At 46.8% G+C, this 72,089-nt stretch overlaps 2 protein-coding genes across 2 annotated transcripts; one reads left to right on the forward strand and one right to left on the reverse strand.

Moving 5' to 3' along the window:
- Nucleotides 1–32,624: 32,624 nt before the first annotated feature.
- LOC149347312 (uncharacterized) lies at nt 32,625–37,233 on the reverse strand. Its single transcript, XM_089585554.1, has 2 exons — nt 36,763–37,233; nt 32,625–32,850 (listed from the first exon to the last, which is right to left on the reverse strand). The coding sequence occupies exons 1-2, from the start codon at nt 37,068–37,070 to the stop codon at nt 32,649–32,651; spliced, it is 510 nt and encodes a 169-aa protein (XP_089441680.1). The 5' UTR covers nt 37,071–37,233; the 3' UTR covers nt 32,625–32,648.
- Nucleotides 37,234–41,606: 4,373 nt separating this feature from the next.
- Nucleotides 41,607–57,809, forward strand: LOC149347313 (uncharacterized). The gene is made up of 10 exons (XM_089541542.1): nt 41,607–41,670; nt 43,208–43,257; nt 45,275–45,313; nt 45,832–45,867; nt 49,246–49,339; nt 51,199–51,338; nt 54,525–54,572; nt 55,295–55,330; nt 56,202–56,361; nt 57,802–57,809. Exons 1-10 carry the CDS (start codon nt 41,607–41,609, stop codon nt 57,807–57,809), a joined length of 675 nt encoding a protein of 224 aa, XP_089397668.1.
- The last annotated feature ends 14,280 nt before the right edge of the window (nt 57,810–72,089 follow it).

Here is a 72,089-nt window from a genome sequence, read left to right on the forward strand (position 1 = left end):
CAGACGCGCTCAAACTCCGCCAGATACTTCGCCATATCTTCGGCGATCAAGAAGGGCCGTGGCCTGTCTCTCGGCTGCCGGCCGTTGGACTCATGCAGAACGGACAATGCTTCAATTCTCTCGCAACTTATCCGATGCGCTTCAAGCTCTAGGTCCATAAGTTTCCTAACGCGAGCACGCCGTTTTATCTCAAGCTGCTTCCGTTTTTCTGCCTCTTCGCGCCAACAGCTTTCTTTGCCCTCGCGATCAAAGCTTCCCTTGGCCTCGCGTTCCACGCGTCCTTTGGCCTCGCGCTCACGGCGTTCTTTCGCCTCCTCGCGCTCACGGCGTTCCTTGATCTCATCCCAGGCCTCGTTGGCTTCCTCAGCCGTTACCTCCTGTGCCCGCATGATCTCAAGGATCGCATGTTTTCGTTTCGTGGGGCCGAAATCAATGCCCAACTCTACGCAAATTTCGACGAGTTCCTTCACTTTAAGGTTCTCCATCGCACACAATGTTCGCCCTTTGCTTACAATTCCCTTGCCGTTCACTCCTAGAGCACTACTAGTATGAAACGCGCAAGCAATTCTTTACACCAAAGCCTTGTTAATACAATCAGCACCCGCTTTCCTTTCAAAGCGCTCCGACTTGGCTCGAAACAGCAACGCTCTCTCCAGTGCAACACCCAGCCCTACTCTAGACTACAATCACGTGTGCTAGAGCAGTCTGGCGAATTGAGGGGAAAACATCAGGCAGTCACCGCGCCGAGGTAGCTGACGCCGGTCGATCCCGCAGCTGCCACCACTGTTACGGGATTGGTGCGTCCCGCCTTGTCACCACTGTTGTGAAATGGAGCGTCTCAGTCTGCTGCCTCTGTTGAGCAGACCTGAGCGAAGAACGGTCGATGCGACGGTAAGTGAACTGACGTTTATATGCAATATTAAGGCGGAAGCCTTTAATGTCTCATCGTTGTAAGCAGCAGTTGTCGACAGAAAATGTCAGCTTTTCAATTGGTGAAAACGGTCGTGACGTCACAGTGCGCGAATTTCAAACGGGGCCAATTGTACTTTGGCTAGTAACCATGCCCTCGCCCTAGCGCATACCCAAGGGAGCATCATCTTCAGCGATTCCAAAATGGGTATCAATAATTTCGCTAAAGGGCGAATTACAAACATCTCCCTTAGAATCCTTAACGTAACCAAATTCTCACCAAATTATTCCCAATTGATATGGGTCCCAGCCCATTCGGGGAATCCGGGGAACGAGGCAGCCCACAATAAAGCCCGAGGTTTCGTCGACCGGGCAGTGGATGAGTCTGGCTCCCTGAATTTCACGAAGGACTCCATGATCACATATCATGATCTCACCAATCATTTTAAACTAGAGAGGAGAATTTTCCCCCCTCCAGACAAAAGACTTACTAAAGAACAAGAGGTTACGTGGCGTCGTCTACAGACGAAATCGATACGCACCCCATCACTCCTCGCGCACATTTATCCAGATCTTTACAACCCAAACTGCAAACACTGTGGCCAACGTGCTACCTACGATCACATCCTGTGGGACTGCAAAATAGAGCCACCTCCGGGTGATCTAGTTACAGCTCCTTCTCTCGAGCGGTGGGAGACCGTGCTGGCTAGCTCTGACCCCAGAACGCAAGTTTTGGCGGTGGAGTGGGCTGACAAAGTCGTCGAGGGCTATGTACTCTCGACCACTTAACGCGACCTCTTGCCAAGCTCTTCCCGGCGAATAAAATGTTTTACAATCAATCAACAATCAATAGTAACCATGCAACCAATTGAAGGGATCGTATAGTGATGCTTCAAGTGGGACTGAGCTTAGTTAATTGCTTAATTACCCAATTAGCCTAATTAGCTTTACTGGTCAGGCCATATAAATAAATAAAACCGATTAAGAAATTGGTCGAGCTCAGGAATCGAACCCCGGTCTTCGGCGTGAGAGACGAGCATGCTATCCACTCCGCCATGCCAGCTCGATGGTTTGGAATGAACAAAGGCGCGTCTAGTGAATACGGTGTCTTCACTCACTCTCATCCTCCTCCATTCCCTTCCGGCGAGGTTTAGGTGTCCACCGACAAATGAGAGACAGATACATTTCCTTTCCTCAAAAACCAATTTACCGATGAGCGAGGCGTAGAACCGAATGGGCGATGGCGTTCTATGGACTCCTTGGCAGCGTTGCGAGACGCTGTCGCGTTCCACTGTTATCTTAACCACACATCAGTGACCACACTTTAGGTCAAAAAAGTGCCCCCCCCCCCTCCCTGAATCTTGTGAGACAGTTACCGCGTAATTTCCTTTCCTCAAATACAATTTTCATTTTCTTCATTACGGCTCCTCTTTATCTATCTTCTTTCACTCCCACTTCCTCCTTTCCTCTACGGTGCGGTTCAGGTGTCCACCGAGATGACAGAGAATTACTGCGCCATTTCCTTTCCTCAAAAAGCGTTGCGTTCCAAGGGGAAGGCATCGCCCCGAACGGGTGGTGGCGTACCGTGGACTCCCTGGCAGCGCTACAACGCGCTGTCGCGTTCCACTCCTAAAGGCGAGGCTTAAGCGCAATTAATTAGCAGTTAATTAGTATTCGGGCATTAATGACTAATTAACCATTAATTAGTGATTTGTCATCACTTAGTAATTAGTACTCAATTACGTGGGACGCCACCAGTGCCACAGAAACAGCGAAGGTGGTGCGGAAAACGCTTCCGCCTCTACCCACTTTAGACAGTCAAAGTGCCCCCTGAATTTTTTTACAACGCTTTTTACAAGGTATGTACAAGGGCCATGAGCACAACGGGCTTGGGCGAGGCCCTGCGGAGAGCGTATCTCTGGCACGATGGCGTGTCTGCTCCCCGTCTGCTACTGCGTCTGTTGTTGTTGTTGTTGTTGTGACTGAGAGAAGGATGAAGAGGAAATTGCACGGGCCTGCTACTGGCTCTAGCCAAGCCACCACCGCTGCCACGTGCAGATAGAGGAGAGTTAAAAGATCAGAGGAAAGAGAAAAAGGAAAGAAAAGACGCGCGTCGCAGCAACAACTGCGTCCGCCGGAGCGGACGCTGCTAAAAAAAAAAAAGCGGCCGAAGCCGCGCTCGCCGAAGCGAGAACAGAAGAACCGCACTGTCCCCGAGGAAGAAAACCTGAGGCTAAACGTCCGACTCGAGGGACAACTAATCCCGGAAAAAACACTAATCAGGATATTAGGAATGTGGATACAATCGAGCCAAAGGTGCACCCCCACCCTAACAATGCTTAACAATGCTTATTTGTCCAGTGGGATTTTGCTTCATTACACAGACAACAAGCATATATTTAACATACATCGATACTTAAAATGCTGCAGTAGCCACGGAGCGGAATCTCTTTTGTTAGCTTGAGCTTATCCCACTAGACACGAACGGAGGCAACACCAACCGAGATGGTTCAGCTCGGAGGGCGAACGGAGCGGATCCTGGAACCACTCACGGAACGGGTCATGGAGCCAGTCACGGAGCCAGTCACGGAGCCAGTCACGGAGCCAGTCACGGAACAGTTCACGGAGCCGGTCCGGGTCCTTTCCGCCCCTGCCGCCCCCGGCCATCAAGGGGCAGCAACAGCAGTAGCAGAAAAAGAAGAAGAAACCCAACAGCGGCACGAAGGTGAGCTGGGAAGCAGGCCCTCCCAAAACTCTGTCTCTGCACTCGGGAAACAATCAAAACAACTGAGACAAACAGCAAGAGGAAGAAAACAGGGCACTAAGGCGAGAGCTAGAATTTATCCGCACAGCACGCGAAGAGCAGGACACAAAAATCAACAGGCTACAGCAGTAGATACAGGACCTCAGGTCAGGCAGCCCTCCCATGCCGCCACCACCACCCCCGGAAAGTCAACCCACCGAAATGACACAGACCAATTTCGCCAACTTTATGGCAGAAGTGCAACAAGTAATACAAAGAATAGAACAGCAGGTAGCCATGCAAGGAACAGAAATCCGCACCCTGCGAAAACAGAAAATCACCGAAGGCGTTAAAGATAAGTTCAATCAGAGACGCCCGGCGTTAGAAAACTACAGTACGAGAAACGAATCCGAAAACTAAACATGGACAGTACAACCAAAGGTACGAAGAAGGAAGAAAAATTAGAAATATGGCAGTGGAACTGCAGAGGATACAGAAAAAAACAAGGATTATTACAACAATACATCACCACGCAACTAACTCCACCTGATGTAATTGCCCTACAAGAAACTGGGATCACCCCAACACTCCAGGGCTACACGTGCTACGAAACCTCGGAAGAAGGCAGAAGAACGGCAATCCTAGTCAACAAAGCCCTCATCGCCATAGCCCTTGATAGGATAGCCGACACAGGCGTGGAGCACGTAATAATAGAAATCACACCGAAGAAAAGAAAGGGAGGAAGTATTGTTGGGAATTTAGGCACCCCACCGCTGCCACCACTGTTGGGACGCGACATCCCACCGCTGCCACTACTGTTGGGACTTCGGCATCTCAGTCTGCTGCCTCTGTTGAGCAGACCTGAGCGAAGAACGGTCGATGCGACGGTAATTGAACTAACGTTTATATGCAATATTTGCAACGCTTTTTACAAGGTATGTACAAGGGCTATGAGCACAACGGGCTTGGACGAGGCCCTGCGGAGAGCGTATCTCTGGCACGATGGCGTGTCTGCTGCCCGTCTGCTACTGCGTCTCAGTGCGGCTCTGTTCTTATAGCCGCTAGTGACCGTTGCGTTCCTCTGCACCAGGCGTTCCTCTGCTCCAATAAGGTCACGCCACAGGCCACGTTCGGACTGTCTCGAGCCGACGCTAATGAGGAGGAGGAGGAAGGGTCTGCGCCGGTGAGCAAGGATGACTCGCTGCAAGCCGTGCCATGGCGGCGAGTCCGAGCTTGCTTTGCGCGACGGCGGGCCCTTGGCTCTGGTTCCCAGACAGGCCAGCGGAATGAGGGCTCAGGCACAACAGTATATTCGTCGCAAATATATACAGCCCCCCAAGACAAAGTAGGGCGAAATTCGACGCGCTGTTTAAGGGAGCAAACAAACTAGCCAAAGGAAACGCACTTGTCATATTAGGAGACTTTAACGCCAGAGAAGAGAGCTGGGGCTACACAAGTACAGATATGAAGGGAAGAGCGGTAACCCAGGCAGCCGACAGTATCGACTGTGAGCCTATCACGGACGCCGACACCCCTACGAGAATCGGAAACAGCGTGACCAAGCACACCTGCCCCGATCTCACGTTCGTCAAAAGAACAAGGCAAGCGGAGTGGGACAACCCAATGGGAAACCTAGGAAGCGACCACTATATCCTAAAGACACAAATTGCAATAGCGGATAAAATCAGACGACAGATAGGGAAGGCAAACATAACGGACTGGAATGCCTTCAGAGCAGCAGGTGACGACGTGGTAGGAAGTATCGAGTCCATCACGAAGTGGGGGAACTTGCTCAAAGAAAAACAACGCAATTTAACCAAAGAAATCGAGCGTACGCCGCAAACACCGGACGTAGACTCCAGACTTCTCAGGCTATGGGAAGCTAGGAGGGGACTCACAAAAAGGTGGAAACGACAGAAATACAATAGGAAACTCAAGCCGAAAATCGCGGAAATCACAAAAAAGGCAGAGGAGTACGCGACGAAGCTAGCAAGACAGAACTGGCAACAATTTAGCGACTCCCTAAACGGAACCTTAAGCACCGCAAAAACATGGCTTATACTCAAGGCACTTTTAGATCCAGCAAAAACTAAGACAGAAAACAACTAAGCGATATACTGACTGGTACACCAATACGAAGGAACAGACTCGGAATTATTGGACAAAGTACGCAAAAAGTGCTACGGAGAAGGCTACCCAGCAGCCTACGCAGAGCGCTACAAAGGAGAAGAAAACGAAAAGCTAAACAGACTCATTACCCGGGAAGAGGTGTACGCAGCAATAAGAAACGCAACAAAGAACACAGCCGCGGGCGCGGACAAGATCAACAACGCGCTCATTCGCAACCTCAGCGACGAACAAATCGAAAAGCTAACCGAATACCTCAATAGGCACTGGCAAGCGGGAACCGTACGAGAAGAATGGAAACACGCGGAAGTCATCATGATCCCAAAACCAGAAAGAAACTTCAAGTAGAAAACCTCAGACCAATCTCCCTTACATCGTGCCTTGGCAAAATATACGAGAACGTGGTCACGAGAAGGCTACAAAACTATATGGAAGAGAACGAACTTTACCCCCACGGTATGTTCGGCTTCAGAACCAGGCTTTCAACCCAAGACGTGCTCCTACAAATCAGAGAAGAAGTACTGAGCAACACCCCGCTCAATGGAGAACACATTATCATGGCACTGGACATCAAAGGCGCCTTTGATAACGTAAGCCACGAAGCCATCATGACAGGACTATACAACTTGAACTGTGGAACGAAAATGCATAGCTACGTCAAGGCATTTTTGTCCAACAGAACAGCAACAATCGGCCTGGGAGAGCTAAGATCAGAAAAATTCAACACCCCGAACAAAGGCACGCCGCAAGGATCGGTTATTTCACCCATCCTTTTCAACGTTGCCATGATCGGGCTAGCCCAACAACTACAGCAAATCAAAAACATACGACACGCAATGTACGCCGACGACATCACCGTCGGCGTACCAAAGGCTCACTCGGGGAAAAGGAAGAAATACTACAAGAGGCCGCGACATGCGTAGAAGACTATGTCAAGGCAAGAGGACTAGCCTGTTCGACAGAGAAATCCGAGCTCTTAAGAGTATGGCGAGGCAAGAAGAACCGCACTGTCCCCGAGGAAGAAAACCTGAGGCTAAACGTCCGACTCGAGGGACAACTAATCCCGGAAAAAACACTAATCAGGATATTAGGAATGTGGATACAATCGAGCCAAAGGTGCACCCCCACCCTAACAATGCTTAAAACAGCAACCAACCCAGTAGCTCGCATGATAACAAGGATCTCGAGGAAAAGACACGGCATGAAAGAAGCAGACATGCTACAGCTGGTCAGAAGCCTGGTGGTAAGCAGAGTAACATATAGCCTCCCATACTACCACTACACAAAATACGAAATCCAACAAGCGGACGCAATCCTGAGGAAAGCCCTCAAGACGGCGCTTCATTTACCACAATCAACATCAACCGACAAACTACTGGCTCTGCGGCTACACAACAGTGTCGAAGAACTCCAAGAAGCTCAAATAATAGCACAAATCGAAAGACTAAAACTATCGGTGACGGGCATAAGACTCCTGAGCAGATACGGCGGTGACGCTACAATACAGAAGACACAAAGCACGGAGACGATACCAGACGAATACAGAAACACCATCAAAGTAGCATCGATACCAAGGAATATGGACCCGAACCTACACTCTTAGAAAAAAGGGTGTGAGAAAGGGGTAAAAAGGGCATAGCATGGACTTTTACACCCTTTAGAGGACCCTAGGAATAACTTTACACCCGTTAAAAACACGCTTCCATCACTTACCCCCTTTAAGAAAACTTGCACCCTACTTACACTCTCTACCAGTGTTGATAACTGCGCGTCCGTTCCTGCCCCTAAAACAGCGGGAAGACTATAGTTTGTTCGTGTGCCACGACGGGGCGCTCGTGCAGCATTTTGTGAGGAGTGCCTTGATGCGCGCCGTCTTCATAGAGGGACGGTGAAGAACGTATATAATGGTCGATTTCTATTGTGTGGCAAATACATCAAGTAATTACGCTGAGCAGTCTGTGCTGAAAACGGAATGCAAATCCTTAGAACTTTTTTTCTTATAGACTATTTCTAGTACGACAAAAAATATTCGATGCTTTAATTTGACATGATGCGACGATAAGCTCCTACGCTCACGTTCTATGCGCATTTTAATCTGTGTCCATTTTCAAGGAAATGTAATATTTCCTCCTCGCGCTCAGCTGCATGTTACAGCAAGATCGGCGGGCCTCGATTTAATGTGATAATTGCACTTACACCATAAGCTCACGTTGTTCTATAGGACATTCGGGGTTTACGTATTGCGTCAGTCGATGTTACGAGTGCTTAAATAACCTAAACGCAGTTTGCACTTGACAACCTTGCCGTTAGCAGGACGAGGGCGGGGATGAGCCTAGGGTAATCTTTTACAAAGGAAGAGAAGAGAAACTACTGATTTTTGGGAAGCAAGTTGGGTCCTCGGCCACTTTACCGTCCTCCCTGGCACTGCAATTTCTTGTTTATTTCTCCACTAAATTTGAAAAATACTTTTGAATACTATGCGCCAAGAGAAAAACAGAGAGCAGAATACTGCTTGTCGTAAATAATTGTGTGATCAATAAATGAATGCTCAAACATTGCCACATCTCATATTTCTCATGGCACACTCGCAAAACAATTTCTGTAGAAAGGGCTGTGCAGAGAAGAGGGAAAGGAAGGCGCCTTCGGCCACGGTGACTGCAGCAATTAGTCCAAGTAGTTTTTTTTTTGTTTTTTTTTTTGTCGCGAGTCCACTACTCCGCATTTATAAACGACCAAAGGGGACAAGAGTGCTTCGCTTGGAAACCGTTGAAGCTCGCAGAAGGGCGCGCATTCGTCACAAACCTGGTTTCTGCGTCTGCTGAATATGTCATGATAAGAGCCTTCTGCCTGGGCGCGGCTCGCTGTCCAGTGCAATAGTTTCCTCGAAGTCTGTCTTGTGGTCACAAGCCTCCCTGTGTCCACCACCGCACTTCATTCCCTGTTCATTTGTTTGACATCCATTTTGTTCAGCGAAGTTTTTGGTCTCGCCATGACTGCGATATCGCCGATGTACGATGCCGACCGCGTCCAAGGCTCTTACTTAGTCAGACGCGGCGCAATGTAAACCGCTCCCTAGAAACTCTTCCCCCCTCTTACGTCCATGGTTTACGTTCAGTGACCCGGCGGTTGACTAGCAGAAGGCTTAAAAATGCAAGCTGTAACTCGCCCGTAGTCGCACGTGATGAAAGAACCAGTAGGTTCCAAAACGTGTTTTTTTAGTAATTTTTTGGTTGGCGTTCTCTCCAACTTAAATACGAACCAAGAGTCTCAACCACAAGCTCTTTTAAGATCACTTCGTCCATCTCCCATTGCCTAAACCACTATCGAAGAGGCTGCTTGCTTCTTTGGTCTCGTTTTTTTTTTTTTACTCATGGAGTGTCCTGGAGGTTTGAAATACTGCATCCTGTCCACCCCCGCCCCCTACTCTTCCTCCCCTCTCCAAGCCCCCTGGATATTCCCGTGAGGGTTCTCTTGCGTTCCCGGACGCGGAAGCACTTGCACAAAAGATCATTCAGGCGCGGCCAGGTGTCGACCAGCGCTGCCGGCACCATGGCGTCCGCCACGCTTCCAAAGAAATGTGTCGGGAATAGAAAAAAAAAGCATGAAATGAAGCGGGAAGCGAAAAGAAAAAAGAGACCCCAGCAACGAAGAATATCTGCCCTGAGCCGACGGCGTAGCTTTCTGCTGCCCCGGCCGAAAACTGCGACATCTTAATGACCTCAACTATCAAACATAGGATGAGCTCTTCCCAAAAACATGGAAACGAAGGCTTAGCGGCGTCACTCCATAGGCCAATGCCTTGCCGAGCACCCAAACTGAAGACCGACCTTCAAATTCTCTGTGTGCAGTTTTATTGGAATTTTTCTGTGACCCCAATGAGGAACGAACGAATATTGCAAAGCACGCTGTCGCTAGAGAATAATACAGGAGCGAAAGAGACGCGGACGCGCAGCTTACCAGAGCCTTTTAGATTCGCAGCCCTGATAACCGCTTGAAAGATAATAACCCCGTGCTCTCCAGTCTTTGCGCGATTACCTTGCTGTCTGTGCAAAATGCTGACTCCCTGTTCGCACGAGTACAGTCAGTGGTTTGAAGTTATCCCGCATTACGAGCTTTCCGACTGACTTGGTACTGCAAGCGCAAGTGAGTGTGAATGCTAGATACATGTGTAAATGCTGCAATAAATAAATGTTGTAAAACTTACTTTTTATTAAGTGTGTTCTTAAAAAAAATCAATACGTTCAGATAAGCGCACATATCCATGTTTGTCCCACATCCTGTGGACCATCCTGTGTACCATCTCTTCATGCACCTTTTTTTCGATTATGTATGTATGTTTACCTAAGGCTTCATAAACTAGTACCTACATGTTTAAAACACATTGGCTTCATCTGCTCTCTTGCTATAATTACAAGCTGACATTTGCATTGTTTTGATACCTGAGACATCCTCTTGAAAGAAGTACACCAATGAACATTTGAAATTCATGAAATTTGAATTTCAGATGTTGCATGAAATTTTATACCATTAAATTTCCCCAGGAGTGCGCCGATGAGGACAACTGCACTGATACTGTTGTTTACATCGCTGCGTACGAACATCTAGTGCTCGTTTTGATGAAATAAAACGCAATCTGCGCTTTAATTATATTAAACAATCTCTCCTCTTTTGTACCGGTTGTACCCGTGCTTGTTTAGGCAGTGCGACAATCTGTGGGAAGCGCCGATGTGATCGCTCACCTGAGAAACACATGACAGCCGGGTTGTTGCCATCGCGTAGGAACGGCACTTTTCACTAATTGTCCCTGCTTCTTCCGACGTGAGCAGTACTCTATTTTAAACTACTTTATCCAGAAGTTTGTTTGATGGCCGTTCGCGTTAACTGAAATGGCCTAACTTGTTATCCACAAACTAGCGTCGGCGACGACTGCTCCTGGCCGTAAAGCACTGCTCGGCGGTCTGGGTCACACCGGCGCTTCCCGTTCATCATATGTGCGCCCTGCGATGTAAGCAATAGTTGACTTCAGCTCACAGTTGTCGTAACTACACTCGCTGACGATTGGCATTTGGTTGTGAATTTATTGCTATTCACAACCGCCGCAATCACAGACCTCGCCCTGTGGACTCGCTAGGCCTAGTCGTCGCGAAAGGGAAGGGAGTCGTCGACTAAAATTGATTTCGCAAGCGCTTGTCGTTGGTGAGTGTTCACCTGTGCACATTTGAAATAAAGCCGTTCATTTCGCTTATTTCTAACACGGATAATGTAGAAGCACGAATATATTCACGCTCAGCCGCCGACCTGCCGAGGACACGAAGGCTGACTGTCCGCCGATCGAATTCGTCGGTGTCGTTGACCTAAAAAACTTTTCTCACTACAGTCACATTATAGTGCATTAGATAGTTCACTATAATCACATGCTGCTGTTGACCGTGACAGTGTTATTGTCGGACTAGTGTGACCGTAATGACTGCCGCCGTCGTCTTCATTGTACTCTTAAAACAAGCTGAGGCTTATTCGAATGCGTTTGGAAACGTGTCCTGCAGCACCGTGGGGGTCCGTCGAGTCCGAATGCCATTCCAAGTCTCGAATGGCATTCGACTCAGATCCCATTCTAACGTATCCGTGTAGCACAGGTATAATTCTCCACGGTAATCAATTACATTTCAGATGGAGCCATTTTAATTGTAATCGGTTTGCTATTTTCTGTAAGGTGTATAAGACTGATGTCAAACCGAGCTGTACCAGCTGCGTCCTCATTTTCTATCTGAGCAAGGAATGCGGTTTGTACCACTGCTCATTGTAAAGAGGTGGGGGGAAAAAGGGAAAAAAAATATTTTTTTTGTATTCACCTCTCCTTCCTCGGCTGTTCTGGGGGAAGCGGAGACGGTAGAGGCGAAATACCAAGAATGCAGACACGAGGGACACGCGGAAACAGGTTCGGAGAAGGAAAAGAAGAGAAGAAGCAAGAATCTGCCTGCAGAAGGAGAAAAGGGTGAAAGGCATGAAGAAAGGCTGCAAAGGACACGTGGGTTCGCTCATTCGTCCTTCCGCGAATAGAGCGCGACCCGTCATTGCGCTGGCAGCTGCTGCCGGATGTAGTTTGCACTTCGCGCCTCTGGACGGTGCTTCTCATGCTGTCTGCTATGCGACTCTGTGGTGTGCAGTCGCCGAGGGAATAACGCGTTTCGATAGCCTGCCAACAGGCTTACTTTGCGACGACGTCATCAATCCTGGTAAGTACTGTCGAACGTTTATCTGCTTGTATTTTGTAGAAGGAAGAGGAATTACTTATGCTCATGTACACTTTCACTAAAATAATTTAATTTTGTCGTTGTCTTTCCGTGCATCTTAGAATAAATATATGCAGACTAATTGTCATGGTGCAAATTGCGTAGCACCCTTATATCTCCAGCAATAAGTTTTGGGCGCGAAGCTTTTACATGTTTTCGACGCAGTCGCCTTTCATCAGCTCTTGACGGCGGGTGTACCATCATTGCGACCAAGCCGGTAACAAACCCGTGCAAAGGGGCACATGACACGAAGCACCACTTCGAGGTCCCTCTTCTCGTGCGCCACTCTGCATAGATTCAAGAACGGGTTAGATGCAATGGCACTCCGCAGGCACGCGGCCACGCGGAGCCGTGTTCTCTCTAAGTGTGACTGACCCTGTACGTTGCAAATTGCATGCAACCTCCATCATTACTGCAGCTAATAGGGCATTTAAGCTTCAGAGGTTGAGTCCTACTTTCATTTATGAACCTTGATGATTGTTCTGAATGGTTGAAATCTAAAAAATAATTGAACTGGAGACCAAAACTTTCTATGATGCGGCCCAATGCCATTTGGCAATCTTCCAGACGCACGTGGTTCGGGTGTGCAACGAGATATGTGTGACAGTTACTGCATCATTTCCGTTCCTCAAAACCAATTTTCAGTTCTTTCTCCAAGCCGCTATAGCCTTTCTCAAGCTTCACCCGCAAACATTTTTCTATCGCTATTTCACGTCAGTAAACCCTCAAAACAGTTAACAACTTGCAAAATTGCCACCGACTTAGAAGATATTTAAAAAAAAAAAGATTTTTTCCTCAGTTTGCGTTATGAATTCCTGCTTGGCCCACAAAAGGGGAGATGCGTAAGTCGATGCCGAAATAGATTAGGGGCTTCTCCCACCTTCCTTTTCTAGAAAGAATGCGAGACTGTGACTGTAAATCAGAAACCATCCTTCTTGAGAATCTGACGTATATAATTTTGCAAGTTGTTGCAGAAAGAAACGCATGATCTCAGTGCGCATGCGCCTTTGTTGCACGCAGGCGCTGCGATAAGGAGCTAAACTTTCTAAATTCAGCCGGAATTTTTCTAGCGCCAAAAGCATAACTGGACAACAAATTTCTCTTCAGTTTATTTTTGCTTGAGAAAAGTGTTCTAGGCTCATAATATTAGTGAATAATTGGGAGCACCACTGCATGCATGATAGGTGAATAAAGATACCCTGCCTCTTCTTTTAGAACCGTCAATTATACTGCGTTTCGGTTTCGTATGGCTTACTGATTTCAGCAGCATCATCGTGCCCCTTTGAATCAACGCCGGAAGAACGCTGCAAATAAAAAAGAATAAAAAAACTAGGCCCTTTTCGAAGTTGGAGCTGCGCGCTACTTCTACTGCATGTTTGATATGTGCATCAAATGAGGAGCCTACAGTTTGGTCTACTTGTAGGGCCATGCATGTTCTTCTGTCAAGTAGCATGGACGATTCTACAATGATTTAGTGTCCATAGCTTGTGTTGTTTATTCTTCTATTTATTTTCTTGGCCTGTAATCTGTAAATCAGCTGCTCCGCACGGTTTCTTTTCCAACCAAAAGGTCTCGTTCCCAGACGACACTCTCGTATACATTGTGGAAACGAAGAGTCAAGTTCCCCCTTCTGAGGAAACTGGCTTGTAGAAATGGCCCCGAGAGGGCAGTCAAAAGAGTAGAGAGAGTAGTGAGCTAACTCATATATAGCATTCTAAAAATTTTTCTGCTGAACAACACCGTGCCTTCAACTTCCTCCCTTGCGAAACTCTCCTTCCCCCCACACTCTTAGCCAGAACACGGAACCCACTCACCATAGCACTGTGACAAAGGACGATCTCCCTTCTTCTCCTGGCTAGGATGCTGCAGGCAGAGTGCGATCATCCGCAGTTTTCATACGCTCGAAGACTGAGTGTACCCAACGCGTTCGAGACCTTTTTTTTTTGGAAAACAAATTTGCGGAGAAGACGACTTACGGGTTTCCGCAAATGTTCAATTAAAATTTATGCATTAAATGTGTGTACCTCCCCGCATGTTTCAACGATCTTTCTTTTTTTCTCACACAGGTTCACTTGGACAATGGATGCCATCACGACGTTGACAGAAGACTACTGAGAATTATGCTGCCATTTTAAACTCAATACGAAATAAACCCTGTCGTGCGTACTGGTGTACTGTCACTGGAGTGCAAAACTGCCTTCTGATGTGCGGCACGGCACGCCACAAACTTATCGCACTAACACAAACATAACCAGGATTGTGGAAGAAAAAAATGTCTGTGAACTGCACGTAAATGAGGTAGTTATCATGCCTTTTCAGCGAGTAGCTTTGTTCTGTAGGTGTATGGTAATGCTGCGTTTAATTGCAATGTGAGTTATAGATTACAGCTGATGCACCGTTACCACACACTTACATAGGGAATTAGTTTCCAGGCCCAAAAAGTATCACAGCGAACGCGCCTGTGCCTTACTTTCGAGAAGGTGTATCAATACACTGCAATACGGGATAGCCTGCAGTCCTCTGGACGGTAACGTTACCCTACCAAAAGAGGCGTAAGGATGCACCTCAACGAGCAGAACATACACACTTGCAGAGCAATGTTACGCCGACTGATACGGTGCAAAGTTGCACTTCGGGAGCGCTGTTATAAACTGATTAGGTAGGTTTACCTATAGCCCTTGCGAGGGTAAGTTTACGCTTAACATTACCCTTTCTAACACGGTGTAATGGTGCACCTGAAAAGATCAAAACCATAACCTCTTGCAGAACAACGTTACGCCCATTGATAAGGTGTAAAGTTGCACTTCGGGAGCGTTGTAGTAAGCTCATTTGAAAGGCTTAATTGTAGTCCTTGTGAGGATAAGTTTACGCTTTGAGATCGAGCATAAGCTTATTCCGAGTGGGTGCAAACATGCACCAGAAAGTAAAGCATATGTTTGCACTTTCACGGCCTAAGCGTCAGTCTTTCTGAGGAAGGGTAACGTTAGTCATAAAGGGCTTATACTTACACCTGATCAAACGGAATAACATTAGTCCTATTGCAGCCTAAACTTTACACCACACAGACTTAGTCCCCCGACGAGGGTGCAAATTTGCACCAAAAGGGGCTCGCCACAGCGTCAGTGGATTTACCCCCTTAAAGGACTAAAATCACACCTTTTTTTCTTAGAGTGTACACATGGTGCGAAGAGAAGCAAGAGCAGAGTACGTACAAAGAACACTGGCAACTAGAAACCACTGTGTACGTAGACGCCGCTACATACACTGGTAACGGAAACCACAAGAAAAGCAAAGTGCCAAATGTGACCAATTCGGACCTAAAAGAAATCACCAGCGTGTCAATCCGGAACTGTACGGTAGTCGAGGCCGAAGAGGCAGCCGTGGCCCTAGCGGCAGCGGAGGGCTACCGGTCCAACAGGTGTTTAACAATACTCACCGACTCACAAGCTGCATGCCGCAACTACCTAAACGGCCGAATCAGCCACAGCACGCTCCCCATTCTCCGCTCAAGTGGCAATACCGAAAACTATCAGGCCAAACACACGATAGTTTGGGTGCCGGGACGTACCGACATTACGGGGAATCAAGAGGCGGATAGGATAGCTCGAGGGTACGCAACAAACCGAGCATCCAACATTCCCGACACCTCTGAGGAACCCGAGCCGGTAGCCCAAAGCTATACAGACATTCTTAACTACTACAGAGGGATCAGACGAAAATACCCGCCCCCACACAAACAACTCAATAGAGAAGACGCCGTAGCATGGCGACAGTTAAAAACGGGAACATTGCCGTGCCCATCATCAGTAAAATCTACCCCGCACAGTACAAGAGCGAGTGTCCATGGTGTGGAGACAAACCAACATTATACCATACCACATGGGCATGCCAGAAAATAGACAAGCTACCCATAATTGAAAACCAGAGTGCGGAACAGTGGGAGAGGATGCTATCCAGCGACATCCTGAAAGTCCAACAAGGACCAGTAACGCGTGCACGCAGGGCAGCTACCTCAGCGGAGCCCTGGACTAGGGGAACCGACACTGATGATACGATGGAAGACTCCATCTGAAGCCGCAAAAAAAATCTTGTAAAATAGAGCAAATAAACGTTTTCCACCACCACCTGGCGCAGTGTATTTATTTTCTTTTTTAATTTTTCTTTCTTATTAAATTTTTGTTTCTGTTCTTATTTTCTTTGTTTCTTTTATTTAATTTATGAAACCCATGCATTCACTAGATGCGCCTTTATTGACGCTGAAACTTTAAGCCATCGTGGAAGAGTGGTAGCGTCTCCTCTTTAAATGCCAAATGCCCCAGTTCGATTCCAATCCTCGACACAGGTTTTTTTTTCTCAAGTAGTGACGCCGAAACGCGGACACATTTGCTAACAACTTGTTCACGACTGTATGAGGCATTAAAATCTTTCGCCTTAATATTCAGAGAGCGCTTAGGATTACTAACGTGCTGTGAAGGCGAAAGCATGTGTGTCATCGTGTGCTTTCAACCTCGACGCAGGCGGCGCACGGAGAAACAAAACACACAAAATAAAAAAATGTGGGCCGGTCCCTCCAACCCTGCTATCCCCCTTCACCCCAACCCAACCCGGGAGGACTGGAAGGCGACCCTGCTCGGCTGCTCTGACCTGCAGGCCCAATGGTCCTTGGTCACGCGAGCCCGGGCGGCGGCCAACGCCACTGAGGTACCTGACTAGGGATCTCTACCTAGTACTTTTAAGGGCTGGCCTCCTCTGGCCGAGCTCGTACATAACCTCTTGAAGTGTATCTGTATATTAATGTTTTCCACCACCGCCACCGAACGCCCATTTTACAAGTGCAGAATCCACAAAGGTCCGAGAAAAACATTTGGACAGGCGGTTCGTATATCTGTCACCAGCTAGCGTCCGACCTTATTATTAAACGTATGCGATATACCACTAGAAGTCGAACTACACCACTTAGAACAGTGTGCAACGTGCAGTGTGCGCCACAATTTTTGTAAAAAAAAATTCTTTTTTTTAGGAAAGGACAAGAGCAGTAATAGTCTCACATCTCGGTAGTCCCCTCAAATGCGCCTTCAGGGAAGAAGTTAAGAGTCCGGGAAGGCATGCAATTGAAGGTGCGTATACCGTCTGTTCGAATACTATGTACAAGAGAGGTATTGCTTGGACCGTGCTTGAAGGGCCCGGCCCTCACAATAACTAGGAGGGATCCCTAATCCGGGACCCCTGTGGCCTCCGCGGCGGCCCGGGCTCTTGTCACCAGGGCTCGTTGGTCCTGGCGAGTTGAGCAGCCGAACAGGGCAGCCTCCCAGTCATCTCGGGTGGGGTGGTGTGGGGTGGGGTGGGAAAGCAGGATTGGCAGGGCATGCCCACACCATGTGATACGTGTCCGCAAACACTTCCCCGCAGTGTGGACACTAGCTCGAAAAGACCGAATTGAAATGTTTGAGCACTGCCGGGCACAGTACCGTTTTGGTGTAGAGGCCAAGAAGCCAACACTCCTCTGCCTTCTTGAGGCCTTTACAGGGGGGTGGGTATCGGCCGTGAGCGTTTTGATACAGGAGAGAGATCTCCCGAAAAGTAATAGCCGGATTGCGATCAGTAGCCGGATCAGGCGGCGAGAGAGGCGATGCCCGGTGGTTAAGCGTGCGGGCGGTAGCGTCCGCTGCCTTATTTCCCTCTATCCCCGCGTGTGCTGCGGCCCAGATGATGGTGCGCCGGGTTGGGAAATCCTGGTACTCACATCTGTGAAAAATTTGGAAAGCACGATCTGGAACTTCTCCCTGTTCAAAATTGCGGCAAGCTCCCCTTAAGTCGGTGATAATGACTCGGGACGCTGGATCCGCGGCTGCAAGTGCGATAGCAACTTCCTCCGCGAATGTAATGTTGGGGGCACGGAAGGTGAGGCCCTGAACTGGGTTGTTTTGGTGGACAACGGCAGCCGTGTACCAACCCCCATGGTGCGGACCGGCCGCGTCCGTGTAAAATACCCCTGGTCGAGCACCATACTAAGTGTAGCAACAAGGCCTGAAGAACAACTGAAAGAACAAAATACGTGTACTGTAGAGTGACATACGCTGTATTTAACACAGGCCAAAGAAAACTAGCAAATTCTGCCATTAAATTTAGCTCTTTGGTGAAAACATACGCGTATACTAAGCGGACTCGATATTACTCGGACGGCTTCTTCACTGAAGAGAGTAAGCTTTCTGCTTTAACGCTGCTCACACTATGCAACCAACTTGCAAAAAGCGTGTTCTTTTGATTTACATCTGATTGCATATATTTATAGCATAGCTGTATCCGCTGTCCTTTGTCATCAGAGCTCCTACCATGTTTTGACGTTGCACCTCATATTGAACATGACAGTCCATCCAACGCAAATATAAAGCTTTCTGAGAAAATGATAAGCAAACTGGAGGTCGGGTAATTTAATTCATTACCAGGCCACTGATTCTAATACTTTATAGCATGCAGAAAAAAATTTACAACATGGAAATACTGCTGCAACACATAAAAATTTGGAGCAATTTTGGAATTGATTGTTAGATGCTCGTAGCGATGCGCGCCCAACAAGATATGCTGCAGGTGCAGTAAACACAATATATTTAATATGAGTACACTTCAGGGTGAGAAAATGCTCATATTGACACTTTTTATGTAGACAAGGTGCAGAAAAGTAAAGCACTGTCTGGCTATATCTATTAGAAGGTCATACCTTTTCATTTCATCGCCATCTCAGCGGCGAAGCATAAGAAGTTGACTAGAGGGATCTGCAGGTAAAAAAGTGCAAATTTATTTTAAGCATACTGCCACACACAAAACGGCAAAGCCGCAATGTTAAATAGTCGAAAGAAAACCTTGCTCCCACCCAATTTCGGTACTAATAAACAAGCTGCTTTCAACCGTAGAAATAGTAAAACAACGGCAGTCATGCAAACAAAACAGCCAGATTATTTTAATGCTGAGCACCTGGAAACCACGACAGGTTGAGGACATCAGTTTTGTTTGATATAGCCTGCTTTATGCATCATGAGCATCTGGGGCAGTTCATTGCAATGTATCTGCACACATTTGCACAGATACAAAACTCAAAACAAATGACACTTACTGGGCTCTGTCCACTGTGGTATCGAGCAATGCTTAACTTGCGGCGAGATGCACTCTTTTTGGTCCACCCATGTGTTAGGACTCGAGTTACAAACACTTTCTAAGTAGATTAAAGAGTATAAGCTTAACAAGGTGAGTGGTTCTTAGCAGGCAGATCACCTGAAGAAGACGCTCCTGAGGGCAAGGCTGATAGTAAAACTGAAAATTTTGTCGCTTCAGGACGCAGTAGTCGAGTGCCCCGAACAAATGTAGACAACTTTGGGATCTTTAAAGGAGCCTTCGATGACACTGTACAGCAGGCAGGCGGTCTTTACAAGGCAACAGTGTCTCTTGCCACACTTAGTACATGACGCACAATTGGCATGTTCACTACCACCGTGTAGCCAAAAGGCTTTGCACGTGCTTCCAACCGGGTCTCTACACGTTCACACTGGGACGACGCTCATTTGAGTGAAAAAAGTAGCCAAGACCTGCTATGTCATATTTAACGTCGTAAGCTCTTCTACAAAGCATGTACCTTTCAAGAAACAGCTCGAGCACACCTATGCTTCAGTAGAGAGTAGCCGCAAACTTTTTTACATACAAGCTGAAGTAGGCCAAAATTTGCTACGACATGATTTGCAACACAACACGCATAAAAGCAAGACAATAGATTAGCCAGCATTCATTTCTAGCTTATTTTCGTGCAGAATGCTTTCTGTCACTGCCACAATTTGCAGAGTCTACTATTTTTTGTTATTGGTTTGGTAGAGACAACAGGAGCATTCATAGATGATGGAAAATGTGACAACACCCACGAATGCCTACACTGTATCTAAATCTCTGACTAAACACTTTTAAAATCCAAGCTTCAGAGCATGTTACTGTCAAGTGCCGCCAGCCATCTCTTGGTATAGCATGATAGCTAAGTATTCATTAAAAGATGTTAATTATGGCTAATTACATGATTATGCCCTGCCACACTGGTCTCAGTGCTTCATCTTTAAGGTGATTTTGTTACCTTGCACACGAGCCAGTATTGTGCGCATAAGTTAACGTTCTCTGAAAAGACGTTCTGTTCAGGTCCAATCACATATATTTGTTATCTTTCCTTGTTAAACCTGAGTTTCAATTCTCGCATACATTGACGGAGTGAGTACATGCTACTGCGCTAAATACAACTCAAACTGGCAATTACCTCTCAGTGCATCAAGTTTCAATTCTGTCAGTGCCGTGTGGAAAGCATTTTCCTTGCCTTCCACTGCCATTCTCCTGAGAACTTGGTAATGAAGCTGCGTTTTGCAACTACCTCCCTTGACCGGATGGTAGCGGCAGCTTTGTTGAGATTTACTGCATCCTTTAGAATTCCATCCAGGGCGCCGTACATGGCCTTCGCCATCTCGAAACCAGGAACACATTCAGGAAAAAGAACACATGCATCAAAATTCATCGCCACATTCACAGCCAGGAATATGACGTTCACCGTATTTTTCATTTCACAGTAATATGGCAGTATGATTTAACGCATGTTGAAGAACGCAGGTTGGAATATATTTAGTAGTTTATTATCAACACTGTACTTACACTGGCATTCTAAGAGCTATCGATATGGACTAAGGCAAACAACTTAGCGCCTCCTTGAGCAAAAGCACAAAGACGTGTTAACTTTCAAGCCAATTTATAAATAATTCCACTTACGCAAGGATAGCGTGGGTTCGCTTCCAATTTGCGCGTCCTGTTACTCGCGCTCGGCACACATCCTTCTGCGTTGACAAGTTTTTAGGCAAGACAGTTTATCTCTCATATCATAACAGCAGTGTACGGGATATTTCTTAACGAAGAGCCCACACGCAGACGCGCGGTACTCTCCACTGTTTTCTTGTATGGACCAAAATAAAAAAATGCAGCCTAGAAACAATTGAAGTGCAAAGAATAAAGACAAATGGTACCATTACACCTTATCTCGCACTAGAGGGCAATTGTTTTTAATGATGTAGTTAAATTGGTCATCTTGGTCACCAGCGTAGTGAGCGCGCCTTTTGTTTGCATAAAATTCAAATTTTCAAATTCAAATTTAAATTCCTTATTTCTGGCTTGTAAAGATACAGACAGCGGAGGCGCAGAAAAAGCTGTGAGAGACAACTTGACTAAGCCCCAGCCCTCCTTCGCTTGGCAGCAGCTTGACAGCAAGGCGTTTAAGACAAAATACTGTTGCAAAGCGTGATAACAAGTATACAATAATGAGCAGGTACAAGAGAAAGCGAAACGACATTACACAATATTAACACAATGTTCACATTGGGTAAAGAAGGGTAATATCAGCAAAGAAAAAAAAAAGGCGCAAAACAAAAATCCTACATACTAGCATACAAAACACGCAAAGACCAGTTTGGCGAACTGAAAAGGTCATAATTATTATATACATATGCGTTTAGCAGGGAAGGAAGAGTGAACTGCAGGTTTCCAGAATCTCATCTTTATCCTTCATCTCATGCCATCTCAGAAAGCAAGCATTTATCTGATCAAGAAAACATTTTTTAGACAACGGCTCCACATGCTACGAACAATAAATTTATCAGAAACTCCACTGGAATGGAATGTAAGTACGTGGTGCAGCGTTTTGTGCTGTGTGCTGTGCGCGTGTGTGTGTTCCGGCATTTTGTGATATTTCCAAAGTACGGCCATTGGACTGTGATTCATCGCGCGGTAAGCGCATATGTGCCTTCTTTGTAAAGCTATTTTTAAGGCGGGGGGGGGGGGGGGAGCTGAACTCGGGTGCACAATAGCAGCCTTTTTACAACCCCTATAAATACTCGTCTGGAAAAATCATCTAGTACTCAGTACAGTGGTCACCGTCATAAATAACAAGGGGTTACTGACATTTTGTCTGGGGACCACTGTACTGTGTACTAGATGACTTTTCCAGACGAGTATTTATAGGGGTAGTAAAAAGGCTGCTATAGTGCACCGGAGTTAAACTCCCCTCCCCCCCCCCTTAAAAATAGCTTTACAAAAATGGCAAGTATGCGATCTCAAACAAAAAATACAGAGAATGTTTACTACATTCGAATCGGAGCGAAATCACGGATTTGTGCTACGCAGAAGGCGACGGTGGGCTGAGTAAGACGGAGGAGCGAACTTTAAGGCGCCTGCAGACAGGTACTCTACTCTGTCCTGCAATCTTAAAGCATTACGATCCAAACACGGATGGGCGATGCCCGCACTGTGGGGAGACCTGTGATATCTTTCACATGATGTGGGCATGTACTCAAAATCCCCACCTCCCCCCTTCCAGAGAGGCATGGGAGACTGCCCTCCTCAACTGCACCTCGCTTGAGTCCCAAAGGGCTCTGGTGAAACGGGCGAGAGACGGGGCTTTGTCACGCGGTGTCCCGGACTAGGGACGCCGACCATGTAGCGGGGCCACTCTGCGGCTCCCAAACTCTATCTCATCAATTAAAAGTTTTCACCACCACCACCAGGCAGTGCCGCGGGACGGAGGAGATGACAGTTGATGCAGACGACACTCTCCATATATATATATATATATATATATATATATATATATATATATATATATATATATATATATATATATATATATATATATATATATATACTCTCCATATATATATATATATATATATATTGTAACGGGGGGTTTATTACGAGGTGCTGGGGCGACGGGAACGGCAACGGCAGCAGTCCGGGATCAGGTCGGCGAAAGACACACAAGAGTAGCGCTGGCCAAAGACTCTCGAGAGCACTGACACCTCGTCTTCGTCTTTGCAAACCATCAGAGGCATCTTCTTTAGCCTTACAATCGCCCCGGGGACAAGAGGAGCCATCCTGGCGACTTAGAATGATGGCAAGACGGCGGGGTCGTAGTAGGGCTTGAGGCGCTGGACATGAACGGTCTCCCGTCCTCGGCGGCGGAGATCAGGAGACGGCGTGAGGGGTTCCACGACATAATTAACCGGAGAGGTGCGCTCCAGTACACGGTAGGGACCATGGTATTTTGCCAGAAATTTTGAGGAGAGACCGGGAGTGCCTGAAGGGATCCAGAGCCACACAAGTGCTCCAGAAGAATAGTTCGGTGAGGTTTGGTCTTGGTCGATGCGGGAGCGCTGGCGATACTGGGTGTCAGTCGTGTGTGAGCGGGCGATTTGGCGGCAGGCTTCGGCGTGTTGCGCGGCTTCGGAAACAGGCCGATATTCAGATTCATCAGGGTGGTAAGGGAAAATTGTGTCGATAGTAGCAGAGGGTTGGCGGCCGTAAAGTAGGAAGAAAGCAGAGAAGCCGGTGGTGGCCTGCGTAGCGGTATTGTACGCATAAGTAACGTACGGAAGGACTAGATCCCAATTCGTGTGATCAGAAGCGACGTACTTGGAGAGCATGTCTCCGAGGGTTCGGTTAAATCGTTCAGTGAGGCCATTGGTCTGCGGATGATAGGCGGTGGTAGTTCGGTGAATCGTGTTGCACTCTTTGAGAAGCGCCTTCACCACTTCAGATAAGAACACGCGGCCTCGGTCACTGAGCAGTTCACGAGGTGCACCGTGACGAAGGATGAATCGGTGCAAAATGAAGGAGGCGACGTCCGTCGCTGTGGCAGCCGGAAGGGCAGCAGTTTCGGCATATCGTGTAAGGTGATCCACCGCTACAATAGCCCAACGGTTTCCGGCTGCAGTGTAGAGAAGCGGACCGTATAAATCAATGCCAACGCGGTCGAATGGGCGTGGTGGGCATAGTAACGGCTGCAGCTCAGCAGCAAAACGATGGGGAGGTGTTTTGCGACGTTGGCAGGGAATGCATGAGCGTACGTACTTCATGATGAAGGTGTACATTCCGCGCCAGTAGTAGCGCAGCCGTATGCGGGTATAGGTCTTGAAAACGCCCGCGTGACCACTGTGGGGGGCAGCATGGAAATATGCGCATATCTCCGAGCGTAAGTGACGTGGAATAACGAGCAGCCACTTGCGACTTTCGCAGCTGTAGTTACGGCGATAAAGTAGGTTGTCACGAATCGCAAAATGGGCAGCTTGGCGGCGGAGCGCACGTGACGGGGAAGCAGCCGTCGGGTTGACGAGAAAGTCAAGTAGGGATGCGATCCACGGATCCATGCGTTGCGCTGAAGGCATGTCGCTGAGACGAAGCAAGGGGAGAGAAGCGCCGGAGATGGAAAAGGTGGAAAGGCTGGCGATCTCGGCTGGAAGGGGGCAGCGTGACAGTGCATCGGCGTCTTGATACTTGCCGCCGGTGCGATACACGACGCGGATATCATATTCTTGCAAGCGAAGGGCCCATCTAGCGAGGCGGCCGGAGGGGTCTTTCAGGTTGCAAAGCCAACAGAGCGCATGGTGGTCGGTCACAACGTCAAAAGGGCGCCCATAGATGTACGGTCGAAACTTCGCGAGGGCCCATACAATCGCCAAACACTCCTTTTCAGTTACGGAGTAATTGCGTTCTGTTGGTGTGAGTGTGCGGCTAGCATAAGCAACGACGTATTCGTCAAAGCCAGGTTTTCGTTAGGCGAAGACAGCGCCGAGGCCAACACCGCGGGCGTCCGTGTGCACTTCGGTAGGAGCGGCCGAGTCGAAATGGCGCAGAATGGGCGGCGCCGTGAGGAGACGGCGCAAGGTGTCGTATGCGTCGTCGCGCGCTGGAGACCACATTGATAAATCCGCACTTCCAGACAGCAGTTGAGTCAAAGGCGCAGCAATGGACGCAAAGTTGCGGATAAACCGGCGGAAATACGAGCACAAACCCAGGAAGCTGCGCAGGTCTTTGATGGAGGTAGGTTTGGGAAAGTCAACCACAGCACGAAGTTTCGTTGGGTCGGGACTGACACCCTGCTTAGAGACAACATGACCTAAGATGGTTAATTGACGGGCGGCAAAACGGCATTTTTTTAAGTTCAGCTGCAGGCCGGCGTCAGAGAGGCAGGTCAAGACGTGCTTCAAACGGGAGAGGTGGGTGTCAAAGTCCGGGGAAAAGACCACAATGTCGTCTAGGTAGCAAAGGCATGTCTTCCACTTAAGTCCGCGCAAAATGGTGTCCATCATCCTCTCAAAAGTCGCGGGGGCGTTACAAAGCCCGAAGGGCATCACCGTAAATTCATACAAGCCATCCGGTGTCACAAAGGCGGTTTTGGGGCGATCGGCTTCTTTCATAGGAACTTGCCAGTACCCGGAACGCAAATCGAGGAAAGAAAAGAGTTCGGCCGCTTGCAAACAGTCCAGAGCGTCGTCTATGCGTGGGAGGGGATAGACATCTTTGCGCGTAATCTTATTAAGGCGGCGGTAATCTACACAGACGCGTATGGAGCCATCCTTCTTTTTGACGAGCACCACAGGCGACGCCCATGGGCTGCTTGAGAGCTGAATGACGCCGCTCTGGAGCATCTTGTCGACTTGGTCTTCAATAACTTGGCGCTCGGCGACAGACACACGATAGGGACATTGTCGCAGCGGTGCGTGGTCACCTGTGTCGATGGCATGGGTGACAGTGGAAGTTTGGCCCAAGGAACTTCGATGTGAGTCAAATGAGGAGCGAAACTGATTAAGTAAAGTGAGAAGCTGTGCCCTTTGCGGCGCTGGAAGGTTGTCGTCGATGGAGCGAAGGAATGCTTCGGTTGAGGAGGGATCGGGCGCAGCAGTAGGTGGGCTGAGTGCGGCTATGGAGGGGTGCGGCGCGTCGTCCGCCTCTTCGCGGATGAGCAGAGACGCGAATGGCTGTACAGTGCCGAGACATTCACCTAGGCGCAAGGCGTTGGGGAACGAGAATGGGTTAGACACGAACAGTACGGAGAGGCCAGCGGATATAGTCAGTACGGCGTATGGCAGAGGCAGGCACTTGCGGTGCAGAAAGATAGAGGACGGAGTGAAGAGGACAGTGTCGTCGCGAAGAGGGCCGCAAAAAAGGGGTACGAGGACTGAAGAGCAGGGAGGCAGGTCAATGTCTTCGGCAACGAGGGCCTTAACACAATCACCAGAAGGGGGGGGGGGGGGGGGGGGGGCAGTGTCCAAGACAGCTTCGGGCAGGTGAGAGAACTCGATTTCAGCTCGAGCACAATCGATGATAGCAGCATGGCGCGATAGGAAATCCCAGCCCAGGATAACAGCATGAGAACAGCAGGGCAATACGACGAATTCGACGGCATATATGGTCCCCTGGATGACAACGCGAGCGGTACACGCTGCTGACGGCTGGATGTTCTGAGCGCTGGCAATGCGCAGTGAGAGTCCAGCAATTGGCGTCCTTACTTTTCTTTAAGAACTACACAGCTTTGCGTCCATGACGGAAACCGCAGCACCAGTGTCGACAAGCGCCATGACAGAAACGCCGTCGACGGAAATTTCAACGAGGTTAGCGGCTGACGGATGAGGCCTTTCGAAGTTCGTTGTGGACTCAGTTCTCGCCTCAGGAACTGCGGCGCCTAGTTTTCCTCCTGGTTAGCGGTGGGGCGACATCGCATAGGCGAGATAGACCGGCGTCGTGGAGAAGAGGGCCGGCGGCTGGAGAGGGTAGAACGGTCCGGCGAGAAAGTACGACTTTGCGGCGGCGCAGCTGGCACAGAGTACTGACTCGGTGGAGGCCAGTACCCAGGAGCTTGGGGAGGAATTTCCGCGTCCGGGAGACGACGGCGGCAATGCCGAGATACATGACCTGGGAGACCACAAAAGAAGCAAATCGGCCGATTGTCCGTTGTGCGCCAGTAATCGCTGACCCTTGGAGTAGGTCGACGGTAAGCCACTGGCCCTCGCAAATGCGCTGGAGGCGCATTATAGATTTGCGGCTGCGGTCTTGCGACGACATCGGCATACGTCACTGGAGCCGCGACAGGAGGCGGTCTCGCGACGGCTTCGGCATATGTGAGCGGAGCCGCCACAGGTTGTGGTCTGGCGACAACGTCAGCGTATGTCAGCGGAACCGTGACAGGTGGTGACGGATGGGCCGGTGGAAGAGCCTCAGCAATTTGTTCTTGAATTGTATGTCGGAGGGCTGGAGCCAGATATGATGGTCGGTCGTGAGCGCTCGGCAGAAAGGAAAGTTGACGTGCCACTTCTTCCCGTACGAAGTCTTTAATCTGCTGTAGCAGCGATGGGTCAGGAGAAGGCGTGAGCCCAGCAAGCGACTCAACCTGCTGTGGCCGCTGGCGTGTCAGAATCCTCTGCTTGCGCAACTGCTCAAAGCTTTGACACAGCGTGACAACTTCAGCAACGGTACGCAAGTCGCGCGCTAGAAGCATCTGAAAAGCGTCGTCATCGATGCCTTTCAGGATGTGTTGGATTTTGTCGGCTTCCGACATACGAGCATTGACCCGCTTGCACAAGTCGACGACATCCTCAATGTAGCTAGTGAAGCTTTCACTAGCCTGCTTAGATCGTTCGCGCAATCGCTGTTCAGCTCGGAGTTGCCTGACAGCCGGCCGACCAAATACTTCGGAAAATTTAGTCTTAAAGGTGGACCAGGTTTGAATATCTGCCTCATGGTTGCGATACCAGAGGTTAGCCACACCGGCGAGGTAAAAGATGACGTTGTTTAGCTTCGCCACATCGTCCCATTTGTTGTATACGCTCACCCGCTCGTACAATGTGAGCCAATCTTCAACATCGTTGTCGTCGGTGCCGCTGAAAATGGTCGGGTCCCGTTGACGAAGGGAGCCGGCACAGATGACAGCCTGGCCCAGTTGTACGGCCTGGTGTTGGACGTCCTCAGGCATCTTGCGCGTCGGGAGAGCACGACTACGGAGCTCCAGGGCCGATGTTTTTACCCCGGCTCCTCCACCAAATGTAACGGGGGGTTATTACGAGGTACTGGGGCGACGGGAACGGCAACGGCAGCAGTCCGGGATCAGGTCGGCGAAAGACACACAAGCGTAGCGCTCGCCAAAGACTCTCGAGAGCACTGACACCTCGTCTTCGTCTTTGCAATCCATCAGACGCAACTTCTTTAGCCTTACAATATATATATATATATATATATATATATATATATATATATATATATATATATATATATATATATATATATATATATACATATATATATGTGTGTGTGTGTGTGTGTGTGTGTGTGTGTGTGCGTGCGCGTGCGCGTGCGTGTGTGTGTGTGTGTGTGTGTGTGCGTGTGTGTGCGCGTGCGTGTGCGTGCGCGCGTGTGTGCGTGCGTGCGTGCGTGTGTGTGTGTGTGTGTGTGTGTGTGTGTGTGTGTGTGTGTGTGTGTGTGTGTGTGTGTGTGTGTGTGTGTGTGTGTGTGTGTGTGTGTGTGTGTGCATACCGACAAGAGAAGGGGGATGAGGGGCGAAGACAACAGCCACAGAAACCATGGGAGACAGGAGATTTTTAATTTATTTATTCATTTATTTCAAAATCCCCTGTGCCCCATGGTTTCTGTGGCTGTTGGCCACGTCACACCAGCGGTGACTCAGGACGTACTACGTCCGCCTCTTACGAACGTGGGTTGCGCTGATGAACACTCTCAAGGTTGGGTTATTTGTTAACATAACATAAATACCCCCGAAAGTAGATTTGACAGCCGTCTCCGTAGCTCAGAGGTAAGGCACCGGACTCGTAATTCGGACGTCGTGGGTTCGGATCCCACCGGCGGCATGTGGTTGTTTTTTCTTCTGCTTTTCTAATCAGTTAGCTTTAAGCGATAACATATATAGTAATATTCTAAATTGATCAACACCACAAAATAAATAAATTAATTTAAAAAATTCTTTTGTGTCTTGTTTTCTGGGGCTGTGTGCTTCTCTCTCATATATATATATATATATATATATATATATATATATATAATGCAATTTTAAATCAGTGGGGTACACGAAGCATTCTAATATCTTGAGATACAGGTAGCAATTCATAAATATTGATAGAGATAGATACACTAGCAAGCACACAGCTTGGCGCTGCGGGAGAGAATCCTCCTCGCATATGGGAGGTGCTGGGTTCGATCCCGAGTGCCCCTAGTATACTAATGTGCATAAGGTTTTCCCGGCCTGGTGCTCGGCTCTTCTGCGGTGAGGCGCTTGGGAAAAGAGTCTTAGAAGAAACAATTTGTTTAAGGCCAAGGCAGGCTGGCAAGCTGGCAGGTAGGCAGGCAGGTGATGGGTGGGTGGTTAGGTAGGTAGGCAGGTAGGTCATGGAAAAATAAAACCATAACAGTGTTTATTGCACGAAGCTTCGGCCAGCAAAGCAGCATTATTACAATGACGTCGCTTTTAAGCGCCGGTGGTGTACACGAATGGCGTAATGCAGCAGTGCCAATATACGAATGCAGTGAGAAAGAAAAAGTAAATAGAGAAATAAAAATAAACGGCGACAGGTTCACATTGGTATCCAACTAGCCTTTAAGTGGAGTTAGGTGTGCGAGGGTAGGGAGGAGGCATAAGATTATGGAGGGAAGATATTAAAAAGCTTGGAAGCGCCTCAAAAAGCCAGCCGCAGTGTCCTGGGATTACGTGGGAACGAAGCACAATCAGCTCCTCATTGCTACAGAGAGAGCTGGTAGGGGAACGCTCCCTCCACCTCCTGCTCGTCACCAAATTTTAATAAAAAGCATGACGTGCCTGGTACATGAAAGATTTTACAAATGTGCCTGCGGAGCTTTACGAGGACAAAGCGCCGCAGAGGAATTGGGGGGAAAACGCCGAGACGGTGGCCAAAAGTCGCTGAGAAACCCGGTACCGATAAGACAGGCACGAGCGGCAACAAGAAAAAATGATCGTCGATTTCCGTAGTTAGGACAAATGCGAATTAGGTGCTCTAGCAGTTAGGTTTTCACTTCGGTTCCAGTGTTCAGATGCAGTGTTCACGGAAGACAGTTATTCGGATAGCCATAATGGATTAATGTCGATATATGCGGCATTTGAAATTTTCTACGCGCATAAATCCCTGGGAGTCTTCCTACCAGTCCTTGTGCAGTGGTGCAGCGGTCAAGATAAGATGTGGGCGGCACTGCCCTTCTGTGGCAGGTGGTTTCATCGGTAGGACTTGGGTTGGGATGCGATCCAGTTTGCTCATCGCAAGCAGCCTCTCAAAAATGAGTGAGCTGCCGCCTCACACGTTGGACCGGCTGCTCTGACAAACAGACAGAAAAACAGGCAAGCACTCAACGGCTAAATGCGGGGAATCGCCAATATGTGTGCTAGCGCACTAAAACAACGGGCAGGACATCGAACATTTCAGAAGAAAAGAGAGAATACATCCATCCTTGATGACCAAATCGTCAAAAGCTTCTAAGTGGATTCGCCAATAACCAAACTAAAAACACAGTACACTGTACTGATGGGTGATTTCAATGCCAAGGCAGGCAAGAAGCAGGCAGCAGACCAAGCAGTCGGCGACTATGGCATTGGCTCTAGGAATGCCAGAGAGTAGTTATTGGTGAAGCTCGCCGTTAGCAATAATGTATGAGTATGAACACCTTTCTTCGCAAACGGGAAAACAGGTAGTGGACTTGAAATCCCCCCAGTAGTGAGACCAAGAAAGAAATAGGCTATACTGTACGCTCACTCTGTCATCAAAGATTCTTGACAAAACGCTTCGTAGAGGACACACGATGCCTAGTACTCGAAATAGCCCAGACATGAAGCAGTAACGTTCGAAAGTAGTGTTGCAGACGCCCATTAACGAGTTAGCAGTAAGAGGGAAAGTAGAGGTATTCAGGATCTCACTGAAGAGCTGATATTTGTCGTTAACTGGAAAGACAAACTCAATCTTGAACCAATCAGCTATAATCTCACTGATATCAACACCGAGTGCGCAGTAAAAGTAGGTGATTCCATGTCATACCGGCAAGCTCTCTCTGGACACGAGAGATCTAAATGAGAAACGCCAAAGTATGAAAGCCTCTCACCTAACAGACAGAGTAGAAGTGACGACGATATCGAAGCTAATCAATGAACACAAGGTAACCGACATAAGGATGCCAAATATGGAGACAATCGAGCATGCTCTAAAGAAAGGAGGTAACCTAAAAGCGATGACGAGGAAACTAGGAGTCGGCAAAAATCGGATGTGTGCGTTAAGAGACAAAGAGCGTAATATCACTAGCGATATGGATAAAGAAATTAGAGTAGCCGAAGAGGTCGGCAGGGACCATTACAGTAGTCATTGTAGTCAGGACGTTACTCACACATCCAGTCGCGCACAACACTGCGACATCCCGTCAGTAATGAAAGTAAAGAGCGCCTTAGGACCAACGCAAAGGGGTAAGCAGCTGGTGAAGATCAGGTAAAAGCAGATCTGTTGACGAACGATGGAGAGGTTGGGCTCGAAAAAGTAGCCATGCTGTATACGCAATGCCATATCAGCTCATGCGTACCAGAAATTTGCAAGTACGCTAATGTCATCTCAGTCTCTAAGAAAGGGGACGTCAAGTACAGACCAGCGCACTCTGTTTCCTACGAACTATTTACTAAGGTAATCGCTAATCGAGTCAGGATTACCTTAGACTTCAATCAGCGTAGTGATTAGGCACGCTTTCCTAAATCCTACTCCAAAATAGACCATTTTCACACTGTCGATCAGATGCGACAGAATTGCGCAGAGCATAAGCAACCCGAATATATCACCTGCATAGATGAAGAGAAAACATCTGAATCAGTAGAAGCATCAGCAATCTTGTAGGCGTTAAGAAATCACTGTGTTGATGCGCCTTATCTATAAACACTTGAAGTTAAGTATACCGGCTACACAGCTATAATAGTGCTTTAAAAATTCAGCAATAAAATTTTAATAACGAAGGATGTCCGGCAGAGAGACTTGACCTGGGCAAAGCTATTCACCGCCTGTTTGCAAGGGGTATTGAGAGGCTTGGAATGGGAACAGTTGCGGATAAAAGTTAATGAAGAGTACCATAGTAAGCGCGCTCCCGCTGCACCTCTAATACTTTTGTGCATAGACCAACATCGACCTCTGATGTAAGCAATACGCTGTTGCGCTGTTTCACCGGCTGGGACAACTAGTGCAAAACTGCGGTTGAAAAGTAGGCTTAAATTTCTTTGGAATAAGTGGAAGAAAAAGTTTTCAAACGTTTTCTGATTGCACTGGAGAAAGAAATCTGGCGGAAAAGTGATTTCGCATGAACGAAAACAAAATGTCGCGTCGTTCTTGACATGCAAGTTATAGGAAGTTAGGCAGGTGGCATTAGATTGAAGAAATGAACGATTTAACCTTGTGGTATGACTGGAATGATGAAGTTGTTTTGATTGCTTGAAGCGAATTTTAGCGGAGACTCAGTGTAAGTCTACAGAGCGTGTGTTAACAGTAAAACAAGGTTTTCTTATTTACGTGGCCGCAGAAAACATATCTATTACGAAGGTGATCTTTTAAAAACGAATTCTTTCTTTTTTACTGCCGTTTGATTGCAGCTCATCAAGTCAGGTGTGGTGGTGGAAAACATTTATTTACAGATAAACTTCGGGAGGTGAGGTATGAGCTGACCCAAAGGGGCCAGCCCTCACAAGTACTAGGTGGAGGTCCCTAGTTCGGGACCCCAGTGGCGTCGGCCGCTGCCCGGGCTCGCGCGACCAAGGCCCGTTGGGCCTGCAGGTCAGAGCAGCCGAGCAGGGTCGCCTCCCAGTCCTCCCGGGTTGGGTTGGGGTGAGGGGGGATAGCAGGGTTGGAGGGGCAGGCCCACACCATGTGGTAGATGTCCGAAGACTTCTCCGCACAGTGCGGACAGCTGCCAGAGAAAGAAGGGTCAAAGTGTTTTAGAGCTGCCGGGCACAGCAAAGTATTTGTATATAGGCGAAGCAGAAGCCGCTCCTCCGCCTTTGAGAGACCTTTACACGGGCGGGGATAAAGACTATGGCCAGATTGATAAAGTAAAGAAATGTCTTTAAACGAGTAAGCTGCAGTGAATTCGAGTTCCTGATCGTCGGGGTCGGAGGGGAATGTCCGGTGAGAGAGCGCGCGGGCGGCGGCGTCAGCTGCCTCATTTCCCTCAAGGCCCATGTGAGCAGGAGCCCAAACGATACTCCGGTGAGCGGGGTCCCCGGTATAGACGCTGTTTTGGAGAATGCGGTAGGCTAGATACGGTACCCAGCCCTGCTCGACGTTCCGACATGCCCCTCGCGAGTCGGAAATAATTGTTTTTGAATTGGAATGAGATGCAGCCAAAGCAATGGCGACCTCCTCCGCGTGTGTTATGTCACGGGCTCGGAAAGTAAGGCCGTTCACTGTTTTGGATTCGTGGACGACTGCGGCCGTGAACCATCCCCCATGGTGGGGGCCGGAGGCATCCACGTAGAATACGCCGGGTTTCGATCCATAGTGGCGGGCCAGGGCTTCCGCCCGCGCCAGGCGCCGGCCATTATGGTCCTCACGGTTCATGTTCGCGGGAAGAGGGCGCACGTGGAGGGCGCATCTCCACTGGGATGGAATACGTACGCGCTCTTCCATGAGAGTGGTGTGATGGATGTGTAGTCGGGCAAGAAGGCGGCGACCCGACGATGTCTTCGAGAGACGTGTGTATTGGTTGGTCAAGTGAGCTTCCCGGAGCTCCCGAAATGTGTTCACCATGCCCAGCCCCAGGAGGCGCTTGTTGGAGGTGGTCACGGGGAGGTCCAGAGCCCGCTTAATAATTTTGCGGAGGATGACTTCGAGTGAATCCTCGTCTTGCTTCCGCAGGTGGAGGTATGGAGTCGAATATAGAATTCGACTGGTTACAAATGCATGCGCCAGCCGCAAGGCGTCCTTACATCGTAACCCCCCGCACTTGTTAGAAACCCGGCGGTCTAAGCGGCCCACCTGGTCCCCCACCTGACGGAGTTTGGCCAATGTTGTTTCTGACCGTCTGTCTTGATGTATAAAGAGCCCCAGTACCCGGACTTCGATTTTTTCAGGGATTGGACCTGTCTCAAGAGACAATGAAATTTTGGCTTTGCACTTTGGTGAGGGGCGTATGTGCACAAATTCAGACTTTTGGGTGGAGCATTGGAGGCCGCAGCAGCGAGCATAACGGTCCACTATGGTCGCCGCCTCCTGCAGGTTGGCCTCAATGTCTCCAAGGCAACCCTGTGTGGCCCACAGGGTGATGTCATTGGCGTACAGCGCATGCTGTACACCGGTGACAGCGCCCAGCTGGGCCGGTAGGCGCATCATAGCCAGATTGAATAAAAGGGGAGAGAGCACCGCGTCCTGTGGTGTACCCCTGGTTCCTAAATGAAAAGGGCCATGTTCCTTATCCTGGATTCGAATGTAAGAATGTCTGTCTGTCAAAAATTGCCGAATATATTGAAAGGCGTTTCTGCCGCAGTTAGTTTGAGAGAGGTGGGTGAGAATGATCTCGTGGGTAACGTTGTCGAATGCTCCCTTCAAATCCAAGGCGAGTACGACCTTGTCATTGTGAGCGCATTCGACGGGGTCAAGGACAGCCCGATTGAGTTGTAGCAGGACATCCTGTGCAGATCTCTGTGGGCGAAACCCGAACATGGTGTCTGCGAAAAAATGTTTGGATTCCATGAACTCGGACAGCCTGTCGCGTACCATCGTCTCCATGAGTTTGCCCTCACAAGAAGTCAGAGAGATGGGGCGGAGGTTGTCCGTGTTGATGGCCTTTCCAGGTTTAGGAATGAAGGTGACCAGGGCGGTCTTCCAGTCGATGGGGAGTGGTACTTCCCCAAGCCATATTGAGTTAATGTAAGTCAGTAAAGACAAGTATGTCGGGTCAGGGAGGTTGGCTAACAATTTGACTGTAATTTTGTCCCGACCCGGAGCGGTGCCACGTTTCATTTTTGCCAGTACCGCCCTCAGCTCATGGAGCTGGAACGGTTGATCCAGCTCAACGTTCTCAGAACCTGCATAAGAGTACGCCGGCCCGCGGGGGTCCTGGGTGGTGCACAAGTACTGGTCCCGGAGCTTGTGCGCCAACTGAGTTGTGTTGCCCTGAAAGCTGTGTATGGCTCTTTGGAGGTGTTTTTGAGTTTCCGTGCGTGTTTGCGTGGGGTCAATTAGTGCGCGAAAAAGTCGCCACGTGTTCCGGCTGGACATTTGCCGCGCGGCCGTGTTGCATCGTGCCACCCAGTTGGAGTCGGCGAGTTGGGCCGCATACTCAGCCGCTCGTTGAGTGAGCTCGGCGATGCGAGCTTTAAGTTTCCGGTTGTGCTTCTGCCGGCGCCACCGACGGACGAGGCAATGCCGGGCCTCCCAGAGGTGGAGCAGGTGGTTGTCCACATCAGAAACCGCCTCTGAGAGCTGAATTTGAGTTTCGGAGGAGCGAACGCTAGAGACCAATTGTTCTGACCAAGACTGGTAGCCTTGTTCATGTATTGGTGTGGCAGTGTTATAATTTTGCCTGAACTTGGTCCAATCTGGGAGTCGGGCTTGTGTTGTTGGTCGCGCGAAAGGATAGGTCCTAATCGTTATGTTCAGGAGGCAGTGGTCGCTGCCGAGGGTTTCCTCGGTGTTGACCCAGTCTGCATACTGAATGTTGTGGGTGAAGGTCAAGTCCGGACACGTATCCCTTGTCACGGAGTTGCCTATACGAGTTGGATGGATGGGGTCAGTGTGAAGAGTGAGGCCCAGCGTTGACGCAAGCTCCGCCAACTTGCGTCCCCGCTTCTCTTCACGACAGTAACCCCACATCCGAGAGGGAGCGTTGAAATCGCCCACAATCAGGAGGGGATCCCGACCCGCAACTCTCAGCGCGCGGCTAAAGAGGTCCGCGAATGATACATTCGGCAATTTCGGATTGCAGTATATATTGAGTATGTGTAACGGTGGGTCCTGCTTGCGGAGTGGGAGGAGGGTCACGATTACATAGGAGTATTCAAGTTGTATGTCTAAGTCGACCTGGTTGGCTGTATAATTTCTATGAACGCAGAGACAAGACGAGGGGTCCTGCTGGAACGTCGTATAATTTGTTAGTGTGGCGCCTTTCCCTGGCTCTTGGAGGGCAACCACCGCTGGCAAATGCTCAAAGGTTGATAGGAAAAGCCGGAGGTCGGCGCGCTTGGAACGGGACCGGAGGCCCCGACAGTTCCATTGAGTAATCGTAATGGGGGAAGCCGATTTGGAAAGGGGGGAGCGCCTACACCGAGGGTGTCCCGCCATGCTCAGATTTTGACGTGATAGGTGGTAGTGAGGCTGCCCCCGAGCCAGATACCAGGGGCTGAAGCTCAGCACCTGGAAGGGGGCAGCTGTCTTCGTCATCGTCGAGGTCATTGACTCGCCGGGATAATCTAGAGGGCCGACCAGATACGTCCTTAAGGGGACCGGCTCTGCGAGAAAGGCGGGGGTTACTCGCGACGTGTTGAGCGATCATAGAGGGGATAGCCTCCATGACTCGAGCTATAAGGCGTTCCATCGCTGTCTCCAAGAAGGTGTAAAATTTGGCATTGAGACGGGCTTCGAGTTCAGCAAGGGAAGGTTCCATAGCCGGTGTCGCCGCCGTCTCGCTCTCCATAGCCTCTGTGTCGGGGTTACTAGGGGGATGGGGAGTTGTTCTAGCCTCTAAGGCTTCAATTTTGGCAAGTAGCATCTCGTTTTGGGCCCGGAGAGAAGCTACAAGGTTGTGGAGCTCAGCGTCAGCCGCCGAGCGAGGGGCAGGGGAGAGGGGGTGGGAGGAGGAGGCAACTCTGCCTGAACCGCTCACCTGTTTGCCATTTTTGACAGCGTTGGCCCAGGAACCGGCCGCGCCATTCTTGTCTTGGGAGCGGGCTTGCTTCTCCTGACCGCCGTGTGGGGGCGGTGGTGGCACTTGACAGCCCTTGACGTCTTCCCGCTGGTAGGCGTCTGTTGTTTTGAAGCGTCGCTGCCGACGCTACCAGGGTGATGTGGCTGCCTGCCCGTCACGCTGGATTTCCCGCCCTTAGGGGCGGCTGGCTTGTTGGGACGGTATTTTGCAGTGCAGTCCCGCGAGTTCGTGGCATGGCCACCACCACAAACTGCACACTTGGCCATACACTGGTGAGGGGCCCGCACCCCCTCTTTTATTGGTGCCTGCTGTCCACACAGGCCACACTTATCTTGTGCTGGGTTGGGGCAAGCGTCTGCCCGATGGCCGACAGTTCCACACAAGCTGCAGGCCGGAATAGTGCGCAAATACGGCTGCACTGAGACGATTTCAGAGATGTAGTGGACGTATTTTGGCTTAACCGTGCCGGCAAAGGTGAGCCGGGCCTTGTTGGAGTTGCCGAACTTGCGGATATCCAGTAGAGTGCCGCTCCTCCACTGCACGCTAGGTTGAAGAGATTCGGACGTCTCATGGTTGGCCACCGTGATGACTCCATAACAGACGTCCTCTTCATGTTCTTTGAGATGGCCGGCCAGAGGCACATCTCCTATGGTCGATTTGATGCAAAAATCTCCCAGCAGACGGTCTGCGACGTGGGCGTTCCGGGTGCTGGCGAGGATCAAATTTTGGTCCTTGCACAAAAGGAGGAGCAAGTGCCTCTGGCGGGCGTCTGCAAGACGTGTGGCGCTTCGGCTCCGTCATTTTTTGACAGGAGCCACGACTCAAGTCATTGGATCCCATCAATTTCGCTCCCTTTGGATTCGGCAAGTTCATCGGCACCCGTGGACACCAAATTCATAGAGGTGGGCCCCCTTTTACAAATTTTAACGCGGTTTTTCCTTCCCGCCTCCGGCGCCGACGCTAAGCCTAACGGCTGCGCCGGCGTTCGGCTGTGAGGGAGTCGCTTCTTTCGGCAAGTTGGAAGAAACACTTCTGCAATGCGGCTATGACCCGGACGCCATGTCTTGGTCGACCGTTCCCGTCACTGTGGAACCCAAATCGGCACCCGCGGACTCGATCCGCAATGCAAATCTTCTGCGTCTGCTTGAGCGCCGGTCCAGACGCGAGGCCAAGATAGCGGCGAACGCCACGCAAACCACCGACAAGGCTGCTGCTACCCGCCAAGCTCCCGCCTCGCAAAAGGCGAAGGACGCCGGCCCAAAGGGCCGCAACCCTGTTACCAAGTGGAGGCCCAAGCCTTCACCAAAATTTCACCTAGACGACTTTGTCATCGTCATAAAGCCCCGGAAGTCATTGGCCATCCGGGACGTCTTTCAATACGGCGAGCTCGGTGCCGCGTTCGGCGCTTTCCTCGGGGCGCCTAAGGCGTCCGAGTTGAGCCTTCATCAAGTCAGGGCCGCACGGTATTCTGATCAGCGCTAGGAAGTCTGCCGCGAAGTAGGACACCTTCAGAAATTCGCGTGCCCTAATCGAGAGTGACGTTGCCGTAACGTGCTTGAGAAAACAAGAAATGGTATTGATGACAATATTTTGTAGTTTTTTTTGCAGGTTAGAAAAGCTCTGTCCTCAGCGAGAGTGGCGTATCCGTCATCTTGTGACGCAAACCAAATTATTCAGAGCAACTTAAACTCCCGATGAGTGCCTCTTTATTCTCTTTATTGCGCAAAGATCTTTACATGGCACTTCAGCGGCCACCAGTAAAATCAACTAGAGGCTGAACATATTTTTTTCGCACCATAATTGTTGTTTCATATTGATAAGACTGCTGCGGTTTAGTCGCTTCCTTACGTTGTTAGCAGACCAGGAATCCGTACGAAAACTCTGGCTCGCATTTTATGAGCACGTACACTTCAACAAAGTTTAATCTTGCTAAAGTGTCACTAGAACGACTGTTACTATTCGACTCAGGTGGAATATACTTTTTGCATATAAGAAGGCCCAGACATCTTATTAAAATTTGTCAAAATCTGTATGAGATTGCTGCCGCATTTGGCGGAGGCAGGTGCAAAAATGCAGCTGTCCCGTGGGATGTCACCACACATTAAAAGGTACGGGGTGGCCGAGAGTAGCCTTCTACTCTCTTCTACGGCGTTCCTCACAGAGTGCGAGCGTTATTAGAGGAGCGAAATCCCATATACCATCGAATAGCCTTCCCGTAAAGACACCCAATAGAATATAAGCCTTCCCGGTGGTATTTGTGTACTTAAAGTTAGATTTTCTCAAAGTTATTTTTAAAAAAATGCTTTTTGTTTAGACCTGTTCCTCCTACGATGCATGATCCGATCATATGGTGCTCTCAGGTAGCACTGCTGCTGTGCGTGTATTGCAGGAGTACTTCGTGTACTACAAAAATGCGCAACTATTTGCGCATAGAAAGGCTGTTCAAGATAAGTGATTCATTAAATCAAGGAAGAGATCCTGTATACCCTATTTGCCCTACGTAGACCTCGGTCACAATACACTGGCTTCACTTGCTCTACACGTAGGCATCTCATCCAGTTGGAAGAGCATGCAATCACTGCCAGACCGGAGTAATAATCTCCTTGGCAGTAGGAAAGACGCCATTGCTATTTAGTGGTACCCTAGCCTACACGTGTGACCTTCCCAGCACGAAGCGAAGGATAATTGGTCAGAACTGCGAATAGGTTCTGCCGTGTTCGCTGTCGGCTTTCCTCACTACTGCTGCTCACTATCGTCTTCATCACTTATTTTTGTTATTTCTATACCGGTGATACCGACACTATCAGTCGGGAACCGTTGCAGCGTTCTTGCAACATATAAGATAAACGATAGTAGTTATGCTCCAATCAAGAATCGATAAAAAATCTATGCGCAAGAAGTGCGACAGCTATAAAGCAAGCAACAAGCTATAGAAAAGTATCAAGGCCTCGTCATTTTGGCAAAGCCGGTCGATGAAGGAGGTGTATTACAATCCAGGAACACAAAGTTTTGTATTAGACAACTTATACACAGCACAGTATCAGGCACTGTATCGCCATCATAATCATCATCATCAGCCTGACTACGCCTAATGTAGCGTAAAAGCCACTCCCATGTCTCGCCAATTAACCCTGTCCTTCGCCAGTTGCGGCCACCGTATCCCCACCAACTACTTATTCTCATGCGCCCACCTAACCTTCTCTCGCCCCCTGCTACGCCTGCCTTATCTTGGAATCCACTCCGTTACCGTCAAAGACCAGCGGCTATCTTGCCTTCGCATTACATGCCCTGCCCAAACCCATTTCTTCCCCTTGATTTCGACTAGAATGTCCTTGGCCCACGTTTGTTCCGTCAGCCACTCCGCCCGCTTCCGATCTATTAACGTTACACCTATCATTTTTCTTTCCACAGCTCGCCGCGTTGTCCTTAACTAAAGCTGAACCCACTTTGCTAGCAACCACTATTCTGTCCCATAGGCGAGTACCAGTAAGATACAGCTGTTGCATACTTTTCTCTTGAGGGATATAGGTAAGCTGCCATTCATGATCTGAGAGAACCTGCCATATGCGCTCCACCCCATTCTTATTCTTCTAGTTTTTTCCCTGTCATGACCCCAATCAGCTGCCGCTACCTGTGCTAAATAGACGTATTCTCTTACTACTTCCAGCACCTCGCCACCTACTGCGAACTGCTGTTCTCTTGCTAGGCTACTGAATACTGCTTTGGTTTTCTGTGTGTTAATATTTAGCCCCAGTGTTCTGCTCTGCCTGTCTAGCTCATTGATCATGCTTCGGTTAATTAGTTAACTAGTTTGGTTAACTTGTTCGGCTTCGAATCTATTTGCTGTGTGCTGCTATATCATGTGGCAGCGAGTTGGTCTATACCTCTTCCGAAAGGTGAGTCGTTATGCGCCACCTTTGGCAAGCGTAACACTGGAACGGCGTTGCTTCTCAGTCTTATAGTGAAGCCATCACCACTACCCTAAGGCCCAAAATGCCGCCAAATATGAAAACAAAGACAGAGCATCTCTTCCTGTGAACTTAGATTAAATGTCTTAAAGTCTCCTTGATAGTGTTACTGCTTAATCCTTACTGTTAGCAACGGCAGCCTTAATATTTCGCTGCGATAGGAAATAAAATCTGCGGGTTCAGTTTCGAAGGCACGTGTATGGCCAAACAACGTGGCATCTAAATGCGTTTAGTGTTTTAGGAAATGACCGTATGTTGAAAAAGTGAACAGCGCACGCGCTTATTGAAGCCACTCGGTTTCCACTTGACCGCTTATGAAAAACAGCCTCCTTATATCCGGTATATTCGAGCACCATTACAAGCTGTACTGATAGAGGAAGCTCCGATATTCGTGTTTTTCAACCGCGTAGGCATCGCTTTCGTACCAAATATATCAATAGCCGAGTCATCATCCCGGAAGGCACAGGTCACTCGAGTAAATTGCTCCTGTCAGGGCGAGGAAGTCAATATTCTCGGCCGCAGCAGCTGCAGTTATAGCACGAAATAAACTAATTGGTTCATTCCCCTACAGCCGGATTCATGCCGTGTTTTATCGCCCGAAACAGACGATTCACCGTGATTTCAATATTTGTAGTCGATGCTGGGCATGTGCATTCTTTCTTCTGTCCCGTTTTTGTTTCAGTTGTATTCAAGAACTTCCGACGGCACGTGGGTTAGGAGTAAAAAAAAATCCCTTCTCCCAAGCCTGATAAATACGCGTCGCGACAGACTGAAGTTACCGCACTCTTCTGAGTCCCTGAGAGACGTAGCATCCCAAGTGCACGATCCTTCACCATGGCTCCCGTAATCCTTGTCCTGGCCCTGCTGATGCCTGCTGCTCTGGCGACGACCACCAATCGTAAGGCTCCTCTTTGAGGATAATGTAATCCCTGCTTCTACCTGTAGTCTCCGGAACATAGGCTCTTGTGATGCATGCCTTGATTTCAATGCTGCTCTTTAGAGAAATCGCAGCGTTAGAGCAACCTTTGGTTTCAAAAATAGCATTCATTAAGCAACCATTGTTTCTTAATTGCTTCAGATTGGCGGGCTTCGATTCCCATTGTCCTCGGCTACACAGGGTCTTTCAAAACGGTATTGACTTTACTCCGCACTAGGTGGTCGCCGGTTTATCTGTGTTGAATATGCATCTTTCTTGCTCACCAACCGCGGTAACCATGGCCTCTTTTAAACAAGGCATTCGAAAGCTTGAAATCTTATAACGTAATCACCAACCCTATGAGTGCAGCCACAGTTAATCTCCCGCACACTGTTTAGCGCGTGGGCAATGTGTAGCAAATATAATGTACTAAATTCTCATCGGTGCAGTTTTTGTTATCAATACCGTCATGGACATTTGCTACGGTAGGAATATATCAGGTCATCATCTAACTTTCTGGTTCTAAATGCGTTCGGGCATGTTTTTCCCTCTTGCCGTTTTTAGTTAGAAAATATTAAATAGAAAAGCATAGTGGTCAGTTACGCGTAATTCAAATATTGAAATACAGAAATAAAAATTTGGCGTCTCTATTTATACATTTACATAACACTTTATGCCTTTTGCTTAAGTCCAAGCAGAGAGTGCAGCTCTTTCAAAAAACTCTTTTTGCGCATAAATCGCCATTTTCGGTCGAATTATGCCGCCCCCCCCCCTTTCTGAACAGTCTGCCCACCATGCCATGGAATTAAAACAGAGGCTAAATGACAATACGGAAACGCAGAGGCTCTTGATTTATCGACATACGGCATCTCGCATGACGTGGAGTAAAAAACAAAAAACGGGAAAAAGTAAAAATCAAAAGAATTTTGACCGTTCGGCACGTTCACTAGGAGATGTCATAAAGCAGATTTATTTCTATGTACTAAACTACTTTTACATACTCCTCCATGAATTGCTCCGGAGAGGAAAATGGGTGACTCGATAAAACGGAATGCAGATATATTCGGCGTGAGTACCGGAAAAATAAATCCACGTCCGTTCAAATGCACGGTCATAAAGAGGAAGTATTAGACAGCACCTTTTTATCCCCCGGACAGGAGCTGTAGTTCACTGGAGCCGAGAGATTGAAAAATTAATGATGCTCTAGCTTGGTGAAGTATAAAACGACAGTGCAAGGGCGACACCTGACGACACTTCCTTCCTCTTTATATATAATTCAGCCCACAAAGCCAAGGAATACCAAGAAAGCTATACTCTTAAACAACTGAAATGATTAAACAACTGAAGAATTCCCGCAGTGCTACTTTGCAAATTTAGAGAACATTGTCATCAGCAAGGAGGCTAACCTGGCTTTTGCAAAATAGCTGACTTTGTACTTTTCGTGGTGTTACACATGCATTATTAGTCGCGGATGAGCTAAGCTATACCTATGGTAACATGCATCTTGTTTCCTTTACAGCCCCTAAGTGCCTAAATGCAACTCTGCCGAACATCCTGAATCTTGGACAGGTGAATGCAACTTCAAAATATCTGTGGTATAGTAATATTGTCACGTTGTAGTGACGGCAGTCCAGCGGTCAAGTAGACACCAAGAAGTCTTGTAAACGAAGCTCTTTATTTGGGCTGACTTTCACCCGCAAAAGAACTAAATGACTCGGCGGCGGCGTAGAAAGAGAAGTTTATTTTTTCTGTTTTAACATAGAAAATACAAAACAAAACAGATGAACTTAATGCTCTGATGAGTCAAGCACATGCGCAGTGACGCAGCACTGAGCACGTCAGTAATGCAGTAAAAATGCCGATACTCGACCGCCGCGCAGGACGATAAAGTATGTCGACCATTTGCGCAAGAACTCAGCCTCGCTCATTGACAGAGCGTCCACGCATGCTTGTTCAAAGAGGCGCGTGCGCAGGCGCTGCAACATTGGGAACATAGTTCTTTGCGGACGCCCATTTAGGGATGCCACTCCACGCTGCCGCCACAAAACGAACATGCCGACACACAAGAGCATATTTTGAAACACTTCAGGAGAACTAGTGCGCGCTTCCAGGCGGGTTAAAAACATGCGTGACAATAATGTCCAAAAGGTGCGCGCAACTACACACTCAAACATTGCGTGCCGCAATGTTTCTAAGAGACCGCATTGCGGGCATCGGGCGGAGGGCGCCACGCCCCACGCCGTAAGGCGGTCTCTTGTGGGCAGGACCCGCCAGCCTCGCAGCCAGCCGAAGTCCCTGACATCTGCAGGAAGCGCAGCTGAGGTCAGTTGGCGCCAACGTGCCCGCCTCGTTTTCTGGAGTTGTTCGCGGGTCAGCGCAGCGACCGTTAGTGCTTCACACATCCTGGAGGGCGGGGTTTCATCAACATCCAGATCGGGCACGCTGGCAGTCAACGACGTCAGTGTGCGACGCACGTTAACGAAAAATGCCGGCGGCTGCTCGGCTGTAGGGCCAACCAGGTGTTGTGAAAAAAACACGTTACGCGCTGTACCCAGAAAGTATGTGAGGAGTGTTCTCCCGGGATAGTCTGGGTTGCGTACAAGATCTCGTACTCCTCGCAAGGCGAGCACATTGCACATGGTGCGGATACAAGGTATACCAAACCCACCCATGTACGATGGAAGGCGCATGAACATTCGTGACAGAAGTTCGCAAAATAACTGAATCACTCGGCGGCGGCGTAAGCAACAAACGTGCTCGTCAGTCGTCGAACTATGAATGCCCGCTGGTCGCGGCATCGTTCAATTTAAAGCCGACAAGGAAACTTCGAGATAGCAGGTCGAGATGATCTACAGTAATCTAGAAAAACGAAGATGCAGCTCTTCATGGCTGTGATCATTGGAGATTACCCCGGTCGCTTCACGCGTCACAAACAAAATGATAACACCCCTTTCCTGCGGCCTTGGGCGCGAACGAACGGACACTGCAATGATACGTGGCAATATGGTGCAGTAGATAGCAAAGAATGTTGAGCTGTAATATTCTCTCCGAATGATCCATTAAATGCAAGAGTTCATTTCCTATTAAATGACCTAGAGAGAACGTAGCCATCGCTTCTACTAGAAATTTCATTACACAATCAGAAGTGTCTTCTGGCCTCGAGACATTCGTTAGCGCAGTCTTTTGGAACTTAAGGCTTCCAGCAGAGCCTCCTTCTTTGCTTATTAATTTGCCATCATTGCAGCGGAAATTAGCTGAGGGAGCGCAGCTGTTAGACAACTTCTATTGGCTACAATGCACACTAAAATGTCTCGGAAATCTAAATTTTTCTTTTCAAATTTCTTAATTTCAACGCACTGCTAAATGCCTATTTTATATCTGAAGAACGTCACAGTTCAAAATCTTCTGATCGAGGAATTTCACATTTCGCGAAAGTGTACTGTACACCATAGGTGGTCAAACAAAAGTCTGCGTTTCTTATTTTACACTCTTCAGGCCAGAGCAAACACAACCTGGAAATATGGTGCCCGAGGAATAACCTTTTTCAAAAAATGTCATTTTAATTTGCGAATGTCTTCACTTTCAGTGCCTTGGGTCTTCTCTGGATCTGTGCACCAACACCGTGGTAAGCACCATTTCATCATATATTTGGCAAACGTGCCAGATTCCAGCATAACATTACCGCAATAAAAAAAAGTTAAATATATTGCACTAAAAGCATTGGCAGCTGTGTCACACATACACACACGCGCACACACGCACGCACGCACCACGAACACGCGCGCACACACGCACACGAGCGCACGAGCGCACACGCACACGCACACGCACAAACACACAAAACAGACAAGGAAATTTGGTGAGGTGAGCAAGAACGAGGCACCCGTTTCCTACCCTCTACTTGCGGCAGTAGGAAAAAGAGTTGAACAAAAGAAAGGACTTTCTCTCAAACGACTGAGAACTTCCTCTGTGGCAAAGCATTACCCTGCTGCACTGACACGACAGCGTCATAAAAAGAAGCAGTGTCAGACAGATCTCCAGAACCATTGAAACAACCAATACAAATAGAATGCAGCACAAACGATTGAACACCACAATCCTAATACGCAAACCTTTTTCTTTGCATGTTGATTTGCGGCTCAGGAGAACATTGTGGCGGCCCTGTGCAAGATTGTGCAGGTGAGTACACATTTTCAGTTCATCTCGACATTCGCACAGTCACCTTCAATTTTTTCAGCAGTGGAAGCACTTCACAATTATGCGCCGTTGTTGGAAATATTTTGCACATTCAGGTAATCAAAAGAACAGCAGAATAAGTTCGGATTCCAGGCCCCTGTTGGGAACATTCTTGATAGAGAATTATTTGTTATACATTAAAGGAGGCGTGATGCTGTGGGCCTGCTTTCGTACTTAAGGTAGCTGAAAAATCTGGGCAGAAAAGTTGCTTCTACGAATATTGGTGCTAGCAAAAAGCTATAGCCTCTATACCCGAATGCATGATGCCGATATCGAGCCACACCTTAAAATAGTTTTCTTGGTTGGTAATGGGGCGCAGCGGTGACAAATCAAACAAAAATACTGATTATGAGACTGAGGTCAGAGCGAACTTTATTGCCACTCGCAATTATGGCGGTGACTTCTTTTAATAAGTGGCCACCAGGTGGAGACTACGGCCGGACACCGTATTTACAGTATTTATAGATTCCCCCAAGAAATAAACGGTGAAGTTAAAGCTTCCTGACAATCGCAAGTCATGCTGCAGTCTTACAGACTGGACCTCCGCATACGCAACACGTAAGAATGCGGCCACGCTCGTTACACATCGATCTCCAAACTCGAAAGCTCACAGCAGTGCGAGGAAGGAAAAGTGATCACTCAGGTTCAAGCTGCCAGGTGATAAAGCGCGCAGGGTGCGGTTCAAGCAGTCCTACGCTGGCGCAAGACTCTTTCTGAGCGGCGCCCTGTGAACTTCATACCACTGTAACTTTTTTCGGACGCGTTGGTCTTTGATGAATGCATATTGCGAAGAATATTGCTTGCTCCTAAGCTTCCGCGCCAAACACAGAGACTGCTTGCCTCTTTAGCAAGTGAACAGTATCCCACAAAGTACATCTGAGCACGCAGAAAACCCTTGACCTCGCTGAAAATTGAGCTCTGAGGCCCATGCTAGAAAGCAGGTTGAACTATAACGCTTGATTCTCGATCGGCTGCCCAGTTGTCTCCTGATTATTATTACTCACTTTTAACTCTGCAGCCTTTGCGGACAGTGCTGGGGAGAACAAGACGTCAGATTCGTCCTTTTGGGGTACTTTAGCGCTCACTGAGAGCTCAAGTTCGTCTGTATTCCTTTCAGCTCGCAATGCATTCGCCGTGGCCCGGTACTCAGTAGGCAGTCCGATCAATTACGTTTTGTTTAGATTGTTTTGCTGAACTACTAAAGGAAGCTAGATATCTAAAGGTTTAGCGAGCTCTGCTCTGCTGTATATTCCCCTCAAATGTTCTGCTCGAATTGCTAGGATTTCATACCACTGCTTCTATGTAGGGTGGCCTCTGCAATTGTTATCTTACGGTTACAATTGAGTATGAGATAGTAGTTGACTTTTCAGCCCATATTCCCATTTGCAGTATGCTTGAGGTGATGGGGTGCGCAAGCAATCCTTCTCTCTGCCAGAACAATAAAGCACCCGTAAAAGAATGGCAGCCTCTCCAATAATTGAAGCTATGACGGAAAGCGCCGATCTAAAAGTTTCCATTAAAAGCTTCCTCCTCGCGCTAGCCTACGATGGAGCCGTAGCGACTCCGGAAATATTTCGAAATAGAAAAGATCTTCGGCCAGGACGATGCTTCCGATTCCGTCAACTTTGAAGATTGAATCGGCGAGTGCATTTACGTCTGTTTTCGAAGCGTTAGAATGCAGCCAGCTGACAGCGAGGCCTGTGATTTCTTTTTACTCTTTTCAGTCCGAAAAGATGAGCTTGCTTTGCGATGTCAGTGCAAATTAAAGACTAGTTGATGTTTGAAATTACCTGCCACTTTGGTCTGACTGATTTCCTTGTTTTTGCTAACTTCGATGAAGCTCAGTTGGCACGCCGTGACCACCATTGTTGTTGACCAAGATTGCAGCTATTATTTCTGCCCGGTGGCTGCTATTTTGCACCTGGTCGATACAAAACATATTGTCCACGCTACAAAGCAAGCTTTTTGTTTTTTTGTGCTGCCATGTTTGAGGATATGATGAAAATACATTGGCTGGTTTGTCTTTTGCAATACGCCGATTTGTGTCATCACATGGCAGTCATAGTATTCTGCGCCGCGAAAGGCGCCCGAGAAGGCTGTGTGATAAGAAACAGTCTCTTCGTTACAGAACCATTTCACCAACTCCCCGTTCGTTTTCAGAGGCTGAAGAAATATTGTTTTCGAAAATGTTCCTTTTTTTTGCATAGTCGCAAGGAAAATTGCAGTATGCGCCTAAGAAGTGGTGCATGATCGTAGGCACTCGCTCTACGACCGACAAGCACGAGTAGGGCGATAATGAATTGGAAACTAAATATAAATATAACATTTTCCCCCACAGCGCAAATTGGCTACATTGTGCGGGATTTTTGAAGACGTTGATACGCATAGAATGCAACTTTTTTTATCACGTTATGTTCCTTAGTATTTTTCTTAGAAGTCGTACTGCTGTATCCATCAAAAAGCGTTTTTGAGGATCTGTGAAGGCAGTTGTGAAGTACCAAAATGTGTGGCCAACAAGAACACTGAGCATTAGCAATGACTTAGCGAATAATATCAGCAAAACCAAAAAATTAATTCGGTCCAGACTAAATCAGCAAGAAGAAGCCCCAAGTTTCTCTTTTTTCCAGTAAGCGCGGAGAGGTTACAAAGAAGTACGAAATATTTGTGGGAGCGTAGGGAGGCCGACAGAAGACACCAAAGCTTATATAATGAAATGGTCAAGCGTTCCTAATTACTTTGGCACAACACAAAACAACACAGGAATTTCGAATAGGATAAGAACTACAAAACAACCTTAATCTTGGAACTTCACAACTTTTCTCCGCTCCAGCCGCCGCGATGGCTCAGTGGTTATTGCCCTCTCCCGTTGATACGAAAGTCGCGGGTTCCACCCCGGCCGCGGCGGTCGAGATTCGATGGCGGTTAAATTCTAGATGCCCGTGTACTGTACGATGTCAGTGCTCGTTACAGAACCCCACGTGGGCGAACATTCCGGAGCCCTTCACTACGACTTCCTCATAGCCTCAGCCTCTTTGGAACGTTAAACCCCCACAAACCATTTACTCAGCTCCTTTGACCTAGGGCATGTAATAAAGCCGGATCTACTACTATAGGGAGAAGTCAGCCTGCACACAGCAGCGACACTTATGCCGTTGTTTCTCTGCTCAAATCCTCTTGGTCTGATGTTTATTATTCCTTAGGAGAGAAAGTAGTAAAAATGGTGTTTCCCAATTATATTTCAAGAAGCTGCCTAATTGTCCGTGGCGCATTTCATTTCATGAACCTACTGTTTCTAAAAGATAAATTGTTTTTGCTGCGCAGTGCCTGATATCAGCCCTACTAGAACTCAATGCGGTTGGTGCGGTGGCTGCCTTGCTCGATATTATCGAACTCGTCCTCAGCCTCTTGGGCCTGGGTGAGTCTGTTAAGCATCATACTAGATGAGTTTTTAGCAGGTCTTATGGGGCTTGCGCTTTTTTTTTTACCAGCAGTATCACCTTTTTTGTTTTTATTAAATTCCCTATGGACTCAATGAATATGTAACTTTGCTCTTTGGATGCGTATTCAAATCTTTGGGACCTTTCCCGTAATTCTGCTGAGCTCACTGAGTGGTTATTAGATTTTTGTAAATATAACATTTACTTCATCCACCGAATATTTGTTTCGCAGTTTTCTTGGGAGTGAATGCCTATGAAAAAATAAAGGTTCCATTTCTGCTGACAACTAAAGTTTGTTCAAGAGCGAAAAACGTTTTCCATTTGAAGTATTCGGAGTGCAGCTTCGTGAATGAGCACCGTTCAAACACGACAGAACATCTGAGAATTCTTTTTTTGTTATTATTTTCTCAGTAGTACACACATCAGCTTTTCAATACTCGGGCATTGCAGATTAAAACATATCCCTATAAAGCGGTTGACTTTCCTTAGGTTAAACTAAATTGTAGTCTTGATTTTAACAGTGGTATAAAAGAAACATAAAGATGAAAATTAATTTACTGATCATAGTGACACCCTGAAAGGAGAACCAAGCTTGCTTAGAATCTATGGTTTTATTTTTAACTTTTCAAAGCCGGTTTATTCTAATGACATATTGAGAACTGAAGTGCTGTGCTACATTGAAAGAATCGGAGAAGTTTTGTAGCTAAAGTAGCTTTGTGGAGAAGACCACGGGACTGAGCACAGATTGAAGACATCAGCCGTATTTCCCCGTTATATGTGCTCTATCGAACCTGCTTCATTTCGATATCTGTCTACTGTACATAGGAAACCAAGCGTGCCCTAGAAGTACCAAGCCTGATTGCTTTCTGCCTCACCGCGTGTCTTCGAAAAGCAGATTCGTAGAGAGTGCTCAAAGCTTAACTCACCCCCTCTCTACTAAAATGAGGGGATCACTCCAGATATGCGATCTCAAATCAGCTTTTGATTACGAAGTCTCATTAAATTGGCATTTCCAAAAAAAAACCTTCTTAACAGTTCATGACCAAAGCTGTTAACACATATGCATACTTTGGTGATTACAGATTACAACATGAACCTAGCTGCTCTTGAGTTCTACGCGACACAAATTGCTCGAATTCAGTATTTACTGTGGAGACTGATCTCAACGCAGAACACTCCTCACCTGAATTAAAGGACGAGAACTGAGGAAAGTTTGTTCTACATCAGTATGTGTATTCGCTGAGCACAGGAAAAGCGCACAGAAAGGACGACGAATACGTCAAGGCACATTGAAGTATTTGATATGTAAATATGTCATTATATTTTTAAACGATGACTTATCATACAAACAAAAATTGGAAGATTGTGGCACTTGGCTCGTTCCCATAATGATCGGAATTACCGTGCGATTTGAATTTTGCAATCCACAGGTACAATTAAAGAGTAGCTGGCGCTCATCTCGGTGCAGATCGCCCTTATTAGAAATACGTTACTGAGTTCTCGTACAATCCCGCCTTTTTGATGACATCAAACAATATTTTTTTAAAATGAAGGCATCATTTAGCAACAATGGCAGTGTGGAGCCAGGCAAATGACTGGCCTTGTTCTTCGCAGCGCTCTACGCATTTTTTATCTTCACTGTCCTCGTTCTGAGCCGGGAAGCGGTCAGATGTTTGAACAACCAAGGCTTCATAATACTTTTTTCAGTTAGCAGTTAAAGGCATGCACGAACGTTTTGAAAAGCTGATCTTTTATGATAGCAGTTCACTTTAGTTCTTAAGCGCTTTGACTGAGAGGATGGCTGACTCATTTTTGCTATATTGCTATGTGACCGCAGATGTGGTGAAGCTCACGGCCGTAATCAAGCCACTGTGCTGCGTTTCTAACGTGCAAGGATGCTATAAGATCTTTACTGGAACTGAAACCTGCAAGAAACCGCTCACCATTACTCTTCCCGGAAATCTCAACTTGGAGCAGGTAACTCCGGCCCTCTTCGACGCCTCACATTTTCTTTTCATCACCAGAGACATGGGATATATCGCATGTTCGTTGTAATAATGTGAAGGCTCTGAATTACTGTAGTGTGTTGTTTGGTTAGAGTATTGCGCAAGAGATCAGTGAACATATATCGGCGAGTAAAATGGTCCTGGGCGAAGTAAATTATCTAAAATCAAGTTTATTCTTTCATTGCGTTTAGGTTTTATCCCGGCAGCCATGCAGCGCCCCTGATGTAAGAATCACAGCTCAGGTCGGGTGGTTAGCGTAAAAAGTGTAATATGGCACTTCCATCACCGTCTTATTAAGGTCAAAGCATTTAATATGCCTCATCGTTGTCGACAGAAGGTTGTCAGCAGAGGTGTCATGCTTTTCTAGTCAGACCAGAAAAAAAATGTTTGTACATGATGGGATTCGAACCACCATCCGTTCGTTCGGCAGCCGAGCGTGCTAGTGGCTACGCTACTTCCTGCGAACGCATATGTAGTTCTGCTTGTCTAGGACGCGGGAAAGCATTTGCAGATGGCCTCAAATCAGACGGATGCCTCCCAAACGCCCTCCAATGTCTCCAGCATTTAAGATAAACAATTGTATACTTAATTAACATCTCAACTACACATCATTGACACAAGCAGCATCACCGGGCTAAACGCGTTCGCCGAATTTGTTTACTGGCAGCTTTCAAACTAGTCTATCCCCAGATAAGCATTGAGAGCGGATGAACAATTCGTGTTATGTAGCAGTTTGGGTATGCCTTACTTTACTTCAACTTTAATTCTAAAGTTATACTCTTGCTGACGACCGAAGAAAGGGCATCATTATATTGAAAATCCCCGTGATTTTACTATTTCTGCTGGAATGTTGAGTCCATGTCGTAGTTAGTATTTGTAAAAGTGTTCTCAACACTTGTAAAAAAGGAATTCGCGAACGAGGAATTCTCTTCACCTCATAACACAGTACGCTTTTGACCCAAAGCGTCCGAGATATTGTGGCTCTGTTGTCTCCCAGTGGAAAGCGCACATCTAAGCTCTGAGCTTAATAGGCCTCTGATCTGAAAACCGCACACACGCGGGTGTGGCCACGACTGCGGTATGTAATCACAGCTTAGCTTTCCTTCTTTATCATCAGGTTCGTGCTACCTGAATGCGTAGTTTCAACATGAAAAACAACAAGCTTCAAACGATTTCATAATCGAGAGCTCCATATATATAAACCTATAAACCACAGTTTTTATAATTTTCTGTCTAGGTTTGAATGCCCGTATAGTGCCTAAAGGTGTTTTCATTTTTTGTATCGAAATAACAAAAAAAATAAAATTTTCGTGCGTTCTAGTTGATTCCTTTCATATTGAAAACACTTTTAAATTTAAGCTCAAAACCAGTCACGACTTACGTTCCTCTCCTATCTCGTTAGCTTTTCGTACTGCGCGAGCACTACGGCCTCGTAAGCTTGTTAACAATCTAAAGCGTATGTTATGCAGTTAAGAACACTGCAAAACATTCAGATGTGTACTTCTGCGTTGATAAAAGGTGATAGCTGGATCTTCTGGCTAGGCATATGTAGCTTCTCCGCTGTTGAAACAGGTTAGCCCTCTAAGTAGTACTTAAATTATTATTATTTACGTGGCGTTTTCTTTGCCTGGCACGTGAAGTTAGCAACATCAACTGAAAGGACAAAATCTGGAAAGGCAGCAGAACAATCTTCATAAACAATAGCATATTCTCCTAACGCTTTTTATTACATCATTCTGAAGGGGCCCTCCTGCAGCCAACTGCGCAGAATAACTTCCCGGTTCATCGTCATCCAAGCTTCTGCTTTTTTAAGCCCTCTCTGTTTTCCATGTGCTGCTTTTAGAGACCTGATTTGCTCAATAATAAAATGTTCAGATAGAGAAAACAAGTGCACATCTGAATTAATGCCAAAACCATATTGTTCAGAGACCGCAGTAAAACAATCTGATCGTTGATTTCCATAGCACATAACTAAACAAAAAAATTCTAAAAGTTCTGCGGAGTGAACTTGACTTCAAGAACTAGGTTTAAAATTTAGCAATGTGAAGTCTTCTTTAATCCTACATTAAATAGAAATCTACCGAAGAAGCTGGAAATGTATATTCGCTTCGTTCTGTTTACTTACAATTATAAAGTATCAGCTATAGTGGCCACCGAAAGCTACCTTTGATGTCCCATTATCCCGCCAGGCACACCGGTTGCACAAAGACATTACAAAAAAAAAATCATTATAAATTACGTAGCTAACATTACTGGTTCCTTTTCTTGCAGTATCAGTGCTAGCAATGTCTTTCATGAATGCAGTGAGAGCGCACCATGTTCCCTATCTGTACATAGATTCCATGCATGAGAAAAGGCGCCTAAACACATCCTATTTGGAGGTAGCTAATTTAATACTCGTGTGCACGTTTCCACACCTGGATAACAAGTGTCGAGCAGTAAAACACGAAGAAAATTTCCTATCAAACTGAGAAGTAAGGCTTTAAGCCGTTGAACATCGCGTTGTGATCTGCGCTACGTTTTCCACAGCGTAATTAACCGCCGCTGTCCAAGTGGCTTCTGGATTTACGCCCAGGTCGCTGCGGCATATATACGCTCGGACATTTACGAGGAATTCCCCACCGGGACAGCCCCACGTCTCTGATGCGGTAAAATCTAAATTTGAGAGCTCTCATTACAGCAGTTCTGGCTGGTACAGGACGGAAGCCACATGTAAGGCAATAATGATGCAGGTATACCGAGCAAAAAGGCAGATGTAGTGCTTCGTGCTGGCACTCACATATATATTTTACCATTGTAAGCTGGTCTAGTGCTGCCTCCTAAAAGAATGCTAGAAGAAGACCTGTGCTTAAGTCATCGTTGTGTCTCTTCTGTCAAGATCTCACAACGCAGTGTTAAAGACAATGCAATGGCGCCTGGAAAACATTATTACCGCACTGCCGAGATTCTGAAGAGCTTTTCGGTTTTGAGGTCCTAGGTGCTTCTATCACGGTAAAAAAAAAAAAAACTCTGACCCGAAAATAGGAGTTTTACATATTAACTCCTTACTCCAAACGAAAACCACTGCTCACATACTCACTGCAACCAGGACAACTGGTGACGTCAGTTTTTGAAGCAAAATGGCGCGCTTTCATGTTTCAAAATCATTCCTTTCCAGTGCTTCACCGACTCTCTCCTCTTCTGCAATGAAGGCGGTCCTTGCACGGTAAGCCAGTGCATTCAAGTTTTAAGCTTGCTCATGCTCTCGTCACATATCTTCTAACTCTTACTGAAGAGTCCACCCTGTAATCTCTGCAGAAAACAGTCTGAACAGAAACGAAAGTCACTAGCAACAAGCCTAAAGAAGAATTCCTGGAAGCTGGCCTGCGTGCAACATATTATTTTGTTAAAAAATCGAAGCTTTAATGCGCTCTTTCCGTCGGGCGGCAGCATTTTTTCCCTTACTGCTAATGACATAAGAAATTAAACAAAATACAAACAAGTTTAATTATCGGAGACAGTTCTGATAGACAAAGGTTTACAAGCTTCGAAGGAATTCCCTATCCGTAACAAAATCTTACAAAAGTTTTGTGTAGTTACAATGTTCCCCTATTATACTCCAATTGCGAGCTGTAGCACATTATTTGTTGTTGATTTTCAAACAAATTTTTCTCATTACTTACTGTCATCTGCCAGGCGCTTCTTACAAGCTTTCCTCTTGCATAAGCAGTCAAAGAATTGTCACGTTTTCTTTTATTACAAAAATATTTTGTATTGTTATTACTAGGTATTTTAAAACACAGTCATTAAACCTACTGCGACCTCTAGTGCTTGCCAAAACTACAAAATAACGGGAGACAGATCCCTTAACTATTACAGTGTTATGTTCATTTGGTCCTGCTTCGTAGCAGCACTTTTTGTGACTTCGCTATTTCTCTTCGGTTTCAGGACAACGTTCTCGTCAGCCTGGTCAATGCTTTGTTGGTAAGCTTCTTTAGTTGCGAGTCTAAACACAATATTTAATGGCACAGTATTTCTTCTTGTTAGGGCCGCCGCGGTAGAGCAGTGGTTATAGCCCTCGACTGCTGACCCGAACGACGCGGGTTCGATCATAGCCGCGGCGGTCGAATTTCGATGGAGGCGAAATTCTAGAGGCCCGTGTACTTTGCGATGTCAGTGCACGGTAAAGAACCCCAGGTGATCGAAATTTCCGAAGGCCTTCACTAGGGCGTCCCTTATACCCCTAGTCGCTTTTGTACGTTAAACTTACATAAATCATAAATCTTTTGGTTGGGGGTACTTGGGCTATAAGCTAAAGGAAACTCCGAGCTCTGACAAGCAACCTGCGATAAAATATGAGATGCTCAACTTCTGCATGGTCTAGTATTCTTCCCTAGATAGATTCTTCCCTAGATATGACTAAGGAAGCAACAAAATTTCGCGTATATGGCACGACTTTGTCACAAATAGAACATGTGTTGGAAATATTTACTTGAGTTCTCGCATCTAACAGGATCGCATACCTGTTCCTCTACCCACGAACAGCGCATGCGCTCGTAATCCCTAGAAGCAGGCCTGTACCGGCTCTTTTGGGTCCTCCTAAACATGCACTACTGGTGGCTTTCGATATATATATATATATATATATATATATATATATATATATATGCCAATCATACGGGCAGCGTGTACGTTGGTAGCACGCGACTTGACTTATTAAGCACGGTATCATTGTTCGAGCAGAATATCAAAGCACGTCACCTCTTGAAAGCAGTAAAACTCCTAATTCGAAATGGAACTAAAAATTACTCGAGATACTGCTACAGTGACAAGTAACAATCCTGTCTCTCTGCAGTGCCTGCTGAAAAAGCTTCTCGGCTCGAATCCTGGCAGCCTTCTCTACGGGCTGGCCTGCGCCTGTGCAGGCCTGCTGGAGAGCGCTGCTCTGACTGCCACCCTTCTAATAAAGGCTGCGTGCCTTGCAGTTGCCGCTAACATCAGACTGCTCGTCACATGTAAGTCAGCCTTGCATTCGTGAAGCACCCCGTATCGATGCCCAAAAATATTTGTACTCTACAACCTTCCTTAATAACTATGTGCCTCAAGAGTAGTCTTGGACATTGGTTTATTTTCTGCTTTCAATCAATGCTGAAGTCTATTGAAGTTTGCGTGCGCTAAGTAGAACCCATTTGTTTCCCTAAATCTGCGGATTTTATAAGGCAGTAAATTATGAAAATGTATGAAATATAGGTGCCGTCCTCAGTGAACGATTTCCCAGTGACATTATGGCAACATCTAAAATTCCAACCCGGATCAATGAGGCTAGCCTACACTGCTACAATTGGTGATTACGCAGTCCTAACTTGTCTTGAACATGAATGGTGAATTTGAACCGAGTAGTTGGAATGAAGTGTCTTACATTCCTAAATTCTAAATTTAGCAGCGATCAAGGCCTCTTTTGCGGCTAAAAAAAGAAATTCAGCATGGACAGAAATGTTGTCAAAAGCATTTTTTCGTATATCGGAATCAAAAGTAGCTATTTGAAAAACTCCTTAAAAATTCAACAAGAACTCATGTTTTATGAGTGATCTTGGTACCGACGGGCAGTCGTCTACATTTCAAAAGCCTTGCCTCTCATGATACTCTTCGTCCGGTAAGCCTTTGGGCCGTTAAAATCTGGCACAAACCTCAAAATTTTTACAATTTTACAAAACGACTTACAGGATTACAGCGAATAGGCTGACACAATTCTGAGATCCCAATCTGTAACCATCGCAAGTATGAGGAAGCCAGTGGCACATTATTCACATTATCAATTATCACTGGTTTTCGGAAAATTACACAGATAGTATTCGGAGCGATGAGAGTGCTTATTTATTATCTTACTTTCTCCGATTTTTAAGTTTTCAGTTCCTGGAGTACACCGCTCTTTTACGCTAGGAACCATGGATTGTAGTTACTAAGCGAAAGTAATGAATTAAAATATTTGTGAAGAAAAATTAATTGAGGGTGCCTTTCGAATTGTAATATTTTTTTCGGATATTCGTAGGTTCCTTTGGAAAACGGCAACTAAAAGTTCAAAATAAATATAAAGAAAACTTCACCCGAGCATATTTGGTTCGGATTCCTTTAAAGGTAAAAAACTCTGGGCAGAAAAGTTAGTGAAAAAAGTATGGTGTGCGCCTCAGCAAGAAGCCGCTTATTTTAGACAATGCATCTCAGACAAGGTTGTTAACGGCATCAAGTAAAACAACGCCTTCAAAGATCTTTCTAACAATCAGAAATAGGCTTTTGCTCAGCGCCTAAGAAAGGCGCACAGAAACTGCAGCTTACCAACGCAGTGGCGCAGCGGTTAAGAAAACAGCTTCTATTTTGTGGTTCCAGTTCTCGTCTTGTTGCTTCGTAAATTTCATATTTTTCGAAATGCTAATCTCCGACCACTCTTTCCTTTGCAGGTGTCTAACAACACTGGCCTAAGATGCACGACTTCGAGAAACAAGAAAGTTTCTGATTGGAGAAGATGTACGAGTCTCTTTGCATCTCACGCGCTTTATAAACAAAAAGAAAAAGGTGCAGTGCTTGTTACACTGATGACTATTCAGGTAATAACGGCCGTCAGTATCGTCAGCAATACAAGCTTTCTGTTCAAAAACATTCTTGTCCTGTGTCTTTGATCCCAGTAATGCGGCTCGTTTAGAGTTCAAGTACCCACTGAACTGTAAAAAGCTGCAGAGTTCCCTTGATGCAAGGAATGAAATTATGCAAGATGAGCATTTGCCACTTGCATTATTGAGCAGCTCTCTCCTACAGCATCTCTCATAGCGCTCTGATCAGCTACCCTTGAGGAACCAAACTATAGCGGTGATATTTTGGCATCGATCATTCTCACAAATTTAAAAAGGAAAGAAGAAAATTCCTCTTTCCTTCCTTCGCTTCCATGACTTTTTGACTCCTCTATATATGCCAGCTGATGCAGGAATGCGACTACTAATTTAAAAAAACTGAGGTTATTTTAGCTGTAGGAATGGTTTTTTTTACATCTCAATATCAGTGTTTGCAGGCGTTATGAAACAGGAGAATCATGTGAACAAGTTAAGTAACTAACTGAATTTTATTAGTTAACGTTGCAGCTATTATCAATAGGCGCCCCAAAAAATCTCGAAGCGCCTTCCTTTCTACGTCTTGTGAGAAGCCCCAGAGGGCAGCGGTCTCGCAAAACTTAACGAGGACGCCTTTTGCTTCCACTAGATGTAAACTATCAAAACAATCAATGCACATGTCTACCAAACCTGACTACGTATCGGTTTGCATACCCGTTCGTCACTGCGGATTCTGAAAGGTTACTATTCCGACACTTCAGCCTATAATGTGTCATCCGCCAGATTAGTGACCTCCGACGACCGCTAACCGCACAGAATAAAGCATACAGGCGTTGTGCACTTTGTTTGGACACGTATTCTATATATCTACCACCACGGACTGCCCGGACGAACTTCCTGCTGGCTACAACGAACTTGTGCCTTCAGAAATTCATGTTTTCTTCTCATGCGCCTTTTTGTTCATCCTCGCGCATTTGCGAAGGATGTGAAATCGAGGCGATGCTGCATTTGAAGGCAGCAATGACCAGATATGGGCGTTTCGTTGACCAGTTTAGCCTTTACTTTGTAGCCCTGAGAAGTAAATGATTGGCCATCCCTACCTTCACACTCATTTTTAAAATTCCCTAGCCCTCCGGTGCCTCACTCTCGCTTCGTAAATTTTGTTGGCCCTCCATTGTATTTAACTTCACTTATCAGCCCTCTTCATGCTCACAACCATCAGTTTTAACATTTTAGTTATTTTTCTTTTTGCTTATATGTGTCGGTGTTACTGAGTCGCACTACAGACGCAAGCTATTGTTATTTGAGTCTCGTTCCGGTTGAGTTGAGCCCTGTGATCCTTTTAAGGTACGGGCTAAATCCGAAATCATCAGTAGCGACAATGGCTGCCTGAAATAACAAAGGGTCTACACCCACACACACACAAAGGGCCTGTAGCAGATTACTTGCAAGAGCAGGGTGACTCTGCTACTCCTCCTGGCAACCATCAAAATTGACCGAGAATGGACCGAGAAAAGCGCAGCAATGCTTCTGACAGCGCTCTAGATAGTTTAGGTTTAGATTTTTGTGTTCATCGTCCCAAAGCGACTCACGCTGTAAGGGACGCCATAGTGAAAGGCTCCGCAAATTTCGATTACCTAGGGTTCTTTAAGTGCACCCACATCACACAGTACGCGGGCCTCTAGAATTTCGCCTCTACCGAAATTCGACCGCCGCTCCCGGAATTGAAACCGCGTCCCTTGGATCAGCAGAGCGCCATAACCACTGAGCCACTGCTGCGGGCGGCTCTGAAGACTAAATCGGAGGAGACTGCAGGAAAGCTGCATCCAAGCTTACCTACCCCCACACTATAACGCCTCGCGTTCCCCAGCCGCAACCACCTCCCAGCCCTTAAACTCCTCGTTGGCTACCCCTAGGACATTATAGGGCTCGATTCGAGTTAGCGAGCCAGGGCTAGATCAGCAAATCTCCAGACGCCGAACTCACAGCCCTTCCCCAACCCCATCGTCATCCCCACCCCCGTCTAATCATCAAGAGATGTGTTCACCCACACCATGAGAAGCAGAAGATAGTGTCCATAGTAAAGGATGAACGACATGGGAAAATTTAATAAAATACGTGTGCGGAATGCGATACCATTAAAATCAGTGAATATTACGACACATCGCTGGATAGGGGCGGCGGGCAGGTGGCACCTCATGTGACCTGATGGCTTCATTACTGTCTCGAACAATCAGCGAATTTGATGAGGGACCTCAATGCTGACTTGAGTCAAGGTGGCCAGTGGTTACGGTGCTGGGCTGCTGACCCGAAAGGTGTGGGTTCTATCCCGGCCACAGCGGTCTCATTTTGATGAAGGCGACACGATAGAGGCCCGTGTACTGTGCGATGTCATTGCACGTTAAAGAATCTCAGGTGGTGGAAATTATTCAGGGCACTCCGCTACGGCCTCCCTGGTAGCATGAGTCGCTTTAGAACGCTAAATCTTAAAAATCGGAAAAATCAATGCCCGCCTGAGGAGCGTGGGAATTTTATGACACACCACCGGGTCTTTTCCGTGATGAGGTTTCCGTTTTCCTGCGATGCAAGAGCAGAGAGAAGCTGACACGTCGCACTTCACGTGAAGTTATGACCCCATACTTCTCTTAATCTGTCGGCGAATTTTACGCACTCTATAAAGCCCAATTTTAACTCTATAGCATAAAATTCCCCCTTACGCAGAAAATGTGGCGTCGGCGTTGCGAGGGAAAAATCACGAGCAGGATTCGGGCAGGTGGTGCCGAGAGAACAGCCTAGAAGGTAGGTGGGCCACCTAGGCCATGTGGCCTTGTGGCGTCATCAGAACCTGGAAACCTGATTGTGAGCAAACTGACCACAGTGGGAGGTGGCAAATTTATGATTCGTTACTCGTGAAGGGCAACCTGGGTCGCAGAAGGATCACCGCTGGGAGCACCAGCAATCGCAATCCAGTAGCGCATCGCTAATTGAGGACTGCATCACTGCGCCAGGAGGAGCACGAGAAGTCCCAGCTGTCTATCAAAGGAGGAAATGGCCTTCTGCATATATCGCAATTAACTCTTTCCAGCACGGTGGTTACCTCAGATGACCACCTTTTCAGCATTACACTGCCGTGCCATACCCTTCGGTCGGAGCATATGTCTCCCGTCCAACATTTTTTTTCTTTGTTTTTCATGACAAAACAAAGCGCCGGGTTTATTTCGGAACGTATGGCCGATGTAGTCGGCTCATAGGGTTTAACGTCTTGAATTGACCCAGGATACGAAGGACACCGTACTCTTACAAAAATGAGCGTTGAGTTTCTAATGTCATATTCGTGCATTTCTTGTGCCACATGGAAGATTCGCCACGAAGACAGGTATTCATGTCTTTCAGCAATAAAAACTCAGCAGAGACTCCTTTGCAGTAATACAGAAGGTTTCCTTATGTTATTGGCGATCAGTCACTCAAGTGACTTTACTCGCTGATAGCGCCCATGCAGAAGTATACCACAAACAAAAGATTCAGATGTGATTTCACACGTATTTCTCTCACGCCATTACACATCAAGCATTCCTTTGTGGGACGCACAAAGGCATGCATGAAATAAATGGAGCAAGCGCCGCAGGCATTGGGGGGGGGGGGGGGGGGGTATAATTTATGCTTTTATGGCAGTGTCGGCAGTCTGGATAGACAGAGGTTGGGTATTGGCCAGTCGATGCTTTGTTGAAAAAAAAAAGATTTTTCGACAGCCATTTAAACATTACACCAAAAATTCGGCTCTTTTTTTGCTCTTCAGTGTCCGGATTAATGGTCCTTACCTCTGATCGATCCGATGCGATGAACGTAGCACGCGGTATCTTTAATATGAGCGGCTAAAAAACCTGCTACCAGCAAGAGTCAAAGGAAGAACTTTTTTTGCCTGCAAAGTGCAAAATGTAGGCTCGAAGAGACTGTGATACACTAACGAACAACCTAATATGAACGGCTCACTCAATCGCAGGTTCCACACAGTGCGTCAAGCTGCGAGCGTAAGCGCTCGCTGCTTTCGATATAACTCAGAAGAGCACAGAAAGGAACGCAATAAGAAAAAAACCCTCTTGACAATCATGCGGTGTACCAATATGCAAGATAAAAAAGAAGACAGCGCAGTCTCTCGATCTTCAGCCACCTCATCATGTTTATTATACATTCAAAAGAATAGTTCGATTAGGAAGATCGCTGTTGCTACCATGCTCGATGGTTGTGCAGCTACCTAGCGCATTATTCTAGTAATTTATGCCCAGGAGCGCAATTCTGCACAAGGGTGCGGTCTTTAACACGGATTACGAGCGATAAGATAGTGAAACCGACCGCTGTCGTTCTGAGATTCTCAAGTGGTTTGATACTGCTAGTGCGCTGCACGTCAAGGCCCGTGATACGTTAGTACGCCCAACAGGCATGAAAGGACCGTCTGAACAACGTTGTTTTCCCGTGAGAGCATGCAGATGCTGCTAATACATTTACACGCGATGGAAAGAGCAAGAGGCGACTGGTGCCACACATATCGTGCCAGAGAAGTTGACTACTGAGAGTGTGGAAGCGCGTTTTTTTTTCTTCTTTGTCTTCTTGGCAAACAGCCTTTTTTGGTAGCTGTTCTTATTAGGCGTCTCAGTGTTCATTTGCCTTTCCTGTTAGCACCGACTGGACACACTCGTGAGGGCTCTTTATGAGGATTCTTTAAGTACGTTGTTGACACCTTCAATTTCCTCCCTGTATGCTTTTCATTAGCTTACCTGTATAGCCTCACCAGTAGGCGGATGCCTCAGGCACTTATAGAGTATTCTTGCCCTATCCCGTTGTATCGGCAACCTTTTCTGGAGTGCCTTGATACCAGTGTTTAAAAACGTTTGAGGCAAATGGGAATTTCTTCTGCAGCAAAACTATCTTTAATCTGCACACATCTGCGCTGCCTGTGAACTACACCAGAGACAAATGACCATTGTTTTACTCTGTGCATTGATGTTGTATTCTTCTGGGATATATTACAACGAACAATTAAGAACGTCATTGAAATCACGCACTAAAGCATTCGTTTCTTGCCTGTGGAGAAAAACTGTGCTGTGCAGTGAGATCTATTTGTGTTGCTGGGACTGTTTAGTCTCTGGAAGAGCCGCATGATGCACCGCCATTCCGAGTCACCACGGTCGTCGAAATCTTGAACAATGCGCTTTGGTGCAGGGAGTATAAGCTGCCCTAAAAGAGCGGATTAGCTGGCTCCCCTATCCGAATGTATGCGTGTGCCTCCGAGACTTTTCATGCTTTGTATGCTGGGGTCATGCAGGGGGATGGTGGCCTGGTGTTTTGTGGCGTAAGCATGCTTAGATTTCTTTGGCACTATTTCCACGCAATAAAGAGAGAGAAGTGTTGCGTGCTGTAGTGGTTTGGGCGGTTAGATGGAGAGTGTAATGGCAGTGTTTCGATTGTCCATATAGGCCGGCAGTTCTTTTGTTTTCTTTTTGCTTCCATTTTTTATTTTCCTTTTATTTCGCAATACTCATCCCAATATTTAGATCGCGTTTAGAATGTCGCCGCTCCACAAACGGCCACCGTTGGGGCATGTCAGACGCAGGTTGCTCTCCAAGAGCATCGGCTCGTGAGAAGTGCCTTATTCAAATGCCACCTGCCACAATGGGTAGCTTACTCACCATACGATCGCCAGGGTGCCACCTAACACGATGGCCGGGTTTTGAGGACGTCAGTAGGAGACAAGGCTTAGGTGCCAGGTGGGCCCCTGCTTTTTCGCTCAGAACGCCGACGCCGGATGTTTTACTGAACTTGAACCTTAATTCTATCTCGCTAAACTCCGGGAACGCCTTTCAGCTTAAGAGCGGAATGCAATAGCATTAGATTTACCATTTCTCGCAACATCCCTAGAGCAAAATTCATCGGTTCCTTCGGAATTTTCAGCGCGTCGACGGCTGCATTCGGACTGCTAGCTGCAGAATCAGGTATCCGCTATGCTGCGACGGCGCTGAAATTTGTACGTATCGCGTTGTTTCTTCTGAAGTTTGATTTCTATTCTCTATCTATATTGTGTATAAGAGGTAGGCTGCTCAGAACCCGGTGGGCAGCTTGTAATGTCGTCACGAACTCCCAAGACCTACCTCATCTGTGCATTAATTTTTTTTTATTGGAGCTGTTTGCCATTAGGCATAATGAAAAAGGGAAAGAAAGTTATGAAAAGGAGTGCAAACAAGCCGCGCTTAAGAAGCGGCAAAAGTTAGCGATAAAGCGATTATCTTGAGTTCACTTCCGATAGTCGTCTGCAACGTCCCATCGCAGGCCAACCTTTCTTAGGAAGCGTCGTCGCACGGAAGCTGTAGCCGGGCAAGTCCACAGCAAGTGTTTTTCGTCACAATGGTCGGGCGCAGCACCACAATGGGGACACTTGTCAGTCACTTCGTAACGTTTGTCACGCCACCGATAACGCACAGCAGGAGTCAGAGCCGCTCCTGTCCGAATCCGGCGCACAGATACCTCCTCCTCCCGAGTGAGACTCCGGGGGAGAGGGTACGAACACGGAGGAATTAGAGCGCGTGTTCGCTGACGCAAAGCCTGTTTCTCGGAAATATTGGGACAGGAACGGATCTGAGGGAAGAGGGGAAGGTGGCGGGATATCAGATGTGTCAAGGGGTGTCTTTGCATCCACATGAATATTATGCGGATCCTGGGCATGCCCGCGAATCCAATGTATGCGCACAGGACAGGGGTATCTTGTGCAAAGTTGGTGAATGGATTGTATAACTTGGAATGCGCGCCGGACAGCCTTAAGCTGCTTAAGGGCGGCAAGGGAGTCGGTGTAAATGTGAACAATATCGAAAGTGGGTACGAGTGGAAGGGAAGCAATGGCATTGTGTATCGCCTGAAGCTCCAAGGCACGGGGGGAGCAAGTATCCGCGCTATATGTAGCGCGGAAGTTAAGATGAGGATGGGAGGGACTGTAAACTGCAGTAACTCCCTGCAGTGCTGTGTGTCATGCATCGGTGTATATTATGCACCCTGAAGGAAGATGGGCGGCTGATATCGGCGATGAAGCAGAGGGATGATTGTCTGTGAGTTGACAGTATGACCATGGAGGAAGAGTCTGTAAACGATGAAGCTGAAGCGGCATCTTGCGTGCTCTGTTTGCCTCAGGCTGGTCGATAAGTTCACTCAATGTATTAAGTTGAGCGTACTCTTGCAGAATGGGTATGGGAAAATTCTTGAGAAAATTCTTCTTGAGAAAATTAATGATCTCATGTCAGTCAAAGAAACTGTCGAAAGCATTGAGACAAGCATCAGCTTTTTGTCTGATAAGTACGATAAGGTTATCGAAATGGTTGACTCACAAAAAAAGGACATTGACGACCTCAAAGAGAGAGTGGAAAAAATCGAAACACAAACAACGACTGAAGAAATCAAAGAACTTAAACTGCAACTAAACGACCTGGACCAATATAACCGCCGACAGAACCTTGAAATTCACGGCCTCAAGCAGACTGATGATTAGAATTTGTTGAGCAAGTTGAACGACATTGCACGAGAGTTGAGCATTGAAGAAGTCACACCCAGGGACATAGAAGCCGTACATAGGCTGCCGTCCAAACCCCCGAAGACACCCATTGTCCTTGTGCGGTTTGCTTCACGCGCCGTAAAAGAACAATGGTCCGAGCGAAAAGCACTTCTCCGAACGAAACTTCCCGACCTCAGTTTTTTTGACAACATGACTTCACAAAACCGGAAACTGCTGTGGCTGGCTAAGATGAGGGCAAAGGAACGTTCGTACCAGTTTGCTTGGCAAAAAAACGGCAGGATCCTTGTCAGGAAAAAGCAAGGTGAAGCGGCCATCCACATAAAGTCAGAAGATGACATCACGCAAATCGCTTGATCGCTTGAATAAGTCACGTGTCTAGAGGAGCGCCTATCATCATGGCTGAACAGTCTTGTAACTGCTTTTATCATGACACAAACTCTTTCAACAAATTTATTAAAGAGCAACCACGGAGGAAATCTATATCTCTATTCCATCTTAACACCCGAAGTTTGCAAAATAAGCATATCGATGTTGGTACATATTTGGACGCACTGAATCACAATTTTTCCATACTAGCCTTCACGGAAACTTGGTTCGAAAACGCACAAGATGCTGTGCACTTCGACAACTATAACTGCGAAACACTGTGTCGTCAGCGGCAAAGGGGTGGCGGCGTGGCACTTTATATCAGCAGAGATATTATGTACACTGTTATTCCAGAATATACACTTATCACAGAAGACTACGAATGTCTAACAGTTGTAAGTCATGCTTTTGCAGTAGCTGTTATTTACCCTCCACCTTCAGGGTCTGTTTCCGCATTCTTAAGCTTCTTTGAAGAACTCGGCGAATACCTGCTCTCATTACATATTCCATTCGTCATGCCAGGCGATTTCAACATAAACATGCTTTCTTTCGACAATTCTTGCAATGCTTTCCTCGCGACGATGCATTCGATAGGACTTGTTAATGTGATTGGTATCCCAACACGCGTAACACCAGACAGCGAGACGTTAATTGATCTATGCCCTACAAACTGTTTAGAGGACACCGTGTGCTGTGGAGTGTTTTCAGTGAACATTAGTGACCACATGCCATTTTTTTGTTTTTTACCTATCATCCAAAGACATAGCGGACCCCAAACTGAAACATCGCGCAGATTTATCAGCGATAATGGCATTGCGCAATTCCGTAACCTTCTATCAGAAACAACATGGTATGACGTCTTGAGCACCGACGACCCGAACGATGCGTATAACTCATTCATTCGTACAGTAAAAGAATTATATAATATTGCTTTCCCTCTCAAGCAAATAAAAAGAAATAAGAAAGGGAGAAAACCATGGATTACAGATGAATACATCAATAGACTGAACTATAGAAATAACCTGTTCCACTCATTTATTGCGACTAAAGATAGCTCTAAATTCTTAGAATTCAAAAAGGTTAGGAATAAGTTAAACGCTGACTTAAAGAAAGCCCGTACATCGTACTACATGAACAAGTTTACAGCAGCTTATACCAGTCCGAAAGAAACATGGGCACTTATGCGCTCTCTTGTCTGTAAAAATCAAGATTTTGTTCCCCAGCAAATAGTCATTGATGGCAAAACCTGTTCAGGTCCTTCACTGGCAGATAAATTTAATGATCATTTTCTAGCATTTGGTGCGTCACAGAGCACGCAGAGCTGTTCATCTAGGAGTTACATAACTAAGATAGAAACTAGTTCCATATTCTTGTCTCCAACCACGCCAAGTGAAATCGAAACAGTCATCAAAAGCCTCAAAGATACTTGCGCATGTGGTCATGACGATATTGCAGTCCGTCCGGTGAAAGGATCATGCGACATTTTGAGCGTACCACTTTGTCATATCTGCAACTGGATAATGCGTCATGCGTCATTCCCTGATGAAATGAAGATCGCCCGAGTGTGCGCAATACATAAGAGCGGGGCAAAGAACAATCTTGGTAACTATCGCCCGATATCCGTGCTTCCAGTTTTCGCGAAGGTGGCGGAAAAAATAATCAACACTAGAATCGGCAGTTTTTTGTCCTCTAAGGGTATAATTTCAAAACAACAGTATGGTTTCCAAAAAGGAAAATCCGTTGAATCAGCACTACTGAGTAATAAGGAAAAAATAATAACAAACATAGAGAGACAGCTATATACTCTTGGTATATTCCTAGATTTCAGGAAGGCATTTGACTCCATTAAACACAATATATTGTTTAGTAAACTTTACGACTATGGAATCCGCGGCAAAGCTCTTGATTTGATAAAAAGTTATTTATACAACCGCCTCCAGTTCGTCAGTATTCATAACAGCAGATCAACAGCACAGGTAATTAAATATGGCGTACCCCAAGGCTCCATCTTAGGTCCTCTCCTATTTCTCTTATATATTAATGACATTGTATCAATACCCCAAACCCCCGAAATAGTGTTGTATTCTGATGATACTAATGTGTTTTTCCATGGCAATTGTCTAATCACCCTAATGAAGAATGCCAATACATGGCTCGAAGAATTATCGACGTGGTTGCAGCATAGCCAGTTAAGACTCAATACAGACAAAACGAACTACATTATCTTTCGGGCTAAAAATAAGGCGATTGACACTAAACTTAAACTAGTCTTCGAGGGGCAAACATTAAACCGTGTTAGCGCTCAGAAATTTCTGGGTGTACATTTCCATGAAAACTTGAACTGGACACACCACATAAACTATTTGACTATGGACCTCGCGAAAACTATTGGAATGCTAAATAGATTTAAGTTTATGCTCCCAGCGTGGTTCAAACGCCAGCTTTATTACACCATGATTAATTCAAGATTGCAATACTGCATACTAGTTTGGGGCACCACTACCACTGGTAATTTGGAACGTCTTCATATTCTTCAAAAGAAATGCATCCGATTCATAGAAAATGCAGCGTTGCGAGAACACACAGCTCCACTGTTCGTAAAAAATGAAATACTTGCAATTACAAGTATATTTCGACAGCGCTTGGCACTCAACATATTCACTCAAATAAAAAGCAACCTAAATTCATTTCTTGGGAAGTACCGACGTCAAGAATGCGGCTATAACTTTAGGGCAAATTCATTTGCTAAGAAAAAAGTCAGAACTTCCTATGGTACACAATCGTTAGACTACCAGATTCCTGTCCTTTTAAATTTGTTTCCAGAGCTTATTGACATCGCAGTGAATGTACAGTCACCGTATACTTATAAAGCACGGATAAAAAAAGTACTCCTGGTAGAAAAAAAATGATCTGTATCCTTGTTATCTCATTTAGGTTTGTGTTTCGTTTGTATTAGTGTGTTCATTGTTAGATTATTGAAATATGTCGATACAAATGTTGCTTCTTCATGCTTTGACACTGTAATAATTTTTCTGGTTAGGAGCTAATCTTTTGTTGAGATAAATATTTATGCAACTGTGGTTCTTACCTTTTGACACAATAACTAACAGGTTGTGACGTAAGCTTTTTTTTTGAAGAAAAATTCTCTTGTTTTCTGTAGTACTTACGGTTTTAATTTCATATAATGCTTGTTCACAATGCTTCTGTTTTCTGCACGTAATGAATGGTGTAACATACTTTTTTTCAACGGCTTTTGTAGCATAGAGAGTGCAATGTATCTCGCCAGGAGGCGAGGCCTTGTCAGGCGTAGATGAAACGCCTTTTGCCTCGTCTTCCTTGGTAGAATCATTCTCTTTTAAACTCTCTTGCTCATGATGTATACTTGCTTTCTACCAGAAATAAAGTGAATTTGAATTTGAATTTGAATACGAGGAAGATAAGTTATGGCGCGCATAGCCTCCCGATTGATTGATTCAAGGGAGTCCCACTGTCGGCGGGTGAGGCGATGAAATTGCGCCTGGTACACTATCCGCGGCTGAAGGATGAAGCGCACAAGCTGACGGGCAGTATCAAAACACGCTCCGCCAGAGCGCATAGCTATGCGTCGAATCAGCCCGAGAGTAGCGTGAGCCGATTTACGTGTCGCGTTTAGCCACGGAGTCTCAGTCCCAGATGTATGAAGTAGAAGACCTAAAACACGCACACTTTCTACTTGAGGGATTGGAGAATTATCTACCGTGAAGGTAAAAGGTGCTGCTTTCCGTAAGCCACTTCTTCGTAAGCCACTGTTTCCAATGCGAATGAAACAAGATTTATTACACGAGGGGGTAGTCGTGATGTTAAGGTATCCAGAGCTTGCTGGAGCGCCGACTGTTGCACAGACGCATCTGGACGACAAGACCACAAGGTTATGTCGTCGGCATACGCAAGGACGCGTACAGAAGGAATTTTCTCTAGGGCTCGGACAAGAGGTATAAAAGTTACATTAAATAATGTGGGGGCGAGGACGGAGCCCTGGGGTACACCGCGGTTGGAGGTAAAGTTACCAAAAGGCTTCCCATGGACACGTACACTGAAGGTTCTGTTTGTTAAAAATGAGTGAATTGAAAGGAGAAAGCGATGCGGGAGACCTAGATCTTGAAGGGTGCCAAGAATAGAAGAGTGTAGGACGTTGTCATATGTCTTTGTGATGTCAGTAGCGATCACCGTACGAACAAGATGACTATGGGGAGAATGGTTTAGTACGTCCGCAGCCAAAACAGCCAGACCGTCTTCTGTTCCAATGTGAGGGCGGAACCCAATTTGAGATTCTGGATAACAATCATTCGATTCCAGCCACCACGACAAGCGAGCTGCTAGAATGTGTTCATAAAGCTTGCAGATAGTAGGCGTAAGCGAAATAGGGCGGAGGGCCGAAAGAGAAACCGGCGGCTGACCTGATTTCGGAATTGGGACAACGATCGAATGTTTCCACTCTACAGGAATAACGCCACAATGCCACACCTCATTGAATGTATCAAGGAGGGAATGTAGAGCAGGTCCTTCCAAGTTGCGAAACAACGAGTTAGGTACACCGTCATGCCCGGGAGCAGTGCTTGTTTTGAGGCGATCTATGGAGGCCAGCAATTCTGCCATGGTAAAATCTGCAGTAACCTCATCAGGGGGCTCAGAAATCGATAATATGGGAGAAGGGGTAGGAAGGCAGTCATGATGTGGGAAAAACTGACGGGCTGCTTGTTGTGCAAATGAAGTTTCATTCAACTTGCACCTGCCTCGATACGCAGGCTGTGATGACGTCACATGGTCACTTGACTTCTTTGCCAATAAGCGAATTACGTCTCGTACATGAGCGAAGATTAGGTCTGGCGACCAATGGAGTAACACGCTATGCTATAACCAAGCACACATATCTTTAAGTTAAACCCCCTTAAACCAAACAAAACCTATTTATTTAATCAACTTGTAGCGCCACCTTGTAGAGCCCTGTAGCCCTGTAGTTTAATCATGCTAGGGTGTCACTAGAAGGACTGCTAAAACTCGAGTCATGCGGAATATATATTTTCTATATAATAAGCCCCAGAGATCTCATTAAAATTTGCCAAAATTCGTATAGAGATTGCCGATGTCAGCACACGTTGAAAAACACCAGATGGCCCTAAGAAGCCTTCAACTCCTTTCTACAGCGTCCCTCATAGAGTACAAGCATATTAGTGACGCGAAAACTCATGTCCCAAATACCAGCCATTAGATTTCTCGTTTAGACGCACAATAGATTCTATGCCTTCCCGGCGACAATGGTGTACTTAAAGTTAGATTTACTCGACGTAATTTTTAAATAAAATCTTCCTTTTCATCTGGAACATTTCATCCTAAGACAAATATGCATGATGCGATCATGAGGCGCGCATAGGTAGCTATGCTGCTCTGCATTCAATAAAGCAAGACACAGATCCTAAATACATAATTGGCACCGTGTAGTGGCACAATAAAGTGGCTTCCACTTGCGCTACAAGTGCGTACCTCATCCAGTTGGAAGAACTTGCAATCACGGCCAGACCGGGTGCAATAATTTCCTTGACCGCAGGAAAGACCCTACTGCTATTTAGCAGTACACTAGCCTTTACATGTCACCTTCCCAGCACAATGCGAGGTATAATTGGTCAAAACTGCGAATAGGTCATGTCGGGCTCGTTATGGGCTTTCCTTACTACTGCTGGTCATGTCTTCTTTCACAACGGTCTTTGTTTATTTCTCTACCGATCCTATCGGCCGGGGGCTGATGCAGTGTTCAACCAATATTTAAGAAACACAATAGTAGTTAAGCTGCATTAAGGAACGGATCAAAAATCAATACACAAGAAGTGCGACAACTATGAAGCAAGCAACAACCTCTAAAATTTCCATGGCACCGTCATACTGCCACGGCCAGCAGATGGAACCGATATATTACAATCCAGGAACACAAAGTTTTATATTAAACAACTTATCATCAGTACTTAGCCAGGTAAGTACTTTAGCCCAAAGAATGAAGTTTAGCTAGTTTGGCTTCAGATCTATTTATTGTGTCCACTGCAATTTCATGCTGAAGCGAGTCGGTCTATGCTTCTTGCTAAAGATGAGTATATATGCGCCGCCTCTGCCAAGCGTAACAGAGCAACGGTGTTTGCTTCTCAGTCGTACAATGAGGTCTTCCCGACTAGCTTAAGGCCAAAAATGTCTCCAAAGG

Source organism: Amblyomma mixtum, chromosome 4 (assembly GCF_055824585.1).
Source record: "Amblyomma mixtum isolate Tamu chromosome 4, ASM5582458v1, whole genome shotgun sequence".
Taxonomy (NCBI): Eukaryota; Metazoa; Arthropoda; class Arachnida; order Ixodida; family Ixodidae; genus Amblyomma; species Amblyomma mixtum.

Coding starts and splice junctions, on each gene's coding strand:
- LOC149347313 (XM_089541542.1), top strand. CDS start 41,607: ATGGCTCCCGTAATCCTTGTCCTGGCCCTGCTGATGCCTGCTGCTCTG. Junction 43,258..45,274: donor ACATCCTGAATCTTGGACAG/GTGAATGCAACT, acceptor CTTCACTTTCAG/TGCCTTGGGTCTTCTCTGGA. Junction 51,339..54,524: donor GAAATCTCAACTTGGAGCAG/GTAACTCCGGCC, acceptor ATTCCTTTCCAG/TGCTTCACCGACTCTCTCCT.
- LOC149347312 (XM_089585554.1), bottom strand. CDS start 37,070: ATGGCCAAGTGTGCAGTTTGTGGTGGTGGCCATGCCACGAACTCGCGG. Junction 32,851..36,762: donor CTGTCAAAAATGGCAAACAG/GTGAGCGGTTCA, acceptor TTTCTCTGGCAG/CTGTCCGCACTGTGCGGAGA.